The 71,722-nt window shown below is 40.8% G+C and overlaps 4 protein-coding genes across 4 annotated transcripts; all 4 read left to right on the top strand.

The window, feature by feature from the left end:
* Positions 1–18,348: 18,348 nt before the first annotated feature.
* On the top strand, positions 18,349–24,683 carry metrnla (meteorin like, glial cell differentiation regulator a). The gene is made up of 4 exons (XM_068336674.1): positions 18,349–18,689; positions 20,219–20,607; positions 23,565–23,624; positions 23,742–24,683. Exons 1-4 carry the CDS (start codon positions 18,592–18,594, stop codon positions 24,053–24,055), a joined length of 861 nt encoding a protein of 286 aa, XP_068192775.1. The 5' UTR covers positions 18,349–18,591; the 3' UTR covers positions 24,056–24,683.
* A 15,028-nt stretch (positions 24,684–39,711) lies between these two features.
* On the top strand, positions 39,712–48,595 carry LOC137609362 (medium-chain acyl-CoA ligase ACSF2, mitochondrial-like). The gene is made up of 16 exons (XM_068336346.1): positions 39,712–39,779; positions 40,364–40,559; positions 40,792–40,920; positions 43,814–43,867; positions 44,840–44,958; positions 45,088–45,250; positions 46,550–46,645; positions 46,725–46,876; positions 46,964–47,055; positions 47,221–47,297; positions 47,385–47,492; positions 47,572–47,723; positions 47,810–47,951; positions 48,068–48,178; positions 48,267–48,335; positions 48,450–48,595. The coding sequence occupies exons 1-16, from the start codon at positions 39,712–39,714 to the stop codon at positions 48,498–48,500; spliced, it is 1,779 nt and encodes a 592-aa protein (XP_068192447.1). The 3' UTR covers positions 48,501–48,595.
* Positions 48,596–52,543: 3,948 nt separating this feature from the next.
* On the top strand, positions 52,544–59,605 carry LOC137609268 (medium-chain acyl-CoA ligase ACSF2, mitochondrial-like). The gene is made up of 16 exons (XM_068336193.1): positions 52,544–52,681; positions 53,867–54,062; positions 54,250–54,378; positions 54,572–54,625; positions 54,768–54,886; positions 55,580–55,742; positions 55,917–56,012; positions 56,093–56,244; positions 56,325–56,416; positions 56,992–57,068; positions 57,161–57,268; positions 57,494–57,645; positions 57,746–57,887; positions 58,758–58,868; positions 58,972–59,040; positions 59,148–59,605. Exons 1-16 carry the CDS (start codon positions 52,569–52,571, stop codon positions 59,199–59,201), a joined length of 1,827 nt encoding a protein of 608 aa, XP_068192294.1. The 5' UTR covers positions 52,544–52,568; the 3' UTR covers positions 59,202–59,605.
* Positions 59,606–66,023: 6,418 nt separating this feature from the next.
* On the top strand, positions 66,024–71,370 carry LOC137609271 (medium-chain acyl-CoA ligase ACSF2, mitochondrial-like). Its single transcript, XM_068336196.1, has 15 exons — positions 66,024–66,148; positions 67,488–67,616; positions 67,890–67,943; positions 68,094–68,212; positions 68,326–68,488; positions 68,622–68,717; positions 68,798–68,949; positions 69,570–69,658; positions 69,943–70,019; positions 70,108–70,215; positions 70,300–70,451; positions 70,567–70,708; positions 70,855–70,965; positions 71,061–71,129; positions 71,235–71,370. The coding sequence occupies exons 1-15, from the start codon at positions 66,053–66,055 to the stop codon at positions 71,283–71,285; spliced, it is 1,608 nt and encodes a 535-aa protein (XP_068192297.1). The 5' UTR covers positions 66,024–66,052; the 3' UTR covers positions 71,286–71,370.
* The last annotated feature ends 352 nt before the right edge of the window (positions 71,371–71,722 follow it).

The following is a 71,722-nucleotide window of genomic DNA, read 5'->3' as shown; positions in this document are numbered from 1 at the left end:
TCATGCAAACTGGGCACAGAAGAAAATGGAACCAGAAACCTTCTTGTTGTGAGGCAACAACAAGTTTTCACTATTCAACTGTTGACCAGACATATTTGTGAACCTGAGCGGCGACAGCATGACACAAAGATAACAGTGACATCACCTTTAGAAGTCACCCGTTAGTGACCCGTTGGTGTTTTGACTGCAGGTTTATGACCGAGAACAAATCCATTCACACGCTGGTAAACCCTGTGATACATTATTGATTCACAAATATTTGCTGTACGATTGTTATAAGAGTTAACAGACAATAAACAAAAACACATCACCGCTACGTGTGAATTTGAAGGCATAAGTAATTGTTTATTTTTCAACATTTCTCAAGTATGTGTACCCCAAAACCCACTTCACCAGCAGTTTCTCTTCTGGACTGCATCAGGAGAACTGCAGCACCACAGAAATATTTTCTGTTCACAAATAAATACTTCTGACGCGTCGCAGGGGGAGCGAGCGTCTGCTTCCCGCCGAGCTACCTGCATCCAGAGGACATTGCGCATGACGTTGATAGTCAGTGAGTGAAGCTGTTATAAACTACAACCAAAAACCTGTGACCCCCGTCTGTTCCAAATGATTTACAGCATAGGACCAGAGTCTTCTCCATTTTCCACTCTTCACACAAGAGAACAAAAGGAGTTTTGTTCGGGACGGGGAGACCTCTGCAGAGCCAGGGTTCTAGACGGGGTTAGGTCAATGTTAAGGTGGTGCATTGAATGCTGTCTTTTCTATGAACATACACAGTGTCTGGGTAAAGACTGTCACCAGGGAGTTTCAGGTTTTGAAGTTGACAGTTGCTGATCCAACGTGGTGAAACGTTCCAGCTAATGGCACCCTGCCTTAAAAAGCTTCATCATGCTTCAACTTCCAGTTTGCACAACGGAGGCCTCAGTTCTTAGTTTTTTCTCATCCCTTCTCTTCCTACTTCCAAAATAATGTCCTTTTTTACATAAAGAAATTCCTCAGAATGATTAACAGGAGTTCCTCCACGGAAAATCACTTGATGCAGTTATGAATAGACCCCTCTAGTGAATGCTTGCAGGCTTTCGTAGATGTTTAAGCATTCTAATCCTTAATCAATATGCCATGAATCTATTGTTTGGCTCCTCTGTCTCCCAAACAAAGCAGTGGAGGAGACCAGCATGAATAATGTGGCCTTTAATGCCTCATGAAATATACATCGGGGGGCGATGCGTTCCCAGAGTCCTGGAAGCTTTGTAGCACTTCAGTCTCTATGACTCATATGAGAGAGAGGTGGAAGCACTTGTTGATATTGAGACTAAAGTGAACCAGATGTAGGGGACGGATGCTGCGTTGCGCTGTGCTTAGATCAGTCTTTGGCTCACTTTTGGTGACAGTATATTATTTGCAGGTTTGAGTCAGGATGAATTTTTTGAAGAAAACCCACAGAGGCATTTCGTGCAGGTGTGAATCAAGCTGATCTTCATCTCAGTGTGTTGAAACCCCGAGCAGAAGATGAACAAAATGAAAGAGGAGGGAAAAAAAAACTGGGCCCTAAACACTGGCTTTTTCACCCTAGATTGACCTATTTGGAGTTGAGATGCAAAAATTATGTTCCAGTTAATAATTAATAATAATAATAATTCACGGTAAGAATGAATGCAGTCCTTCGCTTGAACCTGAAGTTTAAAATTTATAACTCATATACTGTATCATATACAGTATTTCCGCACTATAAGGCGCACACAAAAGCCTTAAATTTTCACAAAAAACCGACAGTGCACCTTATAATTCAGTGCGCCTTATATATGAAAGAAGTTTTAAAATATGCCATTCATTGAAGGTGCGCCTTATAATCCAGTGCACCTTATAGTGTGGAAAATACCGTAGTTATTGTAAAATGATGTTTGCACAATATAAATCTTATTAGTTCTATCATTCCATTTTGGAATATGATTTCTTATCAGATTAAAATTCTAGTCCAACAGAGCATTTTGGAGCTTTTCTTGGAAAATAAGTTGCACAATAACTTTCATAGTCAGGCAACGATTCCTGATTAGAAAAATGGAATTGCTGCCGTGGCACATTCAACATACAGACCGGAATTTAATGATAAGACTGCATGTCAGGCGTTGACTCAATGCTTCTCCATATGCAATTGCAGTGTGAGGGGAGCTCTGCATGCATGTTATATTTTGGAAATTTGTGCAGCAGGTCAGACATTATTCAATGGACTTTTTGCACACAAATCTTAGAGCAGAACAACAAGAGTCATTAGACCATAACATCTAAAGCACTGGAGAGCTTTAGTCCTTGTTCCTGAATGCAAATAACTTGTAGGAGTAAATTATTTCTAATGTCTTTGGAGAATGAACAGAAATAATTGGGGAGAGGGACTGACAAGAAGAAAACCCTTTTCTCAAAATATAATATGATTCAATTTTGCAGGTAATGAAAAAAATTAATTATGGCATCCAGTGAAGTAGTCCGAAAGAGACGAGGAATAAACTTGAAGCTGGGTTACAGAAAACAACCTGTTAAATCTGCAGCCCCCAAACACATCAACCTTCTCTCAACACATCTTTCACATGTCCAGTTGCCCATGCAGAACATGCAGGTCCATTCCTAGGTACACACACAAGTTGCAAATGGGGCCCCTGCCGTCCCGGCCCTTTGTTGGCTGGACGCAGGCATGCTTGGACGCATCGGCCGAGGATCAGATTGCTTTTGTTGGGCCAGTCCCAGGGTCCACGCTGCTACCCAGGACTTCAAAGGGCCACGTCAGTGTGTGTTAGCGTAGATGAGAAGCGCTACGAGTGTAAGTCAGCAGACTGTTATCAGTGGGGGCCACAGTGGACCCTCAGGATGACATTGTGTTGTGTTAGTAGGCGAGAGAGTCACGCAGCACTGACAAAACACACATGAACAGGAGTCGAGATGCAGAGAACGAACCGGACGGGAGAGCAGCAGGAGAGACAGGTGGGGATTTGGGGTGGGAGGTGGAAAGGGACTTCTGAGGGGTAAATGATGTACCTGAGGGTGAAACGACTAACAATGAAGTCAACAGATAGCGTTATCTACTGCACTGCATGTACAACATTCAACTATTTTAAATGAGCTACAACAGGACAGAAGTGAAGCGTGTTTGGAGAGGATGATGGGGGTCAGGAGTCACCACACAGGAGGCAAAACATCCCCCCACAATACCCCACAGCCCAAATATCACATCCCATGGTGTTGTTCCAGCCAGACCTGAACATCCTCTCCTCTGTCCAGACACGACTGTCGTCCACACAGACGTAGTCTGCACCTGAACACAAACACGCGTGTTAAGCCCACAAATCACTTTTCTTCAAACAATTAACAATTTTCATATTTGTACTTTTATTGAACAGAATTTTTTCGCTCTTAAACACGGCCGCGAGGCTTTTTCGCCACGCGGAGACACAACAAACACTGATGACATTTTTGTTATTCTTTGCCGTCTCGAGAAGAAAAAGGCTTTACATTCTTATGAGCAGGCTGCAGGTGTTGCGTGACGCCACAGCTGTGTGCTCTGTGTTTCGAGGTGACGACGACTCGCGCGCAGAGAAAGAGCTGTTTCACCGACAGGTGTGACTCATGACCCTTCCTCTGATGTCTCGCCTCAGGCATGGAGAGACATGTCACAGGCTTTGTCTGCTCACCTGCCTGCACGGACACAATATCCACCTTGTCGAGCACCGGCAGCCGGTACTTGTAACTGTTCTTCACCATTCTTGCCAGTGTCCTGAAAGCTTTTATTTCACAAGAAATCCTGTGGTGAGTCACGGGGGAGAGGGCTGATTGTTAATGAATTGATGTTAGGCAACAATTTGCGACTGGAGATGATGTCAAAGCCCAAACATCTGCTGGCAATTCACCAGAGAGTTTCCTGAATCTATTTACTGGACAGCGAGGTTAATCTTTACACAATGATAACATTCCTGGCAAACCTTCTGGATGATACACAAACACAAACCCGTTTTCGTTCAACTAGCATATGATTCCAGATGTTTCCTGAAGGGATGAAAGGTCGGGAAGCTCATCACAGACCCGTGTTAGACTAAAACTAAACGTTGGAATCCAACCAGGTGGAACCGTCCGAGCTTCCTATGCTTTCCGTCTGACGCGCCCCCACCCAGGCTAGAGTCCATGTTTGTGATTTATCTCCCCAGGATGTATGGAGCGTGTGTGGACTGTAAGTGGGCTGGCATTTAATGTAGAAGAAAAAAAACAAACCCCTTGCTATAAGAAATGAATAAATTCACATCTAAAGTGTAAAAGAGACATCCAGTATGGGAGAATATTGATGCACTCTTTTCAGCACATTCAATTATGAGACTTTTTTTCCCCTTCTTTTTTACAACATCATCCAAGGCAGTTTGTAATCTGTGTTTTTAGATTGGCAGCATGGAATTATTAACCTTCTTTCTCCAGTGGTCTTTCATCACAGATCAGCGCTTCGCCTCACGGAAATATCAGGATGTTATTAAATCTGTCACTCGAGCTCTGTGGAGGCTGTGGTCTGGGCCTCGGCTCAGACACACACACACACACACACACACACAGCGAATTTCACCTTCCGCCACAATTCATCTGCACGAGCCACCCGTGTTTTTCTTCATTATATCTGATGAATGCAACAACCCTGAAAGCCACACATCTCTCATAAAGTCACTGCGAACCAAAGGTGGGCGTGCTGCTCACCTAAATGGAGAGATTGTAACAATTACTGTGATACCTCAGCGCCCACAATGGGCCCTTTGTGTCGTGTTCGACTCCTCCGGGCCGCTGGCGGATCAGAGGCTCGGCGAGGAAGGAGAAGGGAAAGGGTGGAGGTGCGGAGTCAGCCCACCGCTGAGCTTTGTTTGCAGACATATCCTCAGATTTTAATCGTATGGGTTAAAAGGGCTGGCGCTCAAAGTTGCCGAGCTTTAATGCAGTCCAGCTTGAGCCCGGTGCTGCACACGTGTGAAGGCACGTTTAATCACGCTAGGAATAACGTCACACCGTGTGACACAACCTGATTCAGGCACAAAAATATACATTTTAACAGGATAAAAAATAAAAAAAAATCATGAGTAATTTAGATCTGGTATGCATGAAAGAATGTTAAATTAATACAGTGTTAGTGGGCCTGCCTGCTTTGCATAATATGTGAAAACACTCTGGGTGTGTGCAGGTGGCCGGCAGATGTCGACGTTGATTTCCCTGACTCCCCTGATCATGAAGGGAATTTGATGTGCATAATTCTGAAAGATACACTGAGAGAAAGTGGTGTGACTTCAGGTTTTCTAACTTCATCTATCTATTCCTTCTTTGACTTGAGGACAAATTAAGTTACTACAGCTTAGTTTAATGGAACTGGTTGCAAGTGATCAGCTAATCAACTCCAGTTTAAGTATGTTTGTGTGTGTGTAAATGTGTGTTTGTTTGTGTGTGAGCGTGTGCAGGTGTGTGTCTTTTGGCTGTGCCACCTGTTACAGTTCTTCCAGCTGCGGTTGGGATTCACCTGCATGGACGCATGTCTCATCATGACAGAGTAACACAATAACATGAACTCCTTTACGCCGGTTCAGAAAATGAATACAGCGACCCGTCTCTTCAGCAGCGCTTTCTCTCTAGAGTGCAGGCTAACTAGAATAATCTTTTTTCATTATTTGAATACAGACATGTTCCCAAATTTCCAAATCCCTAACCATGAAACCTGCTTTTGCGATTGTGTCTGATTGTCGTTGTGTTACTCTCTATCATGAACTCTTTGTGTCACTTTGCTTGCTGTACACACTGCTGAGCACATCTGATGTGTTTCACATGCGGCTCCACATGACTTTTGACCCACCTGAAGTGTGTCTTCGTCTTCAAGCGCATGACTCTGGAAGTGTGGTGGAGTGTGCCAGGCTGGAGTACACGGGCGGGAGCAGGACAAGAGTTCGAGATGTGAGGAAGTGTGTGTTTGTGTGTGTGTGTGTGTTGGACTCACAAACCAGCCTGGTGACTTACTGATTCAAACCTGGAGTGCTCAAGGGGTGCATTTGTGTATGTGTGTGTGTGTGTGTGTGTGTGTGTGTGTGTATGTGAGCTACTTAGGCGCGCTAAGTCGGGCGGTGGAGGAGTGGAGGAGAGCGCAGACACACACAAAGCACAATAATAAGATCACAGAGCTCAGCCTCCGTGCTCAGCTCCCATGATCCCTCAGCTGATCCCACAGCTGATCTGGCAGCAGCCACCTCCCTGTTCCCCTCACTCAGCACATCAGCTGCTTTCAACTTCATCCAGGTGACTAAATATTAAGACTCGGTGACACCTGCTTCAACTGTAAAACGATCTCTTGATGTGGATGAGGCTTTTTTAACAGCTCATTCACGAACTATGAGCGTGAGTTTCTTCGGGGCATATACAAGCTAGTGATTCACTGTCGGGACATTTCCATCAACTCCCTGCTGAAATGTCCCTGTTTTCACCACAGGCTGCGCTGGCGAAACGCCAGCTGTAACCTCAAGATGTGTAGAGGAAGATAGAGACCCAACAGGTTATTTATGTGTCCTTTATACTTTAATATCACTGCGTGGCAAGTTTTGACTTGCTTCATATTGTTTTTTTCTGATATGACACCTCATAATGAAGGATAATTTGGAGTACTTAGCAGTGTCTTTGTTGCTGAAGATTGCTAAATTCGACAGAAAGATGATCCGTTTACAGCGTACTGAGGAAGAACATGTTGGTGAAATGTGGTCATTTCACATCCTTGGTCAAGCAGAATTCTCTCTGCTTCACACATATGGCAAAACTTAAACAAGATTTCCACCCACTTCTAGCTCGCTTATTTAGTCGGTAGTATTTCCTTAATAGTGTTGAAGAATTTGCGCCGCAAGAAGCCACAAAAATCAAACCAGGAAACATAATTTGATATTCTGCACGTTGCGTCTGCCCAAAGCTAACAAACACAGCATATTTCAAGTCAGAGCTCAGGAAAAAGGAAATACCGCTGACACTGGGTTTTCTTTTTTTTTTTTGCTGCAGTTTCGTAATGCTCATTAGAGATGAAGCAGATTAAGAATCTTAATGAAAATAAGTGCAACAGCATATCGCTAGGGAAAGGACTTTGTACAGATACATTAAAATGAGAGACAATGTCTGGCCCTCTATTGTCATGACTTTGCTATGATCTAGATCAATAAAATATAATGAATTAGCATTGCAGCTACCTGGAATGCTACATTTGCTGCTAATATCCGCCCGCATGTATGTGCCAAACCCAACACTACGCCCCCTTGACCTGTACTTTTACTGTCACTTGTCATCACAGTTTATGAAATCAGAAGATTATCATGTTTCTTGACTGCACCCCTGGTAGAACTGAGGCTTTCTGCAATCAAGCTTCCATTTAATGCAGAATAAGGAGGCTGGTCTTACAGACCCTCCACAATCTGTGTTCCTAGCCAGATCACCGGGTCAAATTTTCCACAAAGCATCATCGTGTTTATAGTCCATGCCGAGACTCTCCTGATTGTTATGATCTGACTGTTGGTTGCTTCTCCTGGTGAACCGTGAGCCAATATAAAACTTAGCGTGTGGATGGACACAATAGGCCAACTGTTCTCCCTGCATTTCCTTCTCTCGATCTTTCACCCTGTGTAAACACATGAGCTTGTTAACATGATTTACACCACGGGGCTGCGTTGGCAGGGCGAGATGTGCAGTCGTTATTTACGTTCAGACTTCAATGTAAGCAAAAGTACAGATATATTATAAGCCAAATGGAATTATCAGACTAAAAGTACAACAGTATAACAGTCTGTGTACAAAGGATTTATTGGATTATTTCAAGATACGTTTATAAGCAGTATTATAATGTTAATGCTGGTAAATGTGGGGCTGATTTTAATTTCTTAATGTCTTATGTTTGGTTTGGTAAATCTCTTTCTTTAGCAAGCCAATCTTGTGTTTGTTACTGCTTCTTACAAGATTTGTTCATTATGTTTTGGCTTTATTTGAACCTCTTTCCACCTCGTTCTGCTAGTTTCAAAAGCATTTAAAGACAAGTGAAACCCTGTCCTTAGAATATACAAAAGGTAAAGGATTACCCCTCCAGAATAAAGACAAATGTCATCCTGATGTAGAAAACTCACAGAACCAGTCCCCCTCTATTATGTATATTTTTTAATCCGTCTCACCACACTGGAAAATATGGTGAGAGTAAATTTAAAAAACAAACCTTTTATAAGACTTTTGTGTGCAATACTGATTTAAAATTAACTTGAGATGTCACATAAATGTTTTATAGTTAAAAGTAAGATTTTTTCTCTGAACTGTCAAGAATTTGAAGTTTAACATAGCAGAAAATGAAACTTCGCAAATGCCATACCATACCTAATGTGCAGTAAATATACTTAGGATGGATGTACTTAGTTACTTTTCATCACTACAGTTGAGCACGTCAAATGAGAAAACCTCTCTTTTACTACTACAGCGCGTCCTTGTTACTCGCAGTTAATGTGTCCTAGGAACCACACGCGAATAACAAATTCCGCGATATAGCGACAAACTATTTATCTTTTTATTTATGAACCCTCCCCATACTGATATTAAACCACCTTCTATCTGTATTGCCTTTTCCCACACTCTTATCGCCTGTTTAAAGCACTTTTGTGTCTCATGGAAGTGCGCTGCGTTCCGAGACTCCGAATGCCGTCAGCCAATAGAATACGGGTACCGTATCACATGACTACCTACCAAAAATCCACAATGATGTGAAGTCGCGAATGTTGATACGCGAATGCGCGAGGGTGCGCTGCATATGGTTTCAAAACCAGACCAACAAATGGACGTGTAGGTAACTGGAGGCACTCAAGAATACAATTATGTATTATGTATGCGCGTTTGTTTGTTTGTTTATTTTCTTGACCACTTTTTGCACTTCAGCGCGTCACGAGGGTTGCTGGAGCTTATCCCAGCTGAATTACAAGCGAGAGGCGGGGGACGCTCAAGTGCACTGCGGAATCATGGAATACAATCAGGGGATATCTCCCCAAATGTTCCCTCTAAGTAGAAAGATGACCTAACCAAAAACAACCCCAGTCATCACTCAAAAATCCCCCAGTGGTCTTACTGGATGTCATCCAGACTGGCAAAAGACTTCATCTCTGACTGAAGACAGGCAATGCTGAAAGTCTTTAAAACCATGCCTGCTTGCTTTTTCACGAAACTCATCTGACTAAAAAATGTTTTGGTTGCTCAACTGATTAAACATTCTTGCTGGAGTGCTGAATGTTAGCACTAAAGTATTGAACAGGAATGCTGCCAGAGTTTGTGGGTTGTAAGAAGGAGCTGTGTTTTGTCTGAGCCAGAGAACTTCAGAGTTAACAATGGAAGGAGCTCCTGCTTCGCTCCTCCTACCCCATAATGAGTCTATCATGGCTGTCACCCAGAATCAGCAGGCCTAATGGCTGAATCTTTTTGTGCGGCGCATCCTGGACTAATCGAGCAAGTTGCAGAATGAGAGAACGAATCAAGGAAACTGCCATGTCACGGCACATATAGAGCCTGGAGGAATGTGGGCCAGAGCTTTTCTTCCACAGGAAGCTTTGGGAATCAGATCAGCAAATCTAAGAAGTGGAAATTGTTTCGGAGATTTCAAGACAAGTTCCTGTCTTCTTTTGCTGTTGCAAAGCAAAGGTCTTGTCACTGAATCAAGCCTCAGAACCACTTTGACCTCCAGATCTGAACCCAATTTGTCAAAAATTTGTGATTGAGAGGATCATAGTTGCATTAATGTTGTATACCTGCTAGCACAGAGCTGTATTAAAAGCGATTCTTTAAGAACTTCATCACTATAATTCCTCACATTTCTGTGTTCTGCTGAGAGACTGATATGATGGAGATGATCATATGGTCTTCAAACCAGCAGGAAAGCAGTGCCTGCAATAGATACAAAAGAAGGAACCATGACATTTTCTGCAATGGCTCCTCTTTTTTCTGTTTTCCACTATTTCTCCCAAATGCGTAAGAGGCTATACATCACCGTCAGGCCTGAAACAAAAGACAGGCTGTGTGTTCCCCAGCTTACAAAAACTTTAGGGAATTTTGAGTGAGATGGACGATTGCTTCATTCTTCAAATATGTTTCACATAATTCAACACTGACTGGATGTATGCGCTTCCTACCAGCAACAACTTACCCGTGCCGATGACAGAGACATGGCGGTTGCAGAGCTGAAATATGCATTATCTTCATTGTCCTGCTTGCAATAGAAAAAGAGTAACAGTCATGCAAGATGTGAAAGGAGATACCAGCAGCGGCCGGGACTCCAAAATGAAAGCGTTCCAGTTTTTCAGAAGAGGAATGATTGTGCAGGTTTCAGCTCAGCAGCATTTTTGAGAGTCTGGAAGGGAGCACGAGGGGGGTGATGTCAGGCAGATGGCCCGTCGATGATATCAGCACTTTATGATCTGCCTTTGCATACCACAAGATATCAGACGTGTGCAAAGGCAGTCAATGCCAATTAAAAGAGCTTAGCACAAGGACAACAGGTTAGTCATTATTCAAACTAGTTCTGAGAGCAGGAGGTTTCATGATGATGGTTTGACGGTTGTTGAAGATTAACTTCAGACAGTAAAGATGTCAGAAGAATCAATCAGTAACATTTTGCTTTTAAAACCCCACAATAGACTTATTCACTGTCTGCTTTTCTTATATGAAAAAACAACCGCCTTAACAAGTTTATTTAGTCTTCAGAGAGGCTGGGTTTTTTGTTCCACCCCCAGTGAAGCAACAAGGAAAAAAAAAAACGACAACAGAAAGAAGGGACAGTAAGGACACACACGTCAACACACATAAAAATCACATCCTGTCAGCAAGCTAATCTACTTTATGACTGCTGTTTCACCTGGAAGCTATAGCTCCAGGCATTAAAGTGAGTCACACTCAGCACAAGTTTGAGGACAACAGGCCTGGAAAAAAAGAAAAAAGAAAAAGAAGAAACACCCATCCCCTCCAGCAGCTTCCTGCCTCGCCTCTATTTGTACCTTACTATCCCAAACTAGCTGCGTAACACCTATTTATCAAATGCTCCTCATCCTCTGATTTTAATTGCTCTACGTCCTGTTTGTTCCGCCAAGTTTCAATCAGAAACAGGAGCTCACTGAATGATTAACTGTCTGTTATCTGTCATCGATTTGTTCCCTCCTCCCCCCTCTCCCATGCCCTCACTCCCACCACCAGTGAAACTCCTGACAGGTGGAGGGTGAGAGCTAAACCTGCTTCCTCTAAGCCTCAGCCAGAGAGAAAACAACAAACCCTAACAGCAAGTGACCAGCAACTGGAATAACAACACGTTGACCAGTGCAACCTTCCTGACGGATCCCTCCCTCTGTGGAATAATGTTGTGTTTTTGTTGTATTTTTTTTTTCCTATATAGGTGATTTTGTGTGATACATAGAATAAAGACACTTTTTCTCCATTGTGTTGAAATTTCTTTGTGAAGTGTTTTGTCTGTAAGATGTAGAAAAACTTGAACCCAAACAATTCAAGGTTACATTTTTAAAAGGATTATTTTGTCTGGCCGATAGTTCACAACATATATAATCCTTCAAAAATATGCTCAAACAAAAGCAGCAAATATTCAGATGTGGTGACAGAGAGCCAGCAAGTGTATAATGTTAACCTGTGATGGTTCATGTTTGAATGTTGCTTAACTAACCACCTATTAGCTTTACAAAATAGATTAATGATAGCTGGTAAAGGTTAAGGTACAGATCAAAATCGGTATAGAGACATAAATATTGTACACCTACATGTACAGCAAGATCAGTTGTAAAACCAGTTGTAAAGACCAGTAGATTCCTACTGACCGTTAAAAGGGTGCCTTCCTTGCAGCGGCCCATTAAAGAGGTGTTATTTATTCTTGCCATTCAACTTTGTTATAATCTGACACCGTCTCTGTCTGGAGCGTCAACGTTTTATTTGCTTATTCTTTCAGTCCACATTGACTTGACTTGGAAACTGGAGGGTGGCCGGTTCAAGTCCACAATCCATACTGGATCACAGTATGGAGTGTGGACTGGTTGATGGGTTGTCAGTTCACCTCCTGAGCCCTTGAGCAAGACACCGTCCCGAAACAAGTTGCTCATTGGGGTGCAGCAGGAAGGAGCTGTCTGCTACTCTATCATCATCCTCTGTGTGTGAGTCTGTGTGTGTGTGTGTGTGTGCTTATGTCATTAATTTGTTCCAGGAGATGCATACTAAGTCGAAATACTGCATATCTTGAATTAACTTGGCTCTAGGTTAAATGGAAAATAACCATTCCCAGTTCTATATATACTTATTTATGAATGTATTTCAATGATATATGGTTGATACAAAACTATTTTAAACTTGCAAGCAAATAGGCTTCAGTGCATCTGGATTCTATTTATAGAGATGTTTACCATTCCTTTGTGTTTCGTCTCATACTTGGTGCTGTACGGTCTGATGTACTGTCTGATGTACTGTCTGATGTACTGTCTGATGTACTGTCTGATGTACTGTCTGATGTACTGTCTGTGTTGTCCTGCCTGTGTTGTCCTGTCTGTTGTACTGTCTGATTTTATGTCCTTTTTATTATTTGCTAATCATTTTACGATTCCAATATTTGTGACGGACAAACATAAAGTTGTATAAAATGATTTTATTTTTTCTTGTCTTTTTTGAAAACCAATGTATAACTGAGAACGACATAAATGATATAAGCCAAGGTATACAGTAATCCCTCGCAATTTCGCACATCAACACGCATGACTTCACCTCATCGTGGATTTTTAGTAGGCCGTCACGTGATATCGTATGCGTGTTCTATTGGCTGACAGCATCCAGAAGTGCACTAAGTTCCGTGAGTCTCGGAACAAAAGTGCTTTAAACAGTCCATAAGAGTGTTGGAAAAGGTAATACAGATAGAAGGTGGTTTAATATTAATATGGGGAGGGTTCATAAATGTTTAAACTACCATAAATACTAAGATAAATAGTTCAGTGCTATATCGCGGAATTTGTCATTCGCGTGTGGTTCCTGAAACGCATTAACCGCGAGTGACGAGGGCACACTGTGCCTCTTTAAATAGATTGTAAAAAAAAGTCTCACCAAATAAGAGTGTCTTAAATGAAAATACATTTAAAGAAATAGTCCTCCAATACACCTGTGAACAACGATTGATGTTATTTACAGACACCATTGACAAACTGACAGGTGCAGCTTTGGCGTGACAGTGCAGGTGCCATTGGGATGGTTCCTCAGACATCAGGTTCAGGCACGTCTCACTGCTCTGTTACCTCATCATGACTTCTGAACCACCTTACAGCAGCATGAAATAGAGCAAGGACTACACAGAAACCCGGCCACACAGTCATCGACCAAAATCCTTTGTTGTAGTGAGTGGATAATGCAACTGATACTAAACTGTTGCTCAATATACAGATCTGGAAGGTGGCTGAGACTTTGAGCATTTCATTGGAGAGGGAGAATCCAGAGTAAAACCTTAATGCCTCGGATACACCTGAGGCCTGTGGTACTGTTTGGTGGCATGGGGCTCAGACTTGGACATGCACCCGGTGTGTCAGTTCAGTAATAGAGACATGTTGATCACCAATCAGCCACATCCAAATCCAAGTCTTGTGAAACCTGAGAGGAAAAGTAGCGGTTACAACCTGCTCTGGTTTTCCTTGTCAGACAAGTTTTTTTCCCATGCCAAACACAATCCGGGAACACAAAATGTCTTGCTCCATGAGGAAACTCTGGATGCATGACATGAGTGATGAGTAGATAATGTTTACAGATGCATGCAGCGGTAACGTACCCTGCCACTTAGCAAGTCCATGCAGCTTGCGTTGCTTTAGGAAGGAGAGCGTCTTTGGAAAAGACAAAGCTCTGGTGGACGTTTGTTTCTGTAGTCAACTGTCAAAGAAAAGCATTCATCTCCCCACCTATATATTTGAATAAGCTCACTTGAAAACCTCACACTGTCACACTTTAACTCCACCCATTACCTGCCCAACCAATCACGGTGCATCAGCCAGAAGGAATCACGTGAATGGCGAAAGGCATCGGACAGCGAGGCCTTTTGTTGCGGTTAAGCCTTTCGTCCACACGACAACTCAGATATCCCAGACGAAAACGCTGGCCAAAGTCAACCTTTTTGTAAATGCCGGGTCTGCGTTGTCATGTGGACGCTGTAACCAAAACTTTTTCTATCCGGAGGGTGTCTGTCTCCCTGCGATGAAAACTGCTGTGATGTTAATGTATGTGACCCGTGTCTACATGTACACACACAACGGATGGAGTTAAAACCGACTATTTTCAAACGTATAACAGCTCCACGTCGAGGACGCATTGATAAACATGCTTGACAGTTGGATATTTGTTCGTCTGTTTCTTTCTTTATGAGTCATAAAGTTTATAAAGTGGACAAAAATGTTGTTTTTAAATACAAACCAATGATGTGACCCAATGATAATCACTGGCTATACCTCAACGTTACAAAACACAAACATTGTCCATACCCCAACCCCAACCACCCTCCCCTCACTGTACGTGTTTACTCTATTTTCATTTTCGTCATGTCCAAATGATCATTTTCCATACTGCCAGTGTGTGTGTGTGTGTTCATGTGTGTGTGTGTGTGTGTGTGTACTGTATATGTGTGCAAGCACAGGTATTAATAGATTTATTTATTTGATTTTTGATTTTTTTACACACAAACACACACACACACACACACACACACACACACAAACACACACACACACACAATGTACTGCCATCACTAAAAAACACATTTTGCATACTTCTTTATTTTGCTGACAGTTTTATTCACAGGCTTTCTGTGAACATCCAGTAGATGTTGTACTAGAGCACATGAAGCCTCATGAAGCTTTGAACCGCAGTGAACCGATTGGGATGAAAAGCTTCGATGCTGCTAACATTCATCTACGGCTTCGCAATGCTCGTCCAGAGCAGTCCATGATTTGCCAACACAAAGTTGTTACGTCACCACGTTGATTTTTGACTACGTTGGGTGCGCTTGGTTTATAATACCAATACATTTGTTTTCATAGGTTTGGTATGAAGTCTGATATTATTGTTTATCATGGAATTTCCACAGGTTCCCACTTGTTGAAGTTAGTACGGTATTACTATTTTATTAGCAATTTTATATTATTAGTAATTAATAATATTAGTATTATGATAAGAATAACTACAAAAATAACATATTATTATTATTATAGGTATTGTTATTATTATTATTTGTATTAGTAGTGTTGGTGGTGTTAGTATTAGTGGTAATAGCAATAGTAATAGTAGTGGTAGTAATTGTAGTAGTAGTCGTATTAGTAGTGGTAGAAATTGTAGTGGTAGTAACAATAGTAGTAGTAGTAGTAATAGTAGTAGTAGTACTAATAGTAGTAGTAGTAACAGTAGTAGTATCAATCGATCGATCAATCAATCAATCAATCAATCAATCAATCAATCAATCAATCAATCAATCAATCAAGTAGTAATAGTAATAGTACTACTACTATTACTACTAGTAATAGTAGTAGTAATGATAGTAGTAGTAGTAACAGTAGTAGTATCAATCAATCGATCGATCGATCAATCAATCAATCAAGTAGTAATAGTAGTAGTGATAGTTGTAGTTGTAATAGTAATAGTAGTAGTAGTAATAGTAGTACTGTAGTAGTAATAGTAGTACCAGTAGCAGTAGTAACAGCAGGAGTGGTAGTAATAGTAGTAGTAGTAGTAGTAGTAGTAGTAGTAGTAGTATGAGTAGTAATAGTAGTGGCAGTAATAGTAGTAGTAGTAGTTTAGTAGTATCGGTAGTAGTAGTGGTAGTAATAGTAGTGCTAGTGAGAGGAGTAGTGATAGTAGTAGTAGTAGTAGTAGTAGTAGTAGTACTTGTTGTAGTAGTAGTTGTTGTAGTAGTGATAGAAATAGTAGTATTTCAGTGAATGCCCTGCTTGGCTCTGACTTTTACACTGTCTGGAAGGCATCTTGTGGTTTTCTTGGATGCGGTTTTCTTGAATCATACTTATACTTCTCATAAAGGATTGCACAATAAATTAAAAATCTTATGCCAACATGTCATTATATTACTACGTTTAAAGGTATTATTATTTAACATAGACTAATGGTTTATTTTTACTTACTCTTTTGTGTTCCTTAATGTGACCACTTTAAGTGTTCCCCAAAGGAGACGTTTGTGGTGAGCGCCACGCCATTATTTTCAATTTTAGTTGTTTTTTCTTTCTAGCCAGTAAATCTGATCATAAATAGCACTCGATATGCTTCAAAATGCTGAGTAAAACATCTACTGAATGCATTGTTAGCCTCCCTCCGTATTTCTCAGGACTAACTTGAATGTGTTTACATGTATAAATAATATATGGAGGACTTGAGGCTAAGGCTGACACAAAAACAATTATGTGCTTCATGCTGGTTTTATGTAAAGATTTCTGTGGATAGTTTGTGTTGTATGAAAGCAATACATGCATTTTGTTTCTTATCAAATTTTAACACTTCACTTTAACTAACACTGAGACACACCATAATCAACACCCACAACATTACAACCATAAACTTCTCAAGTGACACAACTGGAGTATGGAACATTTTATGTTGTCAGTAAACACTGCGTATCCCCAGTCAGTATTGATTCTTGCAGTAATCCTTGTCTTCATGGACCTGCACAGCCTCCTGGAGTTGCTGCTGAATCTGTGGAGAAAGTTCACTAGGCCAAACCCTGTGGGTCTTTACTTGAGTTTAGGTCAGAGATCATCACCAGCTGACAACTGTGACGCCCACTGAAAATACAAGTAAACTAAACTAAACTAAACTAAATTAAACTAAACTAAACTAAACTAAACTAAACTAAACTAAACTAAACTAAACTAAACTAAACTAAACTAAACTAAACTAAACTAAACTAACAATAAAAACAACTCATTACTTGCGTCCGATTGAAGTTATCCGATGCAGGGTTAAAGAGTGTTGAGTCTTACACAGGTGCCCAATTCGAACAACATACTGTAAGTGGAACGTGTTGTGCAGTTATACTTTGTGATTCACACAGAAGTAAACAATGTTGGATTAACACTACATTATTATAAGTAGAAGCTTTATTTTGCCACGCACATTACAGTATGGTAAAATGTAGTGAACCTAGTATAAATGTTCTCCCCTGTGGTTCAGTATCTTGCTCAAGGATATTAGTATCAGGACTTTGACGAGACTGGATAACAAGCTGGGGCTTAACCTGACAGATACCAAGGTAAACCGCCTCTCATGTGGAGGAGGGGATGGCTGTTAATGATTGTGTTAGTGAGGAGGAGAATAACGCCATTCACAGGGTGTCTGTTGCTTCACAAGATAATGCATGCACTGTAATATTATGTAATGTTAAGTAATGTTAAGCATTCTAACATTATAATTTTTTCTACCTAACATATTACTTATTATGACAAGACCACAAATTTATTCCTCTTATTTTTACCTTTTCTTAACCACAACAATAATTTTGGACGATGATTGATTTTTCTTAATTACGACTTAATTTTTGCAACATTACTAATTTCTTATAGTACCTTTAATAAATTATTAGAATAACATCAATTAATTGATTTTATTCCAAACGTAGCAATGTTTTTCTTCCACTTCAAACTTCTTGATTTTTGTGAGTACTTTAAGTGTCCTCGGAATTTTTCAAATTTTATGAGCCGAATCAGTATACAGCACTGTACCAACTAATAACTAAACGATAAAAAAATAAAATAAACAATGACTACGTATTGATTTCTTTCAGGAAAAAAGTAGTCGCAAATTACAAGGACAATAATAATAAGCCTTTATCACTGTCGTCTGCAATCATTATAGAGTACATGCATTATTTTTTGTGTAGTATTTTTTTTCTTTTGTATTTTCTTAGTATGTCAGTATTTAATTTTGCTTAGCAAGCAGACGTAAAAAAGTAATTTTAATTTTATTTTTTTCTTTAATATTCATGTTTATGTGTTTGGTACTATGCTATTGTATTAAAATTTATACCTAAACATCTTCCTATCTCCATGGTTTTAATCAAAAACACGCATGCTCTGTCATTATGAACGGAGTTATACAAAAACTTTTACATATTGGTCATAAAACATTTCGCTGTTTGTTTGTTTGTTTGTTTTTAATGAAGCAGCTCTATCCAGCGATCGTTTCATTTAACGTGTTACAAAGCTCCGAGCTTTAGATGTACACCTGAAGGCAGCACGACCGATAAATTGCTGTGGATGGGGTGTGACGTGGAGACCAATGGGCTGCAGCAACATCGTCGGATCTGAACCCAGTCGTCTTTTCTCGGAGGGTCGTAAGTACTTGGATCTACGACCGAGTTAAGAGTTAGCGCCGTTATCGGCGCGAACCATCCGAGGATAGCAGCTCACACCCGGCGGAGCAGTTGCGGAGCGGACCGGGACGCATGGAAAGCGACATGTAGCTGGACGGACGCACGGCGGACGTTAGTTTCACCGGAGTGGAGGCGAAGTGAGCTGCGAGGCAAACATGCGCGCCCCGACGCTGGCCCTCCTGCTGCCGCTCCTCTGCCTCTGTCGGGTGTCGTTCTGCCAATACTCAAGCGACCAGTGCAGCTGGAGGGGCAGGTAAAGTCCACGATTCTTTTTATAAATAATAATTTTAAAACATTTATATATATATATATATATATATATATAATTAAAAAACAATGAAGGCACGTGAGCGGCGGGGACCTGATAAGTCAAGAGCGGAGCGGAGCCAGAGAAAGAACCAGACATGAGGAAAAACAGACCAGAGTTCATAAAGTAGACTGTCTGCTTCTGGAACGTGAAATGAAAGGTGCGATAGTTTAACAGACATCAGGTAGTGTTTAATATTAAGGGAAATAACACATGAAAATAAGTTTACAATAATAGAAACATGATCATGAATCAATAGAATTTATCATTCAGTGCATTCACTGCTCGAACTCATGGTTATTATTCTCTTGTGAATTGTTTGTTAAGGGTGATGATCAGCACAGATCTCCTTTTAGCATTTAAGTATTTCTGGTTTATGCTTTAAAAATATTTCCAACAGATTCTAAAACCTCAGGCAGCATTTACTGGGAAAAAAAAAAAAAAAAAATCACCTCCCATCAAACATCTGCTGAAATCTGTTTTGCACTTGAGAAGCTGCGCCTCAAAGTGTGGTTTTGTTTTTCATCCTCCATTTAGGAGGGGTAGGTCTTATTCTGTATTTTGAGCTCCTAACCAATAATCTGTTGTTCATTAGTGAGACTCTTGAGTAGTCTGTTTTAATTGTATGCAGAAGTGATGGAGTTAGAATGAGGCTTAATTAGAGGCGGGCTGGTTTTGGGCTTTAGCTGCATATGCTCAGCATGTGCCATGGGTTACTTTAGGTCTACGCAAATTTGAATTTCAGCATCTCATTTTAAAAATACTGGGCGTTTCTTCCCCGGAGTGGAACCGCTAGCTTGGCATGCACACACTGGTAGACTGCTGACTGCTTCCTGCCTCTGGCTTTGCCACAGAATGACTGACAGACCCGAGTTCTCAAACCCTGACCAAGCATTAAGTTCTGGAGGGAGTCATTTGCTCATGCTGGCGCCAGAGTCCAAAGTGCTACCCGGACAAGTCTCCTCCAGTCTCTTTAGTGACTTGAAAGCAGGGGAGGTTCGGTGCGTGACATGCATTTGCACTTGCATGCAACGGGCCGGGCTACTGTTGCTGCCGTTGTCTACCCAGAAGACCCTGTGTCCTTTCATTCATCCAAACTCTCACCAAAGGCAGCGTGCCAGTGGTGCGTTTTGCCAAAGCTCTGGGAGCAACAATGTGGTATGGGGGGGGGGCTGATGGAGCTGAGGTCGTTTTGGCTGGCCTCGCTTGTGACCGGTCATGCAGCCAGTCTTGTGCGCCGACGGTTCTTAATGCTTTTAGAGGAATGTGGTCTAACGTTCTCTCAGTTGGCCAGAGGTTTGGTCAGTTAATCCTGTGTATCAATGAGAAGATAATCATCATTTTATCACTGAATAATCCACCTCTAAAAAGACAGGTTTTAAACTTTTCTAACTCTAAATGTCTTCAGAGTTCTTGACAGTCTGTATCTGAGCTGCTTGATGTTCTGTAACGTCTTTCCCTCTCTCTTCTCGCAGTGGTCTAACTCATGAAGGCCATGCCAGGGATGTGGAGCAGGTGTACTTGCGTTGCTCTCAGGGCTCTCTGGACTGGCTCTATCCCACGGGGGCCATCATTGTCAACCTCCGCCCCAACACGGTCTCGCCAGCTTTCGCCCGTCTTTCTGTCTGCATCAAACCCTCCACCAACTCCAGAGGCACCAACATCTACCTGGACCTCAACGGCAAGCTGCGGTTACTGCTGCGCGAAGAGCAACAAACTCTGGGCAAAGTGCAGTGCTTCAACATCCAGGAGGGGGCGCTCTTCATCGAGGCAGTCGCGCACTTGGACATCAGCCGACGAATCACGTCGTTCCAGTACGAGCTGGTCAACGGCAGACTGGGACCGGACGGCCACTCGCTGGATGGTGAGGAGCGTCAATGTTAAGATTCTTTACTGTTCAATGGTAGCGACAGAGTCGACTGTTTAATCAATGTCACCATTTTCAAGAACTGCCCACTTCTGATTTATTACCTGTAGGACTGAGGTCCTTTTGTACTTTGTCCATGTGGTGAGTGCTGTGCACAGAATGCAGCCATCTACTGGTGGAAACTTTTATGAAGCTGCACTCTAGCAGTAGAAAATTTTCCTCCTACTCTGCAGCCAAAGTGATTTTCTGTGGTAGCGTTGGCTGCTTTGAGAATATACTCCTTGTCAAACGCTTGACGCGAGTTTTATTACATCAAAATCTGAAGAATGTCGGAGTTGTTGTGTTTTCAAATGTTCATTTGTCAGCTGTCCACACGTCTGAGTTGTAGTTGTGCAGATTAATTTTCTGGATGGCTTGTGTGTGATGAGGTGCACGGCCAAACAAGAGAGCTCCCCATTGAAAACACAGCCGTGTATTTTCACACTGTGTTACTGCCAAACCTGCACAGTTTCATGCTGCGCGACTGTGTTTTCTTTTCCACCTAAAGCAAAATATGAACAGTATCAGGCCCACCTATGTTTTTATGACTCTCTGGGTTCACATATCCACATCCTGCATCTTTCTGCATTTAAACCCAGAGGTTTAAATGTAGAGGAGTGAGCGCGGAGATGTTTTTGACCACATCAGTGGCCTCTGTTCAGCGTCAGAGTGTAATCAGTGTGTGATGTGGCCTGAGTCAGCGCTGGGGTGATTCACAAAGACAGTGGTCACGTGCCATCTAAAGCCAGACGGGGGGATTGATTGCTTCTTTTCATCTTTTTTAAATTTTTTTATGCTTCTTTCCTCTCCCTTCCTCTTCTGTCTGACCTGCTGTGCTGGGATTGAGTTGCTCACCATCAAACTGGAATGTGTCTCCAGCCAGATGTTGGGAGGACCATCTAAGAGCACAACCCAAACACATGCACACTCTTTTCTAGCCGTCCTTTTGACTTGACCTCTTAAATTATTCCTCCCCATTTCCTTCCTCATCTTTCTTGTCTATTTATCATTCCAGTATTTTCCTTGTCATTCCTCTCCATGACCATTTGAAGTGGTTTTCATCTGTGCTGAGTGGTATTAGCAAGTGGTGCAGCATTACAGAGGACTGCGTTAGGGCCCAGATGTTGCAGGGCAGCCGTGCCCCCCCCCCCTCCTTCCTCTCTTTACCACTCGTAACATCCCTCATCCCTCTCTACCCCTGTGAAGTGGTTCTGATCAGAGTGCTGCTGCGTGTGTACGGCCCAAAGAGATGCTGAGTCTGCTCTCATCCCATTCCTGTGGTTCTGTTTCATGTCTGACATGTAAGGCAGGCTGGGTTCTTCTCTGAAGGAAAGAAACACCCATGGGTTTGGGTCTCAGCCCCGATGGGATGGCAGCTCTCAGGCGCTCATTTCAAAGGGCGCTTCCAGTCTTCTCTGGGCTCTCAGTGAGATCGGCCCCTCTGAAGTGTCTCGGCTCTCCAGCTGTTCTTAAGCTGCCTGAGCTTTTGGCAGTTTGACCTCCGACCTCCATAGCAATACGGGTAGAACAGTGTGTTGCTTCACAGCCTGACCTAAGACCTGCCCCCAGCCCTACAGCCCCACTTTCAGACAAGAACTCGAAAAATAACTCTTGAAAAGCTGTTTGTGCCTCTGTTGTTGGACTAAACTCAGAATGTATAATTTCTAAATTAAATCTTCTTACTGATGACCAGGCAGTGTTAACTACGGTGGCCTGCAGCGCACCAAATCCATGGTTTAATCGTTCCCCGCCCATTTTGATGTCCCAGCCTCTTACCACTGCTGACTCAACATCCCCCCCCACCTCTCCACCTGCCCCTGTGTGCTACTCAAACCGCAGATCTAATAAAGGCATTCTGGTCAGGCCATCTGAAGGACCACCTGAGTCAACTAATCGTCCCTCTGACCGCCTAATTTAAGGCCCTTTCTCCTGCTATAAAACAATCCGGAGGCAGGCTGGCTGCAAGTAGTCAGAGGTGAAATACAGCCTGGGGTGGGCTTTTTAAGTGCTTTATGGTGGCTGTTTTAACTTTCTAATTCTTCCCACCAATTATTTGCCCCCTGGTTGCGTGAGCATGAAGTTCTTTTCACTCTAACTTGACCTGATGTTATTGTTGGGACTCAGTTTTGAGGCAACCTGCTAAAGCGCTAGGAGAGCTCAGGTCAGAGTTGTAACTGTTTCATCCCATCTTATCGTGGAATCTCAAGGAGTTCATAGAATGATGGGGAAGTTGTCCGGACCTCATCATCCTCATTAGTAATTTTATGCCAAAGGGGGGCTATAGAGTTTTCCCTCACAATTATCCATCGGGGGGAATAATCTATCCATATCTCCTTCAAAACCAATGGGCAGATATCAGTAAAATTTCCACATATACTTTGTAGAGACTTAAAATGTGTGTTTCATAATTAGTTTCTACTCAGTTTTTTTTATTTTTTATTAATTAATTAGTATATTTTTCTATATTGCTAGTCAAATTAAACAAAAGATTTTTATCTTTATAAAATTTGCTCACATGAAGGGTTTTTTTCCACAGTAGCAGAGGCATCTGTGTCCTGGCATAAATTTTTAGGGCGCTCATAAACTGCCATTAACTTATTTTTTTTTTACAATGAGCAGCATGCCTGGCTCTGTTTGGTGCTGAAAGAGCTGAATTCTGCCAGCTTTGTAAATAAATAGTAATGTGTGGTGATGGAATACTGTGACCTTTATTGGGAATGTGAGGGAGAAGTAGAAGTAGATACTCCTCCGGGGTGTTCTTAACCTCATTTGCGTAAAGGGAACTAAAATAAAGCGATGTGGATTGGTTAGTAAGGTCTCCTTCTGCTGAAAGTAGTTGTAATGATTTTCTTTTTCCTGTTTTACAAAAATATTATCTACATACTCATTAATATTTGCTTTTTGTTTTCATGTAGGACCCTGTCAGCCTTGCAGCAACCCTGCGATGCTTCTAGCAGTATGCACCAGTGACTTTGGTAAGCTGAAGAGCTTTGCTATATCATATGCATGAACGTTCAATAGAAACTTCTGTGCAGCATGAAGTATATCCATTAACAGCATGATAATCTCATTTTACTGCTTCATACTTTCAGTGGCACGGGGCAGCATCAAGAAGGTGGAGCAGGAGGAGGAGCACTCATCTGTAACTGTGGAGATCAGCCACCTGTACAGGCAGAAAACTAAGGTCTTTGTGTCTGGGGGTGTGAGGGTACGGAGCTGGAACGGCCACATCAAGATGCCCCTGCAGTGTGGGGTGAAGTCTGGTGAGGGCGAGTTCCTCTTCACGGGGACGGTGAGGTTCGGGGAGGCCTGGATGGGCTGCGCCCCCCGATACAAGGACTTTCTGAAGTTGTATCATGAGGCACAGCAGCAGGGAACCAACCCCTGTCACATGGACACCGATTGAGTGTGTTTCCTGTTGAAATGGGACAAGTCCTCACTGGATGGGGAGGAGAGATGAACAAAGTGGCCATGTTGAAGACTGACTGAGCTCCTCTCCTTTCCTGCTGTCCCGTCACTCTTTGGGACAAAAATGGAGCTCCTGAATGTTTTCCGGCAGCAGCTGGATGGACTCTTGTTCTGAAAGTCAAACATGGTGCAACATGGAATGTGTATGGACTGCTTTCTTTCATGGTTGAGGAACTCCCAGGCTTTAAATGTAGCAAAACCCAATTTTTTTTATTTTTTTTTATATGTGTATAAAATGTGAATGAACATTGTATATTTTGAAGCTTTGTGCTTTGTAAAAAAAAAAGCTTGTACAGTTCTGAAGTTATTTCTTATGACAGAAATGTATAAAATTCAAATTTTTATTTTGTTTAAAAAATAATTTGCAATTCATTGTTTGAGATACTTTGTTTTGTTTTGTTTTTTTCTTCCGGGCGCAGTAGGGTGAAAAAAACAAACCCCAAAATAAAGATATTGTTGCTCTTGAGAATAAAAGCTTTTATTTTCCTGGAAAAACAGTCTTTGTTTTATAAGTATATAATCAATGGTAATAATCTGTCCACGTCTCAAAAACTGCAGGAGATAATTAAATGAAAATTTTAGACTTGGTGGAGCCCTGAAGCTGTGCATCTCATAATTGGTTTCTTCAGTTTGTTTATTTATTTATAGGTACAATTGAATGTTTATCAGCTTCTCTTATATGAGTGAGCATTTATTTAGGTTATATTTTTGTTATTTGTTATTATATTTTGGTGCTTTTCATTCATCTTAACGAAAGCGGTGGAATCTTTTTTTACGAATGAGATTTTAGCTAAACATTTGCAAGTCATTAGTTAATTAAAGCTTATTTTATTTTCACATGATTATCTCAAACTTCCATTAACATACTGGATAATTTGAGATCAGATGTGATATTCACATTGGTACTAACAGGTTATTTTTCTTTCCACATTCTGGTGAAATAAAAACACTTGTATGATCTGGATTATCCGCTGCGAGGTTCACCTCAGCCTTGAGCTGGAACCGTCTGCCAGGGGTACAGAGAGATTGATATCGGAGAGCTGGAGTGGATTCCTCTGCGTTGGTTCCTGTGGTGATGGGGGTGGCTGCGTGTCAAGGTCAATGTGAAAGGCCTCTTTGTTCCAGCGCAGCAGCCTGGTATGAGAGAGAGACGACTGAAGGCAGACCTGAATGCAGCCCTGTGACTGGGCACGCAGCAGAAAGCAGCGCTCTCCGACCACACTCCAAATTTTGATTGACACATACAGTTCTGCTCAGGCTCGACGTTTGAATGAAGGCTTTTCATCCTCATCGCCTCAAATAAAAACAAGGAGCGAAGCTTGTTATTGCAGTTCTTAGCTGTGCTGCCACACCATGCCAGGCCTCATAAAATGACATCCCGTTAATGGCCAGAGCTCTTTTTGTCTCCCATTTTACTTAAACGGAAATACACCTAAACCGCCTTTCAATCAGTTGCCCCATAGACAATTACTTTTCCAGACAGCTCAGTGCTTTGAATTGAATTTCTGAATTCCAAGTGAAAGCCAGCAGACCCAGAATTGCTCATTGGGAAATGCAAACAGAGTTTCTATGGGAACCAGTCTTTACTGTGAACCTTCTCTCCCTGGCTTTAAGACCTGAGAACCTGAGGATGATGAGGAGGAAGAGGATGGCCAGTGCAAGGGGGCATAACTCGGCTGTTACTCACAGATATGCATGAAGCTTTCATCGGGGATGGGGACAGGATGTTAAATTTTTGGGGAAAATCTCCCCGCAGGAGCGGGAAATGCTGACTCTTTTGGAAAGAAGTTTTTACGATGCCAAAAGTTATGAATGGATCCAAGTTCTCACGTATGTGTATGTACACATGTTCTCATTGTGAAATAATCTCCAGGAGTTGCAGATTAATCGGAGTGTCACTTTTGTACCTTGTGGACGGAATGGAGAACCTTGGAGGTGGTTTGCAAAAGCTTCAGGGATTGTCTGTACTGGCACAGAGTACAGACCTTTGCAAAAATGAAAATGAAATAAACTTATGCTTTGACACACACACATTTACTATTGCGCTACTGTTTTTGCTGCATAAAAATGCATGTCTGACCTTATTGAAAAACAGTCCCAGTATTTCTGGGTGTGGCTTATTAAATTATTGTGGCAAATACATGCACACATGCAATCACTTACAGTTTTTTTTTAAAATATGAGGTCAATTTTTAAATTTGAACCAGTTGAGGAGACCAGTTTAAACCAGACGTGAATATGTGAAGTCTTTGTGCAGTCAGAATGATTCAGCTTGAAGTCACTTCTTGGTCATCTGGTGGGTGGAATTGTAAAAAGTAAAGCTTGAAACCAAAACGCAGAGTCACTCGTCCTGAAAGAAAGGGCAGCGGAGGTAAAGAGCAGGAAGATACGAACAGAGAAAAGAGTTCAGAGTAGCAGCTAATATTCTTTGCCTCTTTGGGAAGTGCTGGAATGTGAGGAATGTGTTGACTTCATTCACACACACACACACACACACACACACACACACACACACACACACACACACACACACACACACACGCATGCACGCACACGCAGACGCAGACGCACACACATTTGTGTGCAGCATCCCCCATTGCTGCTGCCTTGATTAGCTGGAATCAATAGAGTCTCTGTGGGGCTTTTTTTTTTTTTTTCTGTGTGTGTTTGTGTATGTGTGTGTGTGCAAGTGTGTAGGGCTGCACTGTGCGCGTGGCTCTAACCCCAGCACACATAAACACACCGCCCCATCAGCAAGATAGCCGCCACCCACAATAAGCCTCAACTCCCTCTGCAGCTGCAGTCCTCATGCAGCCTACCTGACTCAACACTGTCCTGACACCTCTGTAAACTCAGCCTTTATATGTTCAAAATAGTTTGTCAAATATTTTACTACCTTATTCTTAGATTATTTTTTTACATTTTTTTTAAAAATTCACTTTGGTTTAAGGTTACTGGGTTCCCTCTACTGCATCCTTCAGAAAACGACTGCGTTGTGTCAAGCATGAATGTGTCTCTATGGAGCTGAAGCACAAAAACAAACATTTATGGGGAGCAAGTCTGCAAATTATTATGGTTTTGATAAAATGGGTGGAAGGAACATAAATCAACTTTTTTTGTGTGTGTGTGTGGCTTCAGTATGTTGTGAAATAACAAAATCATCAATGTTATTCTTAGCTCTCGTGGCTAAAAATTCCATACTTTTCCTAAAATAGACATTTATGTAGTCGATTAGCTCAAAGTTATTTTAAATTGATTTACACATCTAATAAAAAACATATTTAAGAATTTAGTATTTAACAAATCCATGTATGTGATTCAAAATTAGAGCCAAATACTGCAGGTATGAACATTAAGAGAAAACAATGGTCGACAGGTCAGCATCAGTCCCAAAACGCTGAACAATCCCTGGTGAGTTTCACAGTCATGAAACGCCTCGGAGGCTCTGACTTTTCCCACCTGTCCAGCTGAACCGATTGCAGGATTAAGGACTCTGGTGTTGGGTGTCTCTAGTAAAACCCTATTACGGGGTCACAGCATGGGCGTGTGTGTCAGAATATCAGGTATCAAAGGATATGCTTTGCTCTGAGAAAATGGGTAATGTGTATGAAGACGACCAGACACCAGTGCCGTCAGACGGTTTACAGATCAGAGTTGTTTTGGATGATAGCAGGCTGTCAATTACATTCTATCTGAAAGTGGACACACACTTTTGGGATCCAATCCAGGAAAAAACAAACAGTTAGAGATAGCCACAGTCTAGGCATGACAACTGTGAAACTTAACCATGGAAATTCTCTTTTCCTCAACTCATGTCTAAAGTACAACTAATTATTTGTGTTGGTGAATGGTGACTTGTTGCTACGCTCTGCTCCTACAAGACTGCTTCCTTCTTTCTTTTGTCCCATGTTGTCCGCTTTTCTTAATAAATGAATGTGTGCGGCTGTAGCGGGCTCATATGGCTCCCACAGGCTGCAGTGGGATGCCCTGTTCATTCAGCAAACAGACCAGTGTCCTGCAAACTGGGGGGTTCTGCTGCAATGGGAGCCCCCAATGCACAGCAGTCCAATAACAGAGTTTGCCTTTGAGGATGTCAAGCAAACACACTGCAAATGGCACTTTTATTTGCTTGCCTTTGGGTCCCCCTCCCCCAGCATCCTTCATTTACTGGGATCCCTAGTGCCATTTTCTGGGAGCCCCATGGCAACAAAAGACCTTGTCAAAGGGGGGCGGACAACTTTCTCATGATGTCACCATGCAAAGGTGACTTTTGGTTCTGCCGTGCGGATTCAAAGATCACTTGGAGATGTCAAGAGAGCAGAGAAAAAGATATTAGAACAATGAACAATGAAACTGTTTTGTACTGTTGTTGTTTCTGATCCAAATTAGGAGAAAAGTTGTACTTGCATCAGTGACAGATATGCAGAGTTCAGAAAACAATTCATGTGGGAACCTCTCTCTGCCAGACCCTACTTTTTCACAATTATCACACTCCTATTTGTGGCATTGTCCCTGTAAAACTAAGTGGAATATTTTGAATGCCTTCCAGGAGGGAGTGTTAGAGATGTGCGTCAGTATCCTCCATATTTAAACCATGAGCATGTTTAGCTCCTCTTAAGGCAGTCAGCTGGGAACAGCAACACTTTTTCTTCCAAAGATGCCAAACAAAACATTTCAAAAACTATTTTTCAGGCATAACTTGTTCCCAATTCATATATCGTAATGTGTTTCTATAGCTCTTGGCTTCATCTCGGTCTCTAAAATGTGCTATTGCTTGTTCTGCACAACCTGTCGCACTCAGCAGATCTGCTGTTATTACGGTCCAGTGAGCACCAGTGGTTCTGCCTCATCGTGGATTCTTCCATGGCAACAATGCTGACCTCCTCTGACCCCTGACCCATGTCACAGCACTCGGATGTTGAGGAAGAAAAGTTCCCGTCTAAATTCAGCCATTTGAATCTGGAGGAGACTGGGGTGTGCCCTCTTGCCTCTAGAGGAAACAGTTTTGGCATTGTGGGGCGAAAAGTTCAGCAGCCAATGGCAGGACAAGTGCAGAGGGTGATGGATTGTGTAATTGAACGTGTGACATTTGATGGATGTCTAATTGCGCAGAGTGGTTTGTGTGATGGAAATCAAGGAAGAGAACACTTAGATTCTCAGACAGGACCGGATACGAGCTGTCGGCTGTTGAGGCAGAGAATGATGGATCGATTCTGACAGAGGAGGAAGCACCAAAAGAAGGAATGATGTTGTTTTGTTTGGAGATCACTGTACTTAATGTCACCGGGGTGATAGTGTGCATAAACACAATTTAAGTCAATGGGATAGAAGCATTATTGTTCATCTAAGATACTCACAAATGACATCTACTGTGGCGTTGAAGTAATTAGTTTTGAAGCGTAACTTGGAATTGAATGAAGACATCATGAGGGACTGATGTCATTTCCTGTCTTAAAATCATCAAATTAACATAATTCTGTTTGTTTTGTGGTTATGTGAAGAAGAAAAAAATCAATCAAGAATACGTGACGTCAATTCTTCTTTCAAAACTTGAGGTTAAACAGAAATCTATAAACAGTGCTGCCAAAGCCAGAGGATGTTACTTTTTTGATTATATTTAGCTCGATTAAGAATGCTTGAATTTCACATCTAGGTAATATTCTTCTGTATTATAGAGCTCCTCTGGGAATTCTTGAAAATCATTACTGGTTGTAATCCAGCACGTTCAGCTCTGACTTAAGGCAGCAGTTACCAAGAGAACAAGTGTTAGCAACAGCTGAGTGGTCAGCTGGGAAAAGGCTGAGCCCAGGGAAAGTAGAGCTGCAGGGGGTCACACACACACACACACACACACACACACACACACACACACACACACACACACACACACACACACACACACACACACACACACACACACACACACACACACACACACAAAAACACAGGTGGCAGGTGACCCTTGATCAGAGTTCAGGACCCTGCTAGAAATCTGCCTCCAGTCCAAAAGGTTAAAGGTCAAGATGATTAATTAACGCTGTTGATAATAAACTCCAGTCCTTGCTGTTGAGCCTCACATCAACACCTGACAGAGAGAAATCAAACAAAAGTGGTTGCCTTCTTTAATTATTGAATGATTAAAATAATTTTTATTTCACCTGCTGTGACTCACAATCTCTCATCCGTCAGGCAAACAAGTGTTTATCATATGACATAATGTTTAGACTTTTTTGGAGGATTATAAATATTCCACCATGGGATACATGATTTATCTGGATGGAAATCTGAAAGAGAGGAATCGAGCCTTACATTGTGCCGACCGTGACAGTTATCTATAAAACTTTGCAGCTTCTGAAAATAGATCCCATTCCCACAGTTAAAAAACTAGAAAGTCTTAAATGTCAGGTACATAAGGTTAAAGGAATCTATTGATTAAAAAAAAAAAAAAAAAAAGCTGATAATGTCAGTTTTGCACTGAAAATAAGAATCATTATGTTGAAGGAGCCTTCCACATCAATCATGTTACTTTAACATGTTTCTACCGTGGCAGAGAATGGACAAAAAGAAGACTGGCATTAAGGACAGCCTTTCTAATTATTGTTGCCACCCTAGAATCTTTTATGTGCTTGGAAGGGTAAAACAAAGTGATGGCTACATGGTTTAAGAGAACAACAACCCTGATGATGTCACCACAGTAATATTTTCTTAACACAAGCCATGAGCTCTACTAATCTGCAAAGTTGACGTTTGAAGTTTGATCTATGCCAGTGACTGAAAATCTGAATACATCAGCATGTGCTGCTTCCAGTTTTTATTCATTCATGCTCTTGATTGGCTCATCTGCCTAACGGGTCACGGGCTATGCTGGAGTTCATCCCAGTGTCACCAGACATCACGGTCATAGACATAGACAGACAAGCACTCACGCATGCAGCTACACTGATTTAAACCTTTTGCTTTTGGACTTGGGTGGAAGCTGGAGAACCCAGAGAGAAGCCAAGAAGACATGGGGAGAACATGCAGAGGTTCCATAATGACAATAAGTCCATTGTTTAAGTAAGTGAAGGTTAAAGTGAAATGTTATGTCTGACTTCGCTTCCATCTTTCTTCTGATGTTTTGGGACATTTCATTTTCAAAGAAAAATAAACCCCATACAGCCCAGTAGAGCCTGATGTCTTACACTGTTCTTTATATTGAAAAACTCCACAACATGCTAAACACAAAAACATTTCCAAAATAAACAGATTCTAGTACAAAGTCTCTCAACAGGAGTGATGCTGCCTCCTGTAGGAGGAACATCTTCTTCCAGAAGCCTCATGCATCCCGCCACTGCTGTATAAGGTAATGCTGAGACAATGACATTGTCAAGGCCAGAGTGCGTTCCTCCACTTATCACAAACATGGAAGTTATGTACAGTACCAGCCCACAAAACCAAAGCCATAATGACACAGCACACAGAAATTAGGCTCTATATTTTCGCTGCCTCTCCAATCCCCGACAGCGCTCATATTTCCAGCTGTGGTGAATTATTCTGTAATCATAACAGAGCCTGAACGAGGCTGACACTCCATGATAGGATGGTGGGAGCTGTGATCATTTTCCCTGCAGACACGCTGCCCACAGTTAGATGGCTTAAATCTGTGCAATGGAACAGATACTATTCCAATAAGGAAAGTGTGTGAGGCAGTGTTTATCTGCAAAGAAGAGAAATTAGAGTCCTCTTGGCCCAATAATGAAAAAAAAAAACTGACCTCAGGTCAATGTCTCAACGACAACAGTGACCCCATGTGGGAAAGAAACCAAACTGTGCTCTCTGCTGAGAGTGGAGTGTGTGCTTTCAAGCTTGATCCAGAATAGTTAGTTTTCTGTCAGCTGACATTTTATACCAAATTTAGAAAGAAAACAGTCTAATAGATCAAGTTCTGTCCGTGACGCCTGGGAAGTAATCCAGTAATAAAATAATAGTTGTGAGGGGTCTATGAGGCGGTTCACACTGGGCCTGTGAACACTGATGACCCTCAATCATTGTACTGACCCACAGCAAGAAAGTTGAGTCATTTTTCCTTACAACTATCTCCAGAAATGGATGAAATTAGACTTTTATAAACACACTGTACAGTTTTTCTTTTAGTGGAGAATGCATCATATATCCTGTACAGTCAGAGTTGTCTTTAAAGTGCAGCAGTCGGTGTGTACTTATGTTCTGCCAAATTTGTTTCTGGTCTTCAGGGATCATTTGGTTTAATGGAATCATGTTCTGGAACTTTTTTTCCAGTGAGGGAAGGAAGAATTAGCACAAAAGTGGATTCTTAGTCATTGTTTTCAGTAGAAACAGTTAAATTAAGAGAGTGAATCAGATTTTCTCTTGGAACAGTGTAATTTGTACTACAGAGACAAAACATGACATTTGAAGTTTTTTTTTAAAATTCCGTGTGTCTGTCCCGATCGTTTATGCTCCAGTGATAAGTTGTATCTGTTTTCTACAGTGCAAACATGTTTGTGTTGATTTTGGGTCACTTCACAGGGTCATCCAAGGTGCAGATGGTCTGTCATCATCTCTCTGCTTACGTAACTGATTCATGTGCACTAATGTAGAATTTAGAACATTAACCACCCTGGTGACTCATCTGCCCCAGCCCCACCATGCCAATGTCTTTATGACTGGTCATGCTGCCCCAATTGTGGCAGTTACTTTTCTATTTTAGGGGGGTTGGGGGGGGGTATTTTAACAAGACAGAGATCATTTGGGATTAGCCTAGGAAATTAATCACAAGTACTTTTCTTACAATCCATGTAGATCTCTGTGTCTGAATTTATAAAACAAGATGTTTTGCCTCTCGTCATGTATATATTTGTGCTCATAACACAGGTTTGTGTTCTATTTGTCCATCCAGTATCTTTCTAATATTTAAACAATACTACTCCTACTTCCTTTTTTATGATAACAATTAACAAACACATTTAATATTCCACTAATCCCTCCATTTTACAATAGATACAAAATCCTGTGCTGTGTTTTGTTAAAACTGGTCTCGGCCACAACTTTAGTAAATATTCTCTTTGGTGCATCTTAATTATCACGTTACTCTCTTCTTTTTGAGTCATTGTTAAAGTTTTACTGTTTCTTTTGCTTCAGATTTCGGAAGTGAAATCTCTGTTATGCCCCTTGTCCTTATGTGAACTGATCCATATCAATGAATTTAAAGTTTTAGTTAACTAAATCCTGTCTACTATGAAATGACATTAATTCAAGTCACAAATCTGGGCTAAGAGGAATTTTTTTTGGTTTTTTATGTTGTGTGTGCAAAGGTACTATTGTAAGATTCATTGTAAGAGAATCCTTCAAGTCAGTCTTTACTGTTTTCTAAATTATGGAACTGAATCTTAAGTACAGTATATATAGTGTGCTGGGAAGACAGAGCTCCTCATCTCAGGTGTTTTGTTTTAAATCGAGTCCTCTCCCTCTTCCTGCCTCAGGAACTCGTCTAATTCTGGAACTGGAGACAGCAATACAGATCATGCACTTGTGTCCCTGAAAAGAATCTGGTTGCAAGATCATAATAATCACAATCATTTGCCTACTATTATGCATGCTGCTACTGCAGCAGCTAGTGACAAATCTTTGCTCATTTGAAGGACAGATCAAATAAAAAGACAAAAAAGATGATTGATTATTGTCTAATAAAAGATTTAAAGCACTAAAGTGTAAAAACATGCGCACATGTACAACAGTCCAACAATAATCCCATTGGTGAAAATGATTTTGACACCCCTGCCCTAAAGAGACAGGACACATTACCCTACCCTAGGGGCAGGTATCAGGGCTACCCGTTAACCAGTTGTTCTTGTACAAATTGTTTAAAAGAAATGATCTTTCATTTATCTCCCTCTATCAGATCCTCATTCTTATCACAGCTCAAATATTTACCCTGGACACGTCATTGAAGAAGGGGGGCATTTATGAAAAACGGGTATGATCATCACCTGACGTGAAACTGCTCGTAATCCAATATGTTAGTAAAAACATGGAACGTCTGTTGATTTTGTAAGACGGTAAATAGAAGTCAGATGGGCAAGTTTTTATTTGAGTTGTGCCTTCAGTGACTGTAGTGACCCCACAATAGTGCTGGATGGGTTGATGCAATGATACACAGGTGACCTTAACTACCCCCAGGGTGTTTATGGCTTTACAGGATGTTAAATACATGGAACTCCCCATTAGCAGATTTGCATAAACCTCTTGGATCAAAGGTTTCTTCAAACATTAAAAAAGAAATACAATGTTTACTAATTTAACCAACATGTCAAAGTGCCCTGGGGTAAGACACCTTTTTTTCTTTGGCAAAATAAAGCTTATTCTTCTGGAGGACTGAAATGTGGCAAAAAATGCATTGAGAGAATGATAGAAATAGAATAAAAGTGTAAGTCAAACATTAGCCCAGTATTTTAGCATACTGACACACTTATTCTATCTGAAGCTGCCCCAGTCCTGTAAATTCATCCAAATCATGTGCTTTCTAGTTCATCTTAGGTCAAGATCTAAACTATTTTCATAGCACATTTAAAAACAACTGAAGTTGACTAAAATACTTTACAATATCAGAGGAACCATTAATACTGAATAATAGAGCAACAGCAAGGCACACAGACAAAACAAACATTAGAGGCATTATGTCTGGCTAGATAATTGCAGGCTGATGAAAAAAATGTTAGACTTCAGTTGAGATTTGAAAGACAACAGTCCAAGCAGTCTTAAACTGCAGAGGCAAGGTGTTCTAGAAATTTAGTGCAGCTCTATTACCGTATATAAAAAATGAGTGAAGAAGTAACATAGGTGATGAATGTAAATTGGACATTGAAGAGTAACCCTGCTCAGACCCTCCATCAGAGTTTTGAATTTTGAGATTATTTTTCTTGATGAAAAATGAGCGAGTACACAACTATCTTCATCTGTAAACAGAGCGTGAAGATAGTCAGTTATGAGGATTTTCCTTCAGTTATGCCAGCTGGGATAGGCTCCAGCTCCCCGTGACCCGCGCAAATGGATGAAGCGGTCAGGAAAAATAATGAATCAATGAACGAGCACAAGTATTGTCGAGTTTTACTCGTAGTATGCTTGTACTCATCAAAAATGTGTTATCCGTACCTGATACTCGTCTGAAACGAGTACTCGGCTCAACCCTAGTTCTGGTGAGTTGATAATGTTTCTTCTGGCAGTGGCAACCCATCTTGGTTATTCATTTATATTTTTAACTTGAAAAACTATTAACATTTACCATTCAGTCGTTCTTTCATTCGTTCATTCATTCGTTCATTCATTCGTTCATTCGTTCATGCATTCATTCATTCATTCATTCATTCATTCATTTTCTTAACCGTAAACCAATGTTTACAATTCAGCAGAATAAATTAATTTCATAAGATTTATAAAATGAGACAAATGTAAATGATACAGATTATACAGAATATAATTCAGTTCAGTCTAAAAGAAAGCTAGACTCCTATAAGAGAACATGAGGTTAACTAAAGATCCAAATCCACCCCTTGGTCAGCAGCAGCCTGTGTTCTTGTGTTTGTTATAGCTTACAATTAGTGGTTTGTGATTTTGTCAGTGTTTGTGGCTATTTCTGATGCCCTTGTAACCGAAATAAGGGCTCCCACTTGAAATGTGGTTTAAGACCACAACTTCCAAATATCTCTTATGACCTGGCAAATTCAATTTGTTCGCCGGAATGACAACACACCCAAACAAAAACTCAACTATGTTATGACTGAAGTCCAATGCAGATAGGAGTGTAAGAGTCTTTAGATCATGTACCAACTTCAACAAAAATGTTTTGTATGAAGAAAAGCTCAATCTTGCTTAAAGGGGTTATATTATGAAAAACACATTTCAAACTTATCTCTGTTGTGTAAATGCATATAATCTAATTTTCAGAATTTCTATCAACCTCAAGTGGGAACATGCATGATGGTACTCTTGCACTCCTGCTTTGGCTCTGTACTTGGAGGAATGACTATATTGGTTCATGGTGTCACATTGGTCTCCTCTTCCCCTCTGCTGGATACAGCAGTCAAACCAACCTAGAGGCCATTCAAACTGAAAACTATGACGTTTCTCGTTGAAAAAATTACTTTGACATAAATAACATTTTATTCTTTTCAGTTTGGAATTACCAAAAATGATTCCAAACTACTTGATAAAGCAACACATTCATTTATAGATTAAATGTATAATCCAGATCTCTACATATTAAATAAACATAACGATAGTCAGTATCTATGCCATCCCACAAATTTCTCTCTGGCTGAACACTACCCCTTAACTCTAACATAACCTGAAAACCAAACCTAACTAAACTAATAAAGCTAAAAATGATTAAAGAAAGAATACCAGGATTTCTTTCCTCTTTGTTTTCCCACCAGCAGTTTAACATCAGTTCAATCTGAGGGAAAACCTCAGACTCAAAAACCACCAGAGGGCAGCAGGATGAGAAACAGTTTCCAAACAAAGACACCCACAGGAAAGGTACACAACTCCTGGTTTTACACAGATTATCAAGATGTCTGTGATGATTAATTGTTGATTAATACAAAAAGAGAATAAAGTGGATGCTTTTTATGTTTATCTATCAAGAAGAATGAAGTAAAGGAGAAAATGAGAAGGAATTTGGACTTTAACTCTATTTAACTCTCTAATGGAATTTCCTTGGATGTACAAAATGGTTGGAATTAATCTTGTCTTTATCAAGAGCTGAATTGTGATTATATGAACCCTAACCTCAATTACCATTGTTATAAATGTGTCAGAGTAAGTCCAGTTAACAGTTTTTCATCTCCCATCCCTTGACAAATGTACTGTATATATAAATTTGTAATTACAAAGTTATATGTCCAACCTCCATATTTCCAAGCTCCAACCGGAGCTGGCAGGAGTGTAGCAGACTACTGTTTAGCTGACTCACAGAGGTTAAACCAATTAGGCAATGAACTCTTGAACTATGTCATACCAGACATCTCTATGTGCCAGCCTCAGAGTAACTCGTTGGCGGCTCTCCCTTCCTCTCTTCATATTAGGGTGAATTGCAGGGAATTACAGTTCATCGCAAAAATAAATATCAGCTGGGTCAGATTGCACCTTTTCACAATTGTGTAAACAACAGGGAACAGTGAACACTTGGAAAAAGGAGCACCCAATCGAAGAGCGCATGTTGTTCTCTGCTGATTTTATGGAGTAACATAAAAAACATATTCGGAGAAACTGAGAAAGTCCTGTGGAAAAAATGGATTAAAAAAATTCCATCAGGGGTAAGCAAAGACAGACGTTAATGAAACAAAGTTAAAAAAAAAATCAAAAAAAAAATTCCTTAGATCAGTAGTTGTTGGGAGAGAGTAAGGTGAGGTTTGGAAAAGTACAAGCCCAGGTCTGCTTAATATTAAAAATAGATACAGATAAAACCTTAAATTTGTTTTTGTGTATATTTTGTATGTATTTGGGCCTGTTCTCAGAGCGCTTACAAATAGGGGCATGATGAGTGTACTGTAAATTACTTTAGGCATGTTTCGGTTTGTATGTTTTCACAGTGAATGAAAGAATCAAAAGCTGTCCAGTAATTCAATGACTGAATTTTTCAGTCCACAAGAACCAAAGAATTGTACAAAAAAAGTAATTAATGAATGAAAATGAAAACAAAAATGCTTTCTTTTCATCGACAAAGACAGGTTTCCCCTGTAATCCAGACACGTCACCCCCAAATCAGTAATCTCAGTTGTTGTGAGACACAGTGTCATGTTGACTCAGCTCAACCTTCAAAGCAGAAGGAAAGCCTCTCGTACTGGCATGAAGTTGGTAGATGAATGTAATGGGGTCCTGGGGAATCTCGTCTTAGAACTGGATCAGGACTATTAGAAGCTCCTGGACAGTCTGTGTCACTACTTGTGTAATGCCTCAGGGAAAGGTCAGGGTCAGACCATGGCAATGTTGTCATTTCCATCTTGTTTCTCCTCACACAAAGTACCAGATATACTGTCAGTCTTGCTACTGAATTGATGCCCTTCCATGGCTATGTCTCGCTTCGTTTGTGTAATTACTGTTCCGCTGGTATCTCCTTCATGCTCTTGAAACTGTACTGAGAGACACAATAAAAATTGCTTCTGCACGCACAGTATGGATGTTGTATTGAGGAGGAACAGATCTACCTGTATAGCCTGACTGGGTGAAAGAGAGTTAGGTTTATCAGTAGTGACAAGAAGATTTGGAAATCACTAAAGTAGGTCACCAGAATACCCAGAGGGTACCCACATGCAAATTCCACAGAGCCCAAGTCCTCAGGATTTGATTCCAGAAAATTCTTGCTGTAAGTCATCACGTGGTCTGTTAATATTCAATCATCAATCACAAATCTCTGTATTGATTTCAGGAAGCCTTGTGTTTTCAAAATGTATTAAGGTCAAAACCTTTGTTGTGCAATTAAAAAAAAACTACCTGCATTAGGATGCAGATGAAAGGTGTATAAAACAATATTTAAACAATTCTGTGGACATGGGACAATTCCGTGGACATGGGAAAGCCTAAATTTCAAAGATACTCTCAGCCAATGGGGTTGAGTGGAAGTTAAACATTACACATTCAGTGAAAAATTAGCTGAACCCCTATATTTGTTGTCAAATCCTGGTCTATCCTGACCAGATGAACTCACACTGTCTTTGGATCTTGTTAACATCACACTGACTGTGTCACACTAGTTGATAGGATAAATGGCAGCACTGATCCCCTCGTCACGGCTGTGGCCTTTTTCTCACAGTCTCAGATCTGTAGTTGGATTCAAATACAGCAAGACATGGAAAACATGCATTACAGGTGTGCTCCCATGCTCTCGGTGAGTTTTTGCGGTCAGGAATAAAATTAGAATATTGTTTCATTTATAAAATGTTTGTTTGTATGCTTAAAATGTATGCTGTGCAATATAAACAATATTGCTTTTGTGTTAGAGGTCAATCATTTGTGTGATATTATGGAAATTTCAGTCAATCATTAAATAAAGTAGGTTAATTCCTTCTGTAATGCATGCATGTTGTACAAGAATGTTTATTTTCAGTCAAATACTTTAATCCACAAGATATTACAGTTCAGCATTTTCTTTCCCACAAATCCTTCCCTTTATCGGCTGAAGGCTGTCAAGTCTGTCAAATCACCCTATTCTTTTAACAATAGCCTTAACTTGCTAAACAATCCTCGGTTTGATGTCAAGTGAAGGGCCTCATATCCGTTGTACCTTATTGGTAGGCTTTTCAAGCATTTATAAGCATAATTTTTTCTATGTTGCCATGACCAGGAATTGTGCTGACAACATTCTGGTGCCTTAAACATGACTTCTTTCACCATTGGCTAGGGCCAATGTTTGAGTTCTCTTATTTATATTAACTAATGTTCTTATTCTGTTTATCTATTCTATTCTATTATATTCTATTCTATTATATTCATTGATCATTATCGGGAATGTGCAGTACATCCTTGGCAAGCAAGCTTGATATATTAGCAGCAATGGGGAATATTGGGAGTACAGTACATCCTTGCATGTTTCATGGAGTCATGGCTGCTTCTGCTTATCCCGGACCAGAGTGTAGCTTTGCCTGGCTTTATGGACATCATCATGAGCAGTAAGAAGAAGGGAGGAGGGTTGCACTGTTTCACTGCATCCCTGGTCATGTGACTGTGAAGAAGTGACTCTGTTCCCTGGACACTGAACTGCTTGCGGTCAGGTTGTATCCCCATTATCTGCAGAAGGAGCTCATGGCCATTATGGTGTTTAGTGTCTACATTCCTCCATCAGCCGATGCAGAGTCTGCAAGTGACTTCATCCACTTCACCTTTGCTCAGCTTTAAATGAAGAATACCAGTGCTTTCTCCATGATCACTGGAAATTGAAATCAAGCGTCTTTGGTAAAATCAAAACCAAACTACCAGTTTGTGACGTGCCTGATCAGCAGCAACAAAACTCTGGACCTAATGTATGCAGATGTGTTCCAGGCTGTTCACCACACTGATGCATTAATTGACTGTAGTCTACATTTTGAATGAGAAATACAGTTTCACTCAACATTAAAAAAAAACATGTAAATTTCAATAAAAAGTAACAACTCTACTCTCCACCATTCTGTGCTCGACAGAAGGTACAGTCAAGAATGCCAAATTTATGTAATGTACCTAATGTTTAACCCTTGTGTTATGTTTTCTTTGACAGGTCAATCCATGTGGATAATCGTCCTCACATTTCAAGCATGACCAGCAGCTATGTCCATGGCACTTCCTCCATCTCTTTGCTCCCTCTGACAGTAGGACAAATATTAGACTCTGCAGTCCAGCGATGGCCTGACCGGGAAGCTATGATTTTTGTACAAGATGGATTCCGGAGAACATTTGCTCAGTTTCAGCAAGATGTGCGTTTCCAATCTTGTGCCTTCTTTTGTCAGGGTCCATTTGCATGCAGTGTCACCCCTTTAATGGCAGCCATGATATATTTCATATATTTCAATATCAATGACTCCCAGTATAACGTCTAAGTTAATAGGAATAGGAAACTCAAATTTGATTCAGTGGCCAATGTTGTAAAATGCCAGTATTAATGGTACTGTTAGTTAATTATATATTTTCTTAAATTCTTCCATGCAGGTTGATAAAGTGGCTGCTGGCCTTCTGGCTTTGGACCTGAAACCAGGTGACCGAATGGGAGTTTGGGGACCCAACATATATGAATGGATCCTTTTCCAGTACGCGACAGCCAAGGCAGGAATCATACTGGTCAGTTTGAGAGTTGTTAATATATTTAAAAGTTTCCCTTTCCCATGCCACATCCACCAGCACTGACTGGGGGCTCCCAAGGTGTTCCCAGGCCAGTGTTGAGATATAGTTCCTCCACCTGTTCCTGGGTCTGTCTCAGGGTCTCCTCTCAGCTGGACGTGCCAGCTCCCTCTTTGCTGCAGCAGTGCGGTAAAGCGACTGCAATACTGCTCCTGCTGCCCCAATTCTCCTTCCAATCTCACATTCCATTGTTCCCTCACTTGTGAACAGGACCCTTTTAAGTATCCCTAACAGGGTACTTAAACTCCTTCACTTGTGGAAGGACCTCATTCCACAATCGGAGAAGGCAGTCCACCGGCTTCCTGCCAAGGACCATAGCCTCAGATTTGGAGGTGCTGATCCTCATCGCAGCCGCTTCACACTCAGCTGCAAAATGGACCAGTGAGTGCTGCAGGTCACAGGCCGAAGAGTCAAACAGGACCACATCCTCTCCAAAAAGAAACAATTTGATCCTCAGCCTACCAAACTGTAAACCATCTTCCCCATGACTATGCTTCGATATTGGTGACAAAGCGCAGACCTGGCAAAGGCCAACATCCACTCGGAACAAGTTCTTGACTTACTGCCAAGAACCCAAACACAACTCTCATTTTGGGCTTACAGGGACTGGATGGCCCTGAGGACAGGCCCCCTCACCCCATTCTCCTGCAATACCTCCCACAGTTAGTCCCTGGGGACCCGATCGTACGCCTTCTCCAAGTCCACAAAACACATGTAGTCTGGATGGGCATACTCTCAAGCCCCGTCTAGGATCCCTGCGAGAGTAAAGACCTGGTCCGTTGTTACACGACCAGGACGGAACCCACATTGTTCCTCCTCAATCTGAGGTTCCACAAACAGCGGGACCCTCCTTTCCAGCACCTTGGAGTAAACTTTCCTAGGGAGGCTGAGGAGTGTGATGCCCCTGTAGTAGGCACACACCCGCTGGTACCCCTTTTTAAAAAGAGGAACCACCACCCCAGCACTGTCGGCACTGCCCCAGACTTCAATGCAATGATAAAGAGGCATCTATGACATCCCTTCAACACCCAGAGTCTTCAGCATTTCCGGGTGAATCTCATCAACTTTTGCCCCGGGTGTTGTTTAACTACCTCAGTGACTTTGTCCAGAGAGATTGATTTGAATATCCTATCATCCTCCAGCTCTGCCTCTGCAACAGAGGACGGGTCATTTGGGGTAGTTGGATTCAGGAGTTCCTCAAAGTGTTCCTTCCACCGACCAACAACTTCCTCAGTCGAGGTCAATAGTGTCCCATCCTTGCTGTATACAGCTCGGATGGTCCCCCATTTCTCCCTCCTGAGATGTTGGAAAGTCTTCCAGAACCATTTTGGTGCAGTCTGAAAGTCCTTCTCCATGGCCTCTCCAAACTCCTCCCACACCCTCTGTTTTGCCTCCATCACAGCCGAGGCTGCAGTCGTTCTGGCCTGTCAGTACCCTGCAACAACCTCAGAAGTCCCCAGGGACAACATGCCCCTGAAAGCGTCCTTCTTCAGTCGGACAGCTTCACTGACCACTGGGGTCCACCACGGTGTTTGAGGGTTACCGCCCCTTGAGACACCCAAGACCTTGAGACCACAGCTCTCAGCTGCAACTTCAGCAATGGAAGCTTTGAACATCGACCAGGTTCAACGTCCCCATCCTCCACAGGGATGTAAGAGAAGCTCCCTCGGAAGTGTGAACTGAAGGCCTCGCGGACAGAATCCTCCTCCAGACGTTCCCAGGTCTATCTAAAGGTTTGCCCTGCCAACGGACCCAACTTACCACCAGGTGACGATCAGTTGACAGCTCTGCCCCTCTCTTCACCCAAGTGTCCACAACACATGGTCGAAGGTCAGATGATACGATCACAAGATCAATCATTGACCTCCAACCTAGGGTTCTCTGGTACCAGGTACACTTATGCGCATCCTTGTGTTCGAACATGGTGTTAGTTGTGAACAATCCATGACTAGCACAGAAGTCCAACAACATAACATCACTTGTGTTTAGATCAGGGAGGCCATTCCTCCCAATTAAGCCCCTCTAGGTAGCTCCATCATTGCCGACATGTGCATTGAAGTCCCTCAGGTGAGCAATGGAGGCCCCTACAGAAATTACGTGAAGGACCCCATTTAGGGACACAAAGAAGGCCGTATACTCTGAGCTGCTATTTGGTGCATACGCACAAATAAAAGTCAGAGTTTTCCCTCGCACAGCCCTAAGGCATAGGGAGGCGACCCTCTCATTCACTGGGGTAAACTCCAACACAGCGGCACTCAACTGGGGGCTTGAGTATCCCCACACCCGCCCTGCGCCTCACGCCTGACGCAACTCCAGAGTAAAACCAAATCCAACCCCTATCCAAGAGTTTGGATCCAGAACCAAGGCTATGTGTGGAGGTAATTCCCACCAGATCTGACTGGTAACCCTCCAACACAAGCTCCGGCTCCTTCCCTGCCATTGAGGTGACATTCCAGGTCCACAAAGCCAGCTTCTACCACCAAGGTCCGGTCAATTGTGACCCCCTGTCGTCACTGCCACCCATATGGCGGTGCAGCCGACCCCATCAATCTGCCCTGCGGGTGGTGGGTCCACAGGGGTGACTGCAATTGTACCGGTCAGTTTTATACATACCCGTCAGTGATTTATGCATTTCAATTAACATTTGCAGTGAAACCGTGTTGGTCGACTTTTGCTTCTTTTAAGGAGCTCTGTAAAGCATTTATGTTCTATGGTAACAGATAAGGGGTGCTTACCAGGTCATATTATTGAACAATAGGTATTAATTTCCACATAAAGCATGTTGTAATGAGTTGTGCATCGAGGACTATTTTAATTGTTCATACATTTGCAGGTACCATTGAACCCAGCATTTCACTTGCAGGAAGTTGAATTTACACTGAAGAAGGTAAGACAAGCTCAGTGAAGAAAGCACATATAATTATGTATGAGTGAAATGTTGTGTGGCACGGTGGCACAGTGGATCATGCTATTGTTTGAGTTGACCTGAAGTCCTGGGACTATTCTGTGTTGAGTTTGCAGTGGTTATGGAGGCATAGTGGGATGACCAATAACCATAGGGTTAGTGGTTTGAATCCTGCATGTTGTTTTCTTGGGCAAGACACGTCACCCACCTTGCCTCCAGTGTCACTCACACTGGTGTATGAATGTGAATGCATCATATAGTGTTGGTCGGAGAAGACATTGATTCACATTGATGTTTTTGTCTGCTTTCCATTAGGGCTAAGATGTAGTTTACCACTACTGATGTGACTGTCGATAATAAGTAAGAGATTCAGTGTAAAAGTCCTGTGTTAATCCAATCTGATACCCTAGTCCTCAACATATGAATATTTTTTATATTTATGGCAGACAGACGTTGTTGAGTGAAATGATGATAACTTGATTATTATTTTGTCTGTGATTTTATTTTGAAAATCCAAAGTATAATCAAGAATGACGACTCAAAACGACCTGTACCTGTTTATACTTTTTTATGTGTTGTTTTTATGTCCTGTTATTGTTTCTGGTAAGTGTTAAGGAATAGCACTTTCATATTTAGAGTGGTAATGGCATTAAAATAACCTAAATGGCGATTATAGATGGAAATTTACTAGTGACTTACGAACAGTTCAACTTACGAACAACGTCTCAGAACCAACTGTGTTTGTATGTTGAGGACTGTCTCTATTATTGTTACCATGAGTGAGTGTGACTGGATTTTTTTGTCTTTGCATGTGTAGCTCTGTGATAAAGTGGCAACCTTTTAAGTTAAGTTTGTTAAGCTTGGCACCAGTCCCTCATGACCTAACACAGGATAATCTGTCACAATCTGATTTTTTATTGTACTCACATCTGTGACATTATTTATTGCTTGCAGGTCCAGTGTAAAGCTGTGGTCTGTCCAACCAACTTCAAAACACAAAATTACTGCGAAATGTTGAGGCAGATCTGCCAAGATATCAACCCATCACCAGTGGGCATAATCAAAAGCTCCAGGTTTGACAGTTAACGTCAAATATCCATCATTGTTTTTCCTTGTCTTTGTGGAAGCAGGAAATCAATAATCCCATAATCTATATTGAATGCTGTGGATAAAATGTAAAGTTTCTGTTCTTGGTCTGCCAGATTGCCAGACTTGCGTATGGTGATTGTGACAGATAGCAGACAGCCAGGGATGCTCAGCGTAGAAGATGTGATGGAAGCAGGGGAGAGTCGGCACCACAAAGAACTACTGGATCTACAGACCAAGCTGTCCTGTGATGATCCCATCAACATTCAGTTTACATCGGTCAGTACTGTTCACTACTGCTCAATGGCTCACATATCTCACTTATACTGACACTGTTCTTTGGAATTGCTTGGCTTGTGATCAGATGTAGATACTCCGTCACTTCCTGTTAGCTGTTTGACTGCTATTTGTCTGTTAAATTACCATAATTTTAGTTCCTTTCTTAAATAAATAGGAGAGCTACATGTAATATTAACTGCTAGTTGCACCAATTTACAGTTCTTTGGGCAGTTCCTTTAATAACTTTTAAAGCTAGCAGCTGTTAGCATCACTAGCGATGGCTTCTCCCTGCTCAATCTAACCAGTTACGACATGCTCAGTTGCATTTCCACAGAAACCTTTTTTATTGGATCACCATTTCATCACTTCTTAAATTTCTTAGACTACATACCATCAGGCAAAATTCCCTTGACCTGACGGTGCTGTAACCAATTTCAGGGTGATTCCATCAGTATTGAACTCATTATTGAAGCATAACATTACTGAGGATTTGTGTGGTAGAATTATCCCCCTTCCAAACACGTCATCTTGTGGGTGATGGTCGGGACTTAGTGTTGCTCCCTTAAGGATTCAAAAACTTAAAACCAAGGAAGACTAGCTCCATGAATTAATTCCTAAATTAGATAACTGAAGCAAACAGCCCTAAGCCTAGATAGAATATGGCGTTGACAAAAAGTCTTGTTTATCTGAAACTTTATCTTTTGACAGTCTTTAAGCATATAGTGATGCACAGACACAGTGCAGGCATGGGCAAACTGCGGGCCAAGTACTGCCCGTTAGGCATTGTAAACAGGTCCACCAAAGTTGTTTTCACTATATAATTAATTTTACGGAATAACTGAATTAGTAAAATACTTTTTTACAATAATCTTTACATATATACAGTATACTTCGCTGCCTGTTAAAGTCCAAAACGTTTTCTGTAATAGTTTTTACATGTCCTTTGCATCATTACGTTAGTGTTCCTCACCTGGTCCAATTTTATAACTTTATGTGACCCACCCCTTCCATAGCAACATATTTCCCCACTGCGGATTAATTAAGCATTAACTTCTACCATCACGTAACTATCCCTGAGCAATATAATTGTGCATACAACTGTTGTTCTTGATAGTTATTTGGATATCCTTTCCCCTGTCAATCTGTAGCAAATAAATTAAACTAATGCCTTATCTAAACCAGTGTTACTCAACAACTGTGTTGTGGCATATAAGTGTGATGCGAGAAATCATCAGGTTTGCTGTGGAAGAAGCAATACATAAAAGTAAATCACAAATGAATTTGCTTTTGTGGTTTCAGGGGACAACAGGTCGTCCAAAAGGAGCCACTCTTTGCCACCAACACATTGTAAATAATGCCTACTTCATCGGTCTGAGAGTGGGTTATGAGTGGAAAGTAAGTCAAAATTTGTCTATTGATTTGTAGAAACCCAACTGTGTAAAGGCACATATCCAATTCTCTGTATTTCCACCAGCCTCAGGTGAGAATATGCATGAAGGTACCCATGTACCACTGCTTTGGCTCTGTTCTTGGAGGAATGAGTATGGCAGTTCATGGTGTCACATTGGTCTTCCCTTCTGTTGGATACAACAGTCAAGCCAACCTAGAGGCCATTCAAACTGAAAAGTATTAAGTCTATAATCAAATACATTAATTTGAGTTTTATAACATTTTGCACTTTAATTGATCTGCATTCTTGTTCTTGCACTCCAGGTGTAATGTTGTCTATGGCACTCCCACAATGTACATCGACATGCTTTACCAACAGGAGAAACACAAGTCTGATCTGTCATCACTTGAAGCAGGTAGGACACTCAAAAAACTCTTAGACTCTTAAAAATGGACCATCAAAATATCAGCACCGCCAACCACAATGAGGAGCATGTATCAATGACTGTAACATGAGAAATATGCTGTCACTTTGGAGTGATATTTAGCATCATTCTTTTTGATGTGTTGCTGAATCTTAGCTGTCATAGGAGGCGCTCCATGCCCTCCTGCGATCATTAGAAAGCTGAGAAAAGACACAAACATAAAAGAAATAATAGTAAGTAATTACATGTCCTTTCTTGGAAATCGTAAATATTCCATCTCCTTCGACATTTAATTACATTTGTACATTATGTTTTGATAGCTGTCTTATGGAACCACGGAGACTAGTCCAGTTACATTCTTGGCATTCCCACAAGACAATGAGGACATGAAGCTACACACTGTGGGATGCATCATGAACCACACTGAGGTGTGACATAGAATTGGCACAAGCTTTTACCAAACATAACAACAGAACAATTGTTTAATTCTATAAGTCTTTATATTAGGCTAAAGTGGTGGACACTACTACCGGGAAGACTGTCCCTCTGGGGGAAACTGGAGAGCTCATGATCAGAGGCTACTGTGTGATGCGTGGATACTGGGATGATCCAGAGAAAACCAGTGAAGTTATCTCTAAAGCCGGCTGGTACAGCACTGGGTGTGTATGATAAAGGGGAAAATACAGAGACACAATACTGGGACTGATAATCATGTTGGAACTTAACTTGATTTTATTCTGTACAGTGACATAGCCAGTCTGAATAGTCTAGGATATTGTCATATTGATGGGCGCTTACAAGACACAATCATTCGAGGAGGGGAGAACATTTACCCGGCTGAGATAGAGGAAATTCTCTATACACATTCCAAAATACAGAGTGTGCAGGTAAGACAAGCAAGAATGTTCTCAGATGGCACAAACACTTTTAACCATTTGGAAAATTGCTGATGTACATTTTGTTATCAACAGAATAAATCTCCTGAGATGGTTTCTGTTTACAGGTGGTCGGGGTCAAAGATTCAAGGCTGGGTGAGCAGGTGTGTGCCTGCATTAAACTGAAGGAAGGTCAGACCTGCAGTGCAGAGGTGATAAGAACATTCTGCAAAGGCAAGGTGAGAGTCAGTGATTACTGTGAAAAGATTGGCTTAATAAAATATAATTCAAAAATTCTGACAGAAACATCTCTCATTTTGTTTCCAGATGTCCCACTTCAAGATTCCACATTATGTTGTCTTTGTAGACAGCTTCCCTTTAAGTGGCAATGGAAAGGTATGCTCATTCTACAATAACTCAAAAATTCCTTGACTATAAAGATGACTATCGTGATTGATCATTGATAAATAGATTACGGGATTGATGTGGCTACCTCTTATGTTTATCTAGATCAAGAAGAACAATTTAAGGGAGAGAATGGAGAAAGAATTAGGTCTTTGACATCGTCAACCTGAATGGACGGACCCTAATGCTTGCAGGAATGTGGTGATATTGTATTTTGTATCTCCTGCCATGAACAAATTGAGGAGGGGGCTATGGGCTTTGTTTCATGATCAGTTACAAAGATTACAATAAAAAAAATGTTTCACTAAAGCTTTAATACACAAACCCAAGTATTGAGATTTTACCTTTATGCTGTCAAGGTAGTTGTGCGATTTTATTTCTTCAGGCAAAGGCTGATGTTGGTAGTCACTTGGTTGGTATCCAGAGCAGATTTCAAATACTATTCCATATTTTTAAAATCAATTCTCTACATATAACAACGAAGTAGGATTTTTGTTTCGATCATTCATTCATTCATTCTGAATTATTTAATGCATTAGATGTTTGTATTATCATTGCTGATTGATTTTACTATTGTAGATCAAATGGTTTTCTGGGTTTTAATATAGATGTGTTCAAATCTCTTCATATCCACCAACAATGTTATATATATTTTTAAAAAAATGTATGTAGCATATCTCTCTTGTGATTACTTGTGATATCAAAAACATGATTTCCAGATATTTGGATAATCTTTGGTATGTCAACTTTGAATCAGAATTAATCTTTTTTTGGGATGTTGTATTGACTTTACCAGCATAACATGAGACAGTTGTAGATCTGTAAACAGTCTAGTCTTTTGCATAACAAACTGAAATAACAATACCAACAAATAAGTCAACCCATCTGAATTTCAATTATTGAAGTTGCAAACTTCTTTCCAATAAAGAAGAAGCTGTCATATTGGTGTTCTGCTGTCAGTTTTGTTTTCTTGCTTTTAGTATTATATCAGTTTGAATGTACAGTAATCCCTTGTTACTCGTGGTTAATGCGTTCCAGGACCATCCGCAAAAAACAAAATTCCACAATATAGCGACAAACTATTTATTTTATTATTTACAGTAATGTAAATGTGTATGAACCCTCCGCATATTGATATTAAACCACCTTCTATCTGTCATACGTTTTCCCACACTCTTATAGATTGTTTAAAGCTCTTTTAAGTGTCTTTAATACATGGAAGTGCGCTGCATTCTGTGAGTCTCGGAACGTAGCGCACTTCCGGATGCGGTCAGCCAATAGCATAAGCCTACAGTAACACGTGACTACATACTAAAAATCCGCAATGTAGTTTAGCTGGGAATCTTGAAGCGCAAATACGCGAAGGATTCCTGTAATCGAAAGGAAAAACACTGCAAAAGCTTATTTCCATGTATTTACAGTAGTACCAGTATAGTTACGATAATGAAATGTACAATAAGTATGGTAAGGACTCAACCTTTGTGGAATGGAGAACATCTGACCTCACCTGGGAAGCATTAGGCCCATTTACGGTCTACTTCACATGATCCCATATTATACGGATTTCACACAGGTTTTAGAACTATATTGAACTATATAGAACTGTATTTGAAATGTATTTCCCCAAACTGATCTGTGGTCCTAATTTTAACTGTTTAAAAGTCATCAAATTAACTCAACTGTTCTAGTCTGTTGGCAGATTTTGGGACATTGTTGTCCGTGCTCTGATAGAGAGGCAGTTGCTTAGACTTTGTAATTTTTACAGAGAAAATGTTCAATGAACAACGAATACTGTGGGCAACCATTCCCAAGGTGAAATTCCAAAATAAGATTTAAAAAAATTAGATAAAAACTAAGACACTCAATAGCTAAAAGGCACACTCCTATATTCTAAAGTAGTGAAAGACCATGAGTATGCATGGTATACATTGGGACGCATACGTTGAATGAAGCAGTAATACCATGAAGGTCCTTCCACAAACTCATTTATATTCGTCGCCTTGACTACATGTGCATGGACACCTATGGACAATTTAGTGTGATAAATTCACCTTAGCTGTATGTTTTTGCTGATGGGAAGAAGCCTGAGAGCCTGAAAAGAAACATGAAAACGTGATTCAGAATACACAAGCTTTGCACAGAAAGAATTGAATATCACGGTGAGTGTGGTAAACATAGTACAGGTTACTGAATACGAAGTGCTGGGGGTAATCATTGATGGGATGCCAACCTGGAAACCTCATGTAAGACAACTACAAAACAAACTAGTCAGAAGTGTGTCCATAATGTGTAAAACTCAGAAACTACTAATTTAGAAGGCACTTCATATACTTTATTAATAGATAGATAGATAGATAGATAGATAGATAGATAGATAGATAGATAGATAGATAGATAGATAGATAGATAGATAGATAGATAGATAGATAGATAGATAGATAGATAGATAGATAGATAGATAGATAGATAGATAGATAGATAGATAGATAGATAGATAGACAGATAGACAGATAGATAGGAAATTGTATATATCCACTGCTCAGGCATTACATAGCAAATAAATACTGGAAAAACACCAGGAGAAAAACAAACACTGACATCACAGGACATACCACAAGACATACACTACACTAACAGACACATGCAGCACTAACAGGACTTACATACTAAACTATAACTAAAATATGAACAGTATAAAATTAAATTAAAATATAAACAGTATAAAATTACATTAAAATATAAACAGTATAAAATTAAATTAAATCCATTCAACCCCGTGCTGACCTCGCCACCTCCCCCCTGCTCCTCCTGAGAGTCATTGTACCCCCTGATGGCACGGGGCACGAAGGAGGACCTCAGCCTCTCTGTGGAGGCGCTGTGTGACAGCAGTCTGTCGCTGAAGGTGCTCCTCTGCTGGGAGAAGGTGGTGTGCAGGGGGTGGCTGGTGTTGTTCATGATGTCCTTAACTTTAGACATGGTCCTGCTCTCCAGAAGCGTCTCCACAGAGTCCAGGCTCAGACCAACCACTGAGCCCGCTCTGCAGATGAATCTGTTCAGACGGTCCATATCTCTTTTCCTGGCCCCCCCACCCCAACACACAATGGCATATGACAGCACACTGGAGACTACGGACTGATAGAACATGAGAAGGAGCTTAGGACAGATGTTGAAGGAGGCCAGCCTCCTCAGGAAGTACATCCTGCTCTGCCCCTTCTTGTACTCACAGTCCGAGTTGAGTGACCAGTCCAGTCTGCTGTCTAGCTGCAGTCCCAGGTACTTATAGTTTTCCACCACCTCCACCTCACTGCCCTCGATGATCACTGGCTGTGGAGAAGGGGGTGCCCACCGGAAATCCAACACCATCTCCTTTGTCTTGCAGAAATTGAGGTTTTTTTTTTAATTGTGCTTTGCTCCTGCCCTATCTGAACTACTGCGCTGAGGTGTGGGGAAAGACATATACAAGTGGTTTACAGCCTCTATTCTTACTCCAGAAAAGAGCCATAAGAATTCTTCACAATGCTCATTATAGAGCGCAAACAAACCATTATTCATTACATCCAAGGAGGTTAGGAGTCTAGGGACCCTATTTGCCTTTAAAAAAACATTTAAAGGACTGACATCGTAAGGTTACAGAACAGATGGAAATGTTCTTGTTTTGATCATCTATAATACTAAAAAAACTTGCATACGTCTATTGGGACTGAATGAACAGTTTAAAACAACAATGTGCCAAAATAAATTTAATGTTAAATTTTATGCTTGAATCGGTTGACAACATATTGTTATGAGAGAGGTCTTCATAACATAAGCCAAATGGCTTCTACCCGTCTGCCCTGTTTTTCCCCAGATGTTGATGTTGCAAATGTGATGAAGATGTTAAGTCTGTTAAAATAACATGTCCGAAGAAAATTAACTAAATAAACAAATAAAAAAAAGAATACAGAACCTCCTTGCTGTGACACAGCAGTGGTACCCACTGCACCACAATGTTGTCCATTTGTCAACCATGAAATAAAAATTTGTGCATTTATTTTCATGAAGCCTTAAAATTTCAACATCTGCATTTGATTACTTGGTTCAATGGATAAATGTTTAAATAGTTAAATTTTAACAATTCTCAACCAACAATGACTTTCGAAGATAAAGTCCAGCGCATTGCCCTCAACCCTCCTAACCAGCTGAACTGTTTAGAGCCTGGTCACACACAGACTCTGACAGGACAAAATGTCAGCACTGATCTCATTACTGCTGAGGTCTTGTGCTCACAGTTTAAGAACGGTGGATGGACTCAAATACAGCAAGAAATTATGCGGTAAAAGTTGGTTTCCATACATTCGGTAAGTTTTATGGTCAGGGATAAATGTGAATGGTGTACACTCAAAAATTTTATGTTCCTGGCAAGTCTCCACTGCAAGTCAAAGAAAAGAAATGACTTTAAGATCGGGTGACGAATACCTGTGTAAAATGAAGATTATATTTCTGTCCAGCTTTCAGTCAGTCATCAAAATGATTTATTGTAGGTCATCCTCCCTGTGATTTTATTCAAGAATTGTTTATTAATCTTTGTACATTTCAGGGCTATTCTTACTCTCTGGAATACCTTGACAATTTCCGATTGTGTCTTGTTTCCCTTTATCTTAGTTGCAGCACATTCAAACTAAACCAGTTCAACCAGGAACTTGTATGTCAATGATTGGTTTTCTCATCTGATTTAAGCGGGGGTTTAATATTTGTGGCATAGCACAGGAAAGGTTTGAAAGATTTAGAGTCCCGATGAACAATAAAATGTGTTCTTATTCTTGTTCTTATTCTTATTCTGTAGTGACATCATTGTCTGTTCTGTATTATAAGGGCAATAGACTGACAGAGACTGGTGGGTATCATTCAAAAGAGTGAACAGCTTCTCTGTGATAACATCTGAGCCTGTTGTCATCTCCACTCTGAGGCAGGGTGAACTTTGTGTGTGTGATAGACTCCCCCAGGTCAATAAAAAAAATAAAAAATTGAATACTGCCATTTCAGACATGGGATAGAGAGAAATCATTGCAAAACAAAATGCCTGCTATTAACCCCCTCTCTTCCTAATTCCCTTCTGTCAACTCTCATACTCTCTCTCGACAAAAAATAATACAAAAATGCAAGAACAGTTTTTTCTTCAGAAAATTATTAAGAAAAATAATTACCTCACATTAGTAAGTACCGGTAGTAGCAGAAATTGAACAGACAGCACATAATGGCAGAAAGAGCAATGCCATTTATGTTGAAAGCATTTAAAATTAGGTTACTATGTACAAGGCTGTAGAAAAAACTGCCAATGTGCACAACAACCAGTAAATTCCTTGACAAAATACATTTTCCTTTTTTTTCTGGCAACTCTCCAGAATACCCTAAATCACATTTAGTGACATGTGTACCATGCTGTCCACCAGTCTGTGTTGGCCGATAATGGAGCCAACACTGAATTTATAGTCCTTAAATTCTCTCTCACGACTGTACTTTTCTTTGTCTGTTTTTTATGTCAGGTCACTCCATGTGGACAGTCCTCCTCACATCCCCACTCTGACCAGCAGCTATGTCCACGGCACCTCCTCCATCTCTCTGCTCCCCCTGACTGTAGGACAGATGCTGGACTCTGCAGTCCAGCGCTGGCCTGACCGGGAAGCTGTGGTTTTTGTGCAGGATGGTGTCCGCAAAACCTTTGCGCTGTTTCAACGAGATGTGCGTCTCTTTCAGGAGACTTCTTGCATGTCAACATGAATGATATGCATTATATATTTCATTATTAAAGACTCTGAGAGGAAATGTTTTATGAGGATTGAATGCTTAATGTAACTTATCAACAAATATAAAATACAAGAATTTCTACTATTATTTAATGATATATTTTGTACCGTCATCTGTGCAGGTTGACAAAGTGGCTGCTGGCCTGCTGGCTTTGGGCCTGAAACCAGGTGACCGACTGGGAGTTTGGGGACCCAACACATATGAATGGATCCTTTTCCAGTATGCGGCAGCCAAGGCAGGAATCATACTGGTCAGTTTGAGAATTTACACCTTTCAAATTAGATTTAATGTGACTTTACTTGTCAGGAGCCTGGGAATCATTTCTGTTACTCTCTTGTTTACCAGGTCAATATTATTTGTTAAAAGATATTACTTTTTACTTTAAGTATGATGAAATGTGGTATGCAGCATGAGCTACTTCAAAACTGTCCATATATTTGTAGGTACAATTGAATCCAGCCACTCAGTTGAAGGAGGTGGAATTTACTTTACAGAAAGTAAGAAAAAGTTCTGTGATGATCTCACATTATTGTATATGATTGAAACTAAGTCAAACATATAACCATGGTAGCTGATGGAGATCAAGTTTTTCATATTACAGATATTTCTTTCATCAATGAACCACTTTGTCACATTCAGGTCCAGTGTAAAGCTGTGGTCTGTCCTACCCGCTTCAAAACACAAGACTACCGTGAGATGTTGAGGCAGCTCTGCCCTGATATTGGAAAGATGCCAGTATGTGAGGTCAAAAGCTCCAGGTTTGACAGCGTCAGCATCAATGTCTCCTTCAAGAATTGTTCTTCACTTATTCTCTTGATGGAAGTAAGGGAATATAAGTATCCAGGTAGTCCTCAATCTACAAACACAACTGGTACCGAGACACTGTTCGCAAGCTGATTGTTTGTAAGTTGTTATTTATTAAATTTCAATCTTTAATCGCCATTGTGGTGGTTAAAATGCCATTGTTACTCTAAATATGTAATACTATTCCCTACAACTTATAAAAAACAATAACAGGACATAAAAACAACACATAAATTGAATAAAATACCATAGTACCGGTGGCACGGTGGGTCAGTGGGTAGCGCTATCGCTGCTCAGCAAGGTGGTTCCCAGTTTGTTTCCCACTCTGTGCAGAATTTGCACGTTCTTCCCATGTCTGCGTGAGTTCTCTCCGGGTTCTCCGACTTCCTCCCGTCTCCAAAACCATGCATTTCAGGCGAATTGGCCGTCTTCAAATTGCCCATAGGTGTGTCTATATTACATTGCACTTACATGAATGACACGCTGATGGGTTTCCTGGTGATCAAAAGTCTGACACGTCACTTTATGCTTGATTACGCCATTTTATTTTAAGTTTCTCAGAGTGTAATTCAAATGTTTGTAAGTTGAGGACTATCTGAATAGGCTCATGTGGATGTAATGTAAAGTTTCTGTTCTTGGTCTGCCAGATTACCAGACTTGCGTATGGTGATTGTGACAGATAGCAGACAGCCAGGGATGCTCAGCGTAGAAGATGTGATGCAAGCAGGGGAGAGTCGGCACCACAAAGAACTAATGGATCTACAGACCAAGCTGTCCTGTGATGATCCCATCAGCATTCAGTTCACATCAGTCAGTACTGCACCCCTCTCTCTCTCTCTCTCTCTCTCTCTCTCTCTCTCTCTCTCTCTCTCTCTCTCTCTCTCTCTCTCTCTCTCTGTCTCTCTCCTCCCTCTCTCTCTCCCTCTCTCTTTCTCACTGAATGTAAAAATTTAACCAACCAATTTGCCTTATTTTTGTTCTCAGGGGACAACAGGGAGTCCAAAAGGAGCCACTCTTTCCCACCACAATATTGTGAATAATGCCAACTTCATAGGTCTACGGATGGGTTATGGGTGGAGAGTGAGTCTAAATTTGTCTCTATATTTGTAGAAACTCAGTTGTGTAAAGGCACATAATTTAATTTTCAATATTTCAATCAGCCTCAGGTGAGAATATGCATGCAGGTACCCATGCACCACTGCTTTGGCTCTGTGGTGGGAGGTATAAGTATGACGGTTCATGGTGTCACATTGGTCTTCCCCTCTGCTGGATACAACACCAAAGCCAACCTAGAGGCCATTCAGAATGAAAAGTATGACATTTCTCATTGAAAAAATGAGTTTGACATAAATTACATTTTACACTTTCATTGATCATATTCTTGGATTCAAGGTGTAATATTGTCTACGGCACTCCAACAATGTACATTGATATGCTTCACCAACAAGAGAAATACAACTATGATTTGTCATCAATTGAAGCAGGTAGGATACTTGATTTAATGAGTGTCGAGACTCTTGGTTTATTTTATTTTATTTGAAAGACGACCAACAGAATACAGGAGTCAGGGTTCATATCAAAATGATTCTAAACTTCTTTGATAAAGCAAAACATTAATTTAGAGATTAAATTACCCTACAAACTACCCACAAACAGTCCTGATCTTTACATATCAAATAAATATAAGCACAGTCAGCATCAATGCCAGTCCACAATTGCATAAGCACTAACCCTTAATTCTAACATAACCTGAAAACCAAACCTAACTAAACTAACAAAACTAAAAATGACTACCAAAACTACAAAGTCTCAATCAGTTCTCAGACAGACAGCTGCATTACAAGCCCTAAGACAACAAGGAAAGAAAGCCAGGATCCCTTTGTTCTTAGTTTTCCCACCATCAGTTTAACATGAGGGACACAGGACAATGGGTCAACTAAACATATGTACAAGTTAACCAGCAGGGAGAGCATACGGCAAAGAATACAACATTTGAAATGTGCTTTCATATTGGAGTGATATTTAGCATCATTCTTGTTAATGTGTTTCTGAATCTTAGGTGTCATAGGAGGCTCTCCATGCCCTCCTACAATCATTAGAAAAATGAGAACAGACATGAACCTGAAAGAAATAATGGTGAGTAATTACACAACCTTTCCTAATAATAGAGTATATTCAGGCTTCTTCAACATTTAGTGACATTGATACAGTACATTATGTTTTGATAGATAGGTTATGGAACCACTGAGAATAGTCCGATTACATTTCTTGGGTTCCCACAAGACAACGACGAGCTGAAACTACACACTGTTGGATGTATCATGAACCACACTGAGGTATGTCATAGTATGTACACACATTTTTACCCAAGCAGTAAAGCAATCCTCTGAGTGTAGCCACAAGATGGCAAAAGCCAGTGTCTTAATGTGCCGGTCCCAAGCCCGAATAAGTACAGAGGGTTGTGTCAGGAAGGGCATCCGATGTAAAACTTTTGCCAAATCAAACATGTGAAGAGGAAGTACAGCAATCCTCTGAATACATTATATGTTTATTTGCTATAGGCTAAAGTGGTGGAGACAAGTACTGGGGAGACTGTCCCTCTGGGGGAAACCGGAGAGCTCATGGTCAGAGGCTACTGTGTGATGCGTGGATACTGGGATGATCCAGAGAAAACCAGTGAAGTTATCTCTAACACCGGCTGGTACAGAACTGGGTGTGTATGATGTATACTAAATGTTTGAAGTGAAAAATGTAACAAGAACTGATACTCACATGGAAAATCATGTTAACATGTGGGATTTTCTTCTACACAGTGACATGGCCAGTCTGAACAGTCTGGGATACTGTACTATCAGAGGACGTTTAAAAGACATGATAATTCGAGGAGGAGAGAACATTTACCCAGCTGAGATAGAGGAATATCTGCTCGGACATTCCAAAGTACAGGAGGTGCAGGTGAGACAAAACTATCGTAGGGCAACAAAATGAGTAAAACTGCTTCACAGCAAGAATGGACCAGGTTTGAGTCCTTTGTGTGGAATTTGTATGTTCTCCCCATGGCTGTGTGGGTTCTCTCGGTTCTCCAGCTTTCTCCCCCCTCCACAAACATGTAGCTTATTTGAATTACACCATCTAAACTGACCTTAGCTGTGAGTGTGTCTGTGAATGGCTGTTTGTCTTTCCTGTGGCCCCACGATGTGTTGGAAACGTGTATAATAATAATGTAGTAAATTTTGTAGGTAGAGTTGTAATAGAGAGCCATTTAATCATATGGTGAACTACAAATCTGAAGCTATCTATGAATTCCATGGTACAGTACATTACTTGTCCACTGCAGCTGAGTTTCACTGGGGTGAGTGCTGATTGTACAGTCTGAAGACCATGGGGAGGAAAGACCTGCGATAGCGTTCCTTCACGCATTTAGGGTGAAGCAACCTATCACTGAAATAGCTCTCCACTGATCTTAGCGTGCTCTGCAGGGGGTGCGAGCTGTTCTTCATCATTGATGACAGCTTGGCTATCATCCTCCTCTCTCCCACTACCTCCACTGAGTCCAGGGGGCATCCTAGGACAGAGCCTGCCTTCCTAATCAGCCTGTCCAGTCTTCTCCTGTCAGTCAGAGTCATGCTGCTCCCCTAGCAGACCACCCCATGGGGGATCCATCACAATGGCTGCTACATTTTGATGTATTCAGTCTGTAATTGCAGCCTACGGGGATGAATTGGGATACAGTTAAATGAACGTATTAATCCACACTGACAGAGGAATTCCAGATGGGTTTCTTGTTGAAAATGAACCATTTCTTTAGATTGTTTCTGTTTCCAGGTGATTGGAGTGAAAGATTCAAGGCTGGGTGAGCAAGTGTGTGCCTGCATCAAGCTGAAGGCAGACATGACCTGCTCTTCAGATGAGATTAAAATGTTCTGTAAAGGCAAGGTGAGAGCAGGTTTTAATTGCTAAAAACATAATTTACACAAATATTATTTTGCAAATTGTATTATAAACTTCTTTGGTTTTGTCCCACCTCCCCACCCCCTAGATCTCTCACTTTAAGATCCCGCACTACGTTGTCTTTGTAGAAAGCAATCCTTTGACAGCAATTGGAAAGGTACACTACTTTTAACACAAACATACTGTAAATCAAGATGACTGTGATGATTAATTTTTGATAAATAGATTATGGGATTAATGTGGCTGCCTTTTATGTTTTTCTAGATCAAGAAGAATGAATTGAGAGAAAAAGTGGAAAAGGAATTAGGTCTTTGTTAAGACACATGAGATTTTGGATCTCTTGCCATGAACAGTGTGAGGAGGGGGCAATGGTTCTGTTTATTCATCACGATTAGTCACTTTTAAAATAAAAAAAAAATGGTTTCACTAAACTTTTCCATTTAATAATATAGAAAACTATATTGGTTGGTGCAGCTGTTAGGGTGTGTCGTAATACTATTGTTCAAATCTATAAAAATATGTGGTTATGTGTGAATGCTGTAAACTCAAAACTGTGGTTATGGTCCTGGAAAATGGTCAATGGATGCTATTTCTTCATATAGAATAAGTTCGCTGTCCTAAACTAACCAGTATGTCCACTCTTCATGAGCTATAGCTTACCATCACTTAATATATGTGTAATAATTGGTGTTTCATGACAATTTTATACAATAAATTGCTGTAAATTTGCTGTAAATTTCTTGGAATGCAGAGAAACAGTGTAGTTTTTTTAAATCTTGAACAAAAACAGCCTCATGCAAGATTTAACAAAAAAATGTGTTCTAATCTTACCCTTGGAGCAAGTAGTCAACCAACAAAATTTCAGGAAGTCATTCTACTGTCCTGAAGTCAAGCCTTAAAGCCATTCTCTCAGCTCGAACAAACTACTCTATCTGAAGTATGCTTGAAAACCGGTAGGATATTTGTGTAGTTTATCCAACTGTATGATTCAGTTAGTTCTTGTACTCTTAACGTGGAGTCAGCCTTCTTAATTTATTATTATCCATCAATGTATAAAACTATGTTAAGAGAGAATTTGGCACAGTCATAACTAAAAGTGACAATCCATTGATTTTCAAGTTGGCGGTGGTGCATTACTGAGCCCCAACCCAACAGTTTGTAGTCACTGATTCTATTGATGTTACAAAACTACAACATGATAATGATTCACCTTTAGCTATGTGATCTCTGCCCGACCTGTTGCCTACACCCTCATGCTTCAACAAACGACTATTGCTGCTCTACATTTGCTTTAAATTCCCCAGGCTGGTTGAGGAGAGCTAACCACACACATTAATACAGTTTTATTGGGTCAAATGTGGTGACACGGTGACGCAGTGGTTAGCGCTGCCGCCTCACAACATGGCGGACCGGGGTTCGAGTCCCGCTCTGTGCGGAGTTCGCATGCTCTCCCCGTGTCTGCGTGGGTTCTCTCCGGGTTCTCAGGCTTCCTCCTACCTCCAAAAGCATGCGCTTCAGGTTGATTGGCCGGTCCCAAATTGACCGTAGGAGTGGGTGTCTGTGTGAGTGATTGTTTGTCTCTATGTGGCTCTGCGGTAAACTGGCGTCGTGCCCGGAGTGTCCCCCGCCTCACGCCCTGAGACTGCTGGGATAGGCACCGGCTCCCCCGCGACCTGTGTAAGCAGATTAAGCGGGTCAAGAAAATGACTGACTTACTGGATCAAATGTTTGCAATATTAATGCTGCTTGAGTCTACTCTTGTATATCAGATGGTCTGCTAAGTTTTGAATTAAGAAGTGATTATACTAATATATACACCAAGAATATGACAAGAATAGAGTATTTTCTAGGTACAGTACTATATTCCTCTTGAAGGTTAATGCGTCAACTGTGCAAACCACTGTCCAGATCATGAGTCTTTTTTGGGCATTGTAACAACTTTATCAGTGTAAACATGGAACAGCATGGCTTAGTCAAACAGATAGAAATATATCTGTTTGTGTGTGTGTGTGTGTGTGTGTGTGTGTGTGTGTGTGTGTGTGTGTGTGTGTGTGTGTGTGTGTGTGTGTGTGTGTGTGTGTGTGTGTGTAATATTCTGTAGGAAGACTTGTAAATAGAAAATAAAAGTGTGTACGAAGATACAGTAATTAAATGAGCCACCACATCATGTTCTATCCACCTTGGGAACAAAATGGTAGCTCAGAACAAGTTGGTTCTTTTCTGTTTATTTTCTGTCTCCCGGTGTCAGCATGGGGTCTTCAAGTTCTCCACCACCAAATTAGCAGGAGTTGCTTTCTGTTTCCTAAAGGTATTAGTTCTTCACCAATGCTCTCGATCTAAACTCATTTAAAGATCATCACTCCCGTAAGTGCACCGATGAATTGCAGGCTATTTAAACAATGTGGGCATTGGAATGACAACTAATTAGGTTGTATGAATATCATTGTAACCCTATCTTTGCTTTACTTCCTCAAATTTCACAAACTGTATCACAAACTACTTTGGTTGTGTTCATCCCTAAGATTTCTCACTTCAAGATCCCACACTATGTGCTCTTTATAGACAACTACCCTTTAAACAGCAAGTGGAAAGGTACCCAACTTCTGCTTTAAGATAGTCACACCATGATAATCAAGATGACCGCAACAATTAATGCTGATTGATATATAATGAGACTTAAATGGCTGTTACTATCTGTTTATCTAGATCTAGGCCTGCCACATCATTTTATGTGGCCCGCAAGGGGATAAACAGTGAACATATCACAATATGTAGGTCAAAAGTGTGTTTTGACCAGGGAGTTTGGATTCAGAACCAAGGCTATGCATGGAGGTAGATCCCAGCAGATCCAACTGGTAGCGATCCACCTCCAACACAAGCTCATCCTGCTCCTGCAGGCAGTGCGGAGGAGCAGGAGGCTCCTCTACAAGCCCCCTGTACTGTCAGCGGATCCAACAGGTGATGATCAGTTGACAACTCTGCTCCTTTGTTCACCTGAGTGTCCAATACACAAGGTCAGAGGTCTGATGATAGGACAACAAAGTTGATCATCGAGCCTATGGTGTCCTGATGCCATGTGCACTTATGGACATCCCTGCGCTCAAACAAGATCTTTGTTATGGACACACTGTGACTAGCACAGCCGCACTGCCGTTTGGCCCATAGGCCAACCGATAGTGAGGCACAGGGACGCAAGGAGGCGACCCTCTCATTCACCAGGGTAAACTCCAACATGTGGTGGCTGAGCTTTGGGGCTATAAGCAAGCTCACACCAGCATGCTGCCTCTCACCTTGGGCAACACCAGAAAAGTGAAGAGTCCAGCCCTTCGCAAGGGTCTGGTTTCCAGAGCCCAAGTTGTGGGTTGAGATGAGCCCAAATATTTCTGTTCCATACCTCTCAACCTCCCTCACAAGCTTTGGCTTTTTTCCCCCAAGAGAGATGACTTTCCATGTCCCAAGAGCCAGATTCTTGTTTAGGGGATTGGATCGTCAAGCTCATGCTGTCGACTGCCACTCAGTCCACATTGCACCATCACCTACTGTACAGGTGAGTTCCACATCATCCTTTCGGATTGAGCCAGGCCAGGCTCTGTGTACATAGGCCAGCCCACCAGCTGCTCGCATATGAGCCCCAACCCCGGGCCTGGCTCCAGAGTTCAAAGATATTATGAGCAAACAAACATGAGAGTAAGTTAAACATTATACATTCATAGATAACTTCCAGCTCATTGCCCTCAACCCTTGGGATCTCCTAACCAGCTGAATTGTTTAGAGCCAGGTCAAACACATTGACTCTGTGACAGGACAAAATGTCACTGCTAATCTCCTCACTGCTGAGGTCTTGTGCTTACAGTTTCAGAACTGTGGATGGACTCAAATACTTCAAGAAATTATGCAGTAAAAGTTGGCTTCCACACATTCGGTAAGTTTCTGTGATCAGGGCTAAAATGGGAATGGTGTCATTCACATAAACTTAAGGTGTTTGTGTTGTTAACTACATAAAGAGTAAATTAGGTAACACATTTCTGTGTGTGATAAAGGGAAAATTTCAATCTTGGTTTAAGTAAATAATTTTATAACTGTGGGTCATACTGTTACAAATTAATTGTTTATGTCCCTTTAAAGTCTCCACTGCATGACATCTGAAAACGCAGATGTCATGCAGTGTCTTTGTGACATTTGTTGGTGGGTTCTCTCCATGATCATCACCCAGATGTATCACAGTTTTTCAGAAACTGAACATATTTGATAAATTTTCTCTTGATATTAACATTATGGCTATGACAATCTAACATGGGTTATAAGGTCCTGTCAGGGACCATTGTTGTTCCAAGATGTTATTTTCAAATACAGTGAAACCTCTACTTACGAATGTCTCTACTTACGAAATTTTCATCTTACGAAATTTCTCAGCAGGAAAATATTACCTCTACTTACGAAAGAAATTTCGACTTACGTAATGTAAAAACACAGTATCGGATGATACTCGAATAAAAAGACAGTATCAGCTGATACTTGAATCTCCCACAGGTTCCTGAACGCAACATATTCAGAGCTGCTCTGCCATTGGCTATTACCTATTACGTATATTCCTGGAATCCCATTGGCTAAGAGGGATGTCATTCCACCTCTGTGTGGAGCATTTGGCACTCGACCCGTGAGGTGTTCTGATAGTTTTGCGCAAATATAATAACTTTTTGAGTACGTATTCGCTATGGACCCCAAGAAAGTGACGGAGAAAAGAGAAAAAGAAAAAAAAAAGAAGAGTTTTTTGTCCGTACAAAGCAAGAGATCATAGAAAAGCATGAAAAAGGGATGCATTTATCTCGACAAAGAATATGGTCGTAATGCATCTACAATCGCCACGTTATTAAAACAAAAGGAAGTTTAAGAAGTTCAAGGCATTGCGTGGGTGGTTGGAGAAGTTCTAAAGGAGGACTGGAATTCACTCTGTTGTTCGGCATCGTGAGATATGAGCGCATGAACCAGAGTGTAAAAAACAATGGGTACAGCTTTTAAAAGGTAAATGACCGTCATTATTATTCTTTACTCTATTCTTTGTTTTTTACGTTATGCACAACTCTCATTTATCGTGTAATAATCTAATCATAACATGTATTTGTTACATGTCTTGATGCATTTTTATGCTTTATAAAACATTTATGCCGGAATTTTTGTGGGCTTGGAACAGATTAGGGCATTTGCATGGAAAAGGCATCTGTACTTACGTAATTTTCTACTAACGTAATTTCTTCCGGAACTAATTAATTTCGTAAGTAGAGGTACCACTTCACAAAGAGTTGTGAAGTGTTATGTAACTGTATGTTAATATTATCAGAATTGTAAATGTATAAATTAATTTTTTTTTCCGCAAAAATTTGTAGTGATTTTTGTGACTCTGTCTATCAATATTTGATCTTCATTTATGTGTGCACAAAATCTATTTATGTTGATATATCCATTTGTAGAATGTGGAAAGCACAAATAAACTGTTATGTGCATAATGATCAACAACTGAGTTGACAAAGCACAAAGTATATATTTTTTTGTCATGGGTTGATTTAAGTTCTGAATCAACCTAAGAGGGAGCTTAAGAATAGCAAAACTGGAACTGACAATATGGTCTATCTCAAAGAGGCCAACTCAAAGGAGCCAATGTACCCGGGGGCCAATTTGGAGGACTTGACATACAGACATGGTGGGCTACCTGGTAGTTGGTGCAGGGATTTGGTGTTGTGGTTGTGGGCAACTATCCTGGTCAGGGCAGCCAGAGCTTCTTGCAAGACTTGGCGAGCAGGGCTTAGGTGGGCCAGGACAGACGGAACCACCAATTCCGACTCCTGACTGGGGAACAGGGGTGGGTGGAAACTGGTGGCGACCATCAAAGATGACATACCTGTGGCACAGCTAACCTGAGAGTTGTGGGCATACTCAACCCAAGGCAGGTGGGTGGACCACAAGGCCAGGCGGTAAGAAGCAGGTTACCTTGCTCCATCTGGCCATTAATCTGTGGATGACATTCTGAGGAGAGACTGACCAAGGCCCCCAGGGCCTGATAAAATTATTATAAAGTTATTTATTGAAAACCTGACGGAGGTTGTGATATTCAGAAGGCACAGAGCTGAGGTCTACGTCCTCAAGTGGTGCTGGAGGTTGAGTTACACTAGCAAGACAGGCAGACTGAAGGCAGTGTGAATGAGATTGGAGACTCTAGTCAATGGCATTTGATGCTGACCAGTCAATATATGCATTGTGTGTTTTTAACCAAGGCAAACCGAGCACTATGGGTCACATGAAAGAGGAAACAACAAACAGGGAAATCGTCTCATGATGATTGAACAAAAACAGTGAGTGGGATAGTGTGATTGGTAACACATGAAAAAGATTTACTGTTGAGTTCTTGTGATCAGCTACTTTCTCGACTGGGATCTTGGTTTTTGAAATGAGACTTGACTCAATAAAATTCTCATCGGCACAAGAGTGTACAACAACTCGGAAAGGAAGTGAATCGGCAAGCTAGTGGATCATACCTTTTAGAAGGGGTCTGTCCAGAGGTGATTGGACGAAGGCTCACCAGCATCCCCTGGAGACTAATGAATACTCTCTTTTTTGCAGTCTAGGATATTGAGCAAGCAAGTTAACCGTATGCCCACAATAGATACAGGCCCTTACATAAGCAGTGTTGACGTTTGTGTGAAGTTAACGTCCTTTGATCGATCTGCACGGGTTCTTCCACACTGAGTGGGGAAGGGGGGCCTGGCCAACAAGGAGGTCTAGGTCCAGAAGGAGCCTGTGTAACACTGGAACTTCTGCCGGATTTTCTCTAGGTCTCTCTCTGAGATGACTGCCTAAATGGGTGGTTACCCCAATTAAATCTTCTTAGTTAGGAGTCTTATGTTTTGTAGCTACCAAACAACCCCTTCTGGCTTCTCTTCCACAGACTGGGTTAGTCAAAAACCTTTTTTTGTCAGAAAGAGACTCAGTCATTACACTCTAATACTACAGTAGTCTGTAATACTAAAATCACAGTCCTTTTATTCTCTAAGACCCTTGTCTTTTTCTTTCTCAGGTCACTCCATGTGGATGGTCCTCCTCACATCCCCACTCTGACCAGCAGCTATGTCCATGGCACCTCCTCCATCTCTCTGCTTCCTCTGACTGTAGGACAGATGCTGGACTCTGCAGTCCAGCGCTGGCCTGACCGAGATGCTGTCATTTTTGTGCAGGATGGCATTCGCAAAACCTTTGCACTGTTTCAGCGAGATGTGCGTCTCTGATGTTATTGCTCAAAGATCTGTCTTTTTAGGATTATTTTTGCATGTGGTGTCACCAGTAATCACAAAATATGGTATAACTTCACTTAATAACTTAACTTAATCAGTGGTGTCAAACTCTTTTTTCGCCAAGAGTCACATCAGCATTATGCTTGCCTTCAAATGACCAAATGTAACTTCCAAATATAACTCAATTTAATGTAAAATAAATGTAGCTATTCCTTAATGTAAAATAACCCTGAATTTATTATTATTCAGGTTACAAGCATTACAGTTGCATGCAAAAATATGTTTAGTTGTTGCTCTGTCACAACGTAAATCCTTTTAATTTGTCAGGTTATGAAACCTACACAACTCCATCAATCAAGGATCAAACTATCTGAGTGAAAAAAGAAAAAAAACATCAAGTTAGGACATTAACTTTGTTCAAAACTTATTTTTCAAAGTTAAAATGCGCTTAATTACTGCGTTGTGGGAAATATAGTTTTTGTTCAAAGCATACTGACCTATTTATTTTTAGCCACTCGGACATTTATGCTCTTGCGAGCCACATAAAAGGATGTGGCGGGCCACATTCGGCCAGCGGGCCTTGAGTTTGACATATTTGCACTATATCATTAAATGGAAGAATTATATAAAAGAAATATGTATTTCAGTACAGTTATAACTAACCCTACGTTGTTAATTGGCTCCAGAACAGTCCAGGCTAATCCGAAAATAACCATGCCCAGTTTGTATTGTATTTTATTTGTGAATGTATTTTCAATAATATATGGTTAATATGAATTCATTTTAAGCTTACAAACAAATCAATTTTAGTTTTTAATATAGTACAGAAAAAGAATCTAAATTTATGAATAGAATTTGGTGATGTTTTGCATACATCACGGGCACTTCAAATATGAATTACTGTAATATTAAAATAAAAGCCTTTTTAAAGGCAACAAACAAATTTTGATAATTTTGCAATAGTACAGAAAGTAATTTAAGTTAAAAATGAATGATGAATAATGATATTATGTGCTTTTAATAGTTGCCGAGTGATTTTAAATGAAGTCAAGTAACTTGAGGTAAACTTGAAATTAATTTTTCCATGTGTTTTTTTTAAACTGACATATATATATACATATATACATATACATACATACACACACACACACACACACACACACACACACACACACACACACACACACATATATATATATATATATACAGTATATATTAGCTCGAAATGTTGTAAGCCGATGTACACCTGGCAGTCAACACCGTAAAATATCAGAATTTATTCTATTGTTAATGATATATTTCATTACGTTCATCTGTGCAGGTGGATAAAGTGGCTGCTGGCCTGCTGGCTTTGGGCCTGAAGCCAGGTGACCGACTGGGAGTTTGGGGACCCAACACATATGAATGGATCCTTTTCCAGTACGCGACAGCCAAGGCTGGAATCATACTGGTCAGTTTGAGAGTTGTTAATATATTTAAAAGTTTCCCTTTCCCATGCTTTTCGAATTGTGTTTATGGTGTAATGTTGTGTTTTGACTCATCATCATTGAGGCAGATGATTGCCCGAAATAAATAATAAGCTCCACTCCTGTATCAGGTAACATTCTGCTGTCAATGATCAATAAGACAGTGAAACCTTTTAGGAGCCCTACAGTAGTTGTACAGCTAGACTATATGTTAATTAGTTCAATATTATCTACTAAAAAGTCATTTATATTTGCAGGTGTCTTTGAACCCAGCCTATCAGGTGAAAGAAGTGGAATTTACATTAAAGAAGGTGAGACAGGTTCTGCCATGAGGCAATCACCTGCTTAGATAACCACATGACTGCGCCAAAGTGAAATACAAAAGCATCAGGACTGATCAAGGTAATTTTTTTCATATTGAAGATATTCCTTTCATCTATGAACTGATTTGTCACATCCAGGTCCAGTGTAAAGCTGTGGTCTGTCCTACCCGCTTCAAAACACAAGACTACTGTGAGATGTTGAGACAGCTCTGCCCTGATATTGACAAGACACCAGTGTGCATGGTCAAAAGCTCTAGGTTGGACAGAGTCAATATCAAATGTCAATTAGTATTTTTCATGGAAGTAAGAAATCCTCAATGATCCCAGAACCTATTGAATCCTGTGGATGTATTTGTTCTTGGTCTGCCAGATTGCCAGACTTGCGTATGGTGATTGTGACAGATAGTAGACAGCCAGGGATGCTCAGCGTAGAAGATGTGATGCAAGCAGGGGAGAGTCAGCACCACAAAGAACTAATGGATCTACAGACCAAGCTGTCCTGTGATGATCCCATCAACATTCAGTTCACATCAGTAAGTACCCTTCAGTTCTGCCCCCTGGCTCTCTAATATCAGTTACACTGATATTATGATGTCACAACATCAATCATAGATCATAGATTTAATTCAGATTAAATCAAACAGTTTGCCTTATTTTTGGTTTCAGGGGACAACAGGGAGTCCAAAGGGAGCCACTCTTTCTCAATACAATATTTTAAATAATGCCTACTTCGTAGGTCTACGAATGGGTTATGGATGGAGAGTAAGTCCATATTTTTGTCTGGATTTTAAGAAACAAAACTGAGTAAATGCACATAACCTAAGTTCCATTATGTCCATCAGCCTCAGGTGAGAATATGCATGATGGTACCCTTGTACCACTGCTTTGGCTCAGTCCTTGGAGGGATGAATATGGCAGTTCATGGTGTCACATTGGTCTTTCCTTCTGCTGGATACAACAGTCAATCCAACCTAGAGGCCATTCAGTCTGAAAAGTAAAAAAAATTCTCAATCAATCAATCAATCAATCAATCAATCAATCAATCAATCAATCAATCAATCAATCAATCAATCAATCAATCAACTTTTATTTATAAGGCACTTAATCACATCAGTAGACAATTCAAAGCACCATAACAGACAGAGGAAACCCAAAAGAACCCTCCAGAGCAATCATAATGTGACAGCAACAGGGGAAAACTCCATTGAGCAAGAAAATTTGGGCAGGACCCAGACTCTGGAAGGCAATGGCTGGGTAGGAAAGGAAATACAATGGGGATAGGGACAGGGCATGGAAAAGGGAGACAGATAGAGAGTGGCAGATAGGCCAGATAGGGTTGCTGTTTAACTTTAGATCCAGCAGCTGAAGTGGAGGCAGGATTTTGGGAGTCCAAAGGGGGCCACTCTGTCTCAACACAATATTTTGGGGAATAGGCATAGAAGACAGATTTCTTGTCTTCTTTATACTTATTCCCCACATGTGAAGTAAAATTACATAGACGGCGGCAGTATCTTGTAAAAATGTAAAGGGTCAATGTATAATGAGCAAGAAAATCAAAGAAAGACAAATCAAAGAACCTCCGTCACTTTCATTAATCATGTTCTTGCCCTCAAGGTGCAATGTCATCTATGGTACTCCCACAATGTATGCCGACACGCTTAACCAAGATCTATGCAAGTATGACCTGTCATCAATTGAAGCAGGTAAGTGATAAAAAAGGTGACTGAAAATGTTACATTTACAAACAAAAGATTGTAGGGTGGAGTGATATAATGTTGGGCTCCCTATTCTCTTTAATCAATTTTTTCACCATCAGTTCAAATCATTTCCACCTGAGGAAAAAACCCAGGGCGATGAGTGATCATGTGCATCACTTTACCAGCAGGGGGAATATGTAACCATGACTATGACATAATGAGTGTGGCATTTGCAATGATTTGTGGGAAGTTTTTGAGTGATCCTCCTTATTTCTTTAAATGTTTTTTAGGTGTCATGGCAGGATCCCCGTGTCCTCCTGAGATCCTGAGAAAACTGAGATCTGATATGAACATGAAAGAAATTACAGTGAATCCTTACAAATTCTGTCAATATACAGTATCTAAAATATGTTTACCTCGATAGTATTTATCATTGATACGTTATGTTTTCATAGATAGCTTATGGAACAACTGAGAATAGTCCAGTTACATTTCTTGGGTTCCCACAAGACAACGACGAGCTGAAACTACACACTGTTGGATGTATCATGAACCACACTGAGGTATGTCATAGTATTTACACAAGATTTTACCCAAGCAGTACAGGAATCCTCTGACTGAATACTGTATGTGTGTCTTTACTACAGGCTAAAGTGGTGGACACTACTACTGGGGAAACTGTCCCTCTGGGGGAAACCGGAGAGCTCATGATCAGAGGCTACTGTGTGATGCATGAATACTGGGATGATCCAGAGAAGACCAGTGAAGTTATCTCTAAAGCTGGCTGGTACAGCACTGGGTGTGTATGATGTATATTGAATGTTTGTTTGTTTGAAGGGGAACATTCAAAGTCATATTACAGGGACTGATGCTCACCTGGGAAATATTAGTAACATCTTGCGTCTTCTACACAGTGACACAGCCAGTCTGAACAGTCTGGGATACTGCAGTATCAGAGGACGCTTAAAAGACATGATCATCCGAGGAGGGGAGAACATTTACCCAGCTGAGATAGAGGAATTTCTCTTCACACATTCCAAAGTACAGGAAGTGCAGGTGAGACTTGAAACCACCAGAGGGCAGCAAGATGAGAAACATTTTTAAACAGTAGACATTCAGACACTTTAAAGTCTTAATTTTCACATTTATGGTTGTTCTTTTTCTTTTGTAAATAAAGGTTCGAGAATTTGTCTCTTTCACAGGTGGTCGGAGTCAAAGATTCAAGGCTGGGTGAGCAGGTGTGTGCCTGCATCAGACTGAAGGAAGGTCAGACCTGCAGTGCAGAGGAGATAAAATCATTCTGTAAAGGGAAGGTGAGAATATGTGATAATATTAACATTATCATAATTTAATAATTGTTTTACCTCGTCAAACTGCATCTCACACTATGGTTTTGTCCATCCCCAAGATTTCTCACTTCAAGATCCCACACTATGTGCGCTTTGTAGACAGCTACCCTTTGACAGCAAGTGGAAAGGTAAACAACTGCTTTCAACACTAAAATCATGTAGTCAGCAAGATGACTCCAATATTGATTAATATACAACTATACTGAAACGGCGACTACTTTCTGTTTTCCTAGATCAAGAAAAACGAATTAAAGGAGAGAATTGAGAAGGAATTAGGTCTTTAACTTAATGATACCCAATGGATTGGTGCCACTGGGGAATGTGGCGGAGGTTATTCTTGGAACAACAATGTGAGGACTGGCTTCTGGGTTTTTTCTACCCATCAAATTAAACTTTCTGCAGAAAAAATATAACTGCTGAGGTGATGTATTTGATCATTCAGTCATTAGAATGTCTAACTCCATTGTTACAAGTTGGACACAGACTCATTCCAAATCAATTACACTATATTTTGTGTGCGTGCGTGTGTGTGCGTGTGTGTGTGTGTGCGCGTGTGCGTGTGCGCGTGTGCGTGTGCGTGTGCGTGTGTGTGTGTGTGTATAACTGTGTAATTCTATTTTTCCACGGTTAAAAGAGGCTGCTTTTCAAAAATGTGGTCCATATTTTTTCAGAATTTCATTTTTGCAGGAAGAGGTGCTTTTTGATTTCTGAAACTTGTTTT

Source organism: Antennarius striatus, chromosome 16, assembly GCF_040054535.1.
Source record: "Antennarius striatus isolate MH-2024 chromosome 16, ASM4005453v1, whole genome shotgun sequence".
In the NCBI taxonomy this organism is placed as follows: domain Eukaryota; kingdom Metazoa; phylum Chordata; class Actinopteri; order Lophiiformes; family Antennariidae; genus Antennarius; species Antennarius striatus.
Note: the sequence above shows the minus strand (reverse complement) of the source record. Positions and strands in the feature narration are given on the sequence as shown.

Excerpts from the sequence above, each read along its gene's own strand:
- metrnla (XM_068336674.1), top strand. The coding sequence starts at position 18,592 with ATGCGCGCCCCGACGCTGGCCCTCCTGCTGCCGCTCCTCTGCCTCTGT. Across the intron at positions 20,608-23,564 it reads GGACGGCCACTCGCTGGATG|GACCCTGTCAGCCTTGCAGC; the intron begins GTGAGGAGCGTC and ends GTTTTCATGTAG. Across the intron at positions 23,625-23,741 it reads AGTATGCACCAGTGACTTTG|TGGCACGGGGCAGCATCAAG; the intron begins GTAAGCTGAAGA and ends TCATACTTTCAG.
- LOC137609362 (XM_068336346.1), top strand. The coding sequence starts at position 39,712 with ATGGCTGCTTCTGCTTATCCCGGACCAGAGTGTAGCTTTGCCTGGCTT. Across the intron at positions 40,560-40,791 it reads TTGCTCAGTTTCAGCAAGAT|GTTGATAAAGTGGCTGCTGG; the intron begins GTGCGTTTCCAA and ends TCTTCCATGCAG. Across the intron at positions 47,298-47,384 it reads CAAACATAAAAGAAATAATA|CTGTCTTATGGAACCACGGA; the intron begins GTAAGTAATTAC and ends ATGTTTTGATAG.
- LOC137609268 (XM_068336193.1), top strand. The coding sequence starts at position 52,569 with ATGTCAGCACTGATCTCATTACTGCTGAGGTCTTGTGCTCACAGTTTA. Across the intron at positions 54,887-55,579 it reads TGTGAGGTCAAAAGCTCCAG|ATTACCAGACTTGCGTATGG; the intron begins GTTTGACAGCGT and ends TTGGTCTGCCAG. Across the intron at positions 58,869-58,971 it reads AAATGTTCTGTAAAGGCAAG|ATCTCTCACTTTAAGATCCC; the intron begins GTGAGAGCAGGT and ends CCCACCCCCTAG.
- LOC137609271 (XM_068336196.1), top strand. The coding sequence starts at position 66,053 with ATGCTGGACTCTGCAGTCCAGCGCTGGCCTGACCGAGATGCTGTCATT. Across the intron at positions 68,950-69,569 it reads GAGGCCATTCAGTCTGAAAA|GTGCAATGTCATCTATGGTA; the intron begins GTAAAAAAAATT and ends CTTGCCCTCAAG. Across the intron at positions 70,020-70,107 it reads TGAACATGAAAGAAATTACA|ATAGCTTATGGAACAACTGA; the intron begins GTGAATCCTTAC and ends ATGTTTTCATAG.